The 72,089-nt window shown below is 42.2% G+C and overlaps 2 protein-coding genes and 2 long non-coding RNA genes across 4 annotated transcripts in view; 2 read left to right on the top strand and 2 right to left on the bottom strand.

Annotated features, from left to right (window-relative positions):
* Window positions 1–49,591: 49,591 nt before the first annotated feature.
* DNAJC22 (DnaJ heat shock protein family (Hsp40) member C22) lies at window positions 49,592–55,192 on the top strand. Its single transcript, XM_069970078.1, has 2 exons — window positions 49,592–50,586; window positions 54,739–55,192. The coding sequence occupies exons 1-2, from the start codon at window positions 49,747–49,749 to the stop codon at window positions 54,922–54,924; spliced, it is 1,026 nt and encodes a 341-aa protein (XP_069826179.1). The 5' UTR covers window positions 49,592–49,746; the 3' UTR covers window positions 54,925–55,192.
* On the bottom strand, window positions 53,087–55,188 carry LOC138792528 (uncharacterized). Its single transcript, XR_011363151.1, has 3 exons — window positions 54,698–55,188; window positions 53,892–54,013; window positions 53,087–53,220 (listed from the first exon to the last, which is right to left on the bottom strand). It is a non-coding gene; the product is annotated as an uncharacterized lncRNA (long non-coding RNA).
* Window positions 55,193–56,995: 1,803 nt separating the features above from the next.
* LOC138793524 (uncharacterized) lies at window positions 56,996–59,714 on the bottom strand. Its single transcript, XR_011363287.1, has 3 exons — window positions 59,657–59,714; window positions 59,450–59,559; window positions 56,996–57,051 (listed from the first exon to the last, which is right to left on the bottom strand). It is a non-coding gene; the product is annotated as an uncharacterized lncRNA (long non-coding RNA).
* Window positions 59,715–70,601: 10,887 nt separating this feature from the next.
* The window catches only part of SPATS2 (spermatogenesis associated serine rich 2), a 60,244-nt gene continuing 58,756 nt past the window's right edge, over window positions 70,602–72,089 (top strand). Inside the window, exon 1 of the mRNA XM_069970076.1 lies at window positions 70,602–70,607. The gene's annotated coding sequence lies outside the window, so the exon portion shown is untranslated. The remainder of the gene's footprint in view (window positions 70,608–72,089) is intronic.

Raw genomic sequence — 72,089 nt, 5'->3', positions numbered from 1 at the left:
GTTCCGGGCGGCAGCCCGGGGCCCTGAGCTCCTGGGGGGCCCGTGACCACCCAAAAAGACTTATACTTTCAGTGGTGTACTGTCTCCTGGCTACACTTCCACCATGATTTGCAAAAAAAACTGTTTTTTAATGGCAATTTTGCACAAATCAGGACATCATGACATTATCTATACTGTACTATAAACGCAAGGCTAGTGCCGCCATAGTTACAGTGGGGTGGGGGGGCCCAGGCTTGGTGAACAGCCCGGGCCAATGGTAAAGTTAATCCGCCCCTGCGTCAGTAACATGTATATGTATGTTCCTACTGCACATACCCTGTGCAGTAGGAATGGACATATACCTTCCTGACTGAGGGGCTTCTGATGTGAGCGGGAGCGCTGCAGTGAGAGCGATACCGCTCATATCAGTGTGTCCAGGGCCGGAGGTAATGAGAGGCAGCTGCGATCCCGCAGCTGAGTCTCATTGATCGCTTTAACAATATGATATTAATAAAAACTAGATATCATGGCGCAAAAAATGACTCCCCAACCAGCCCTGTAGGGAGGAAAATAAAAGCGCTATGGCTCTTAGAAGGCAGGGAGGAACATTGCATACTTTAGAGCTTTAAATAGAAGTAATTTACAAATCTGTATAAATTTCAGGCACCAGTTGATTTGAAAACCATTTTTTTTTAACCAGAGTACCCCTTTAAGTGCCATTGGTGCACACAGTACCACAATAGTACTACTAACACTATACCACTATAGCAGTATAATAAAGTAATGCTACTCCATTTCTACATCTTGACAGACTCCCCCCAAGAGCCTCTGAGCACCTTATGTCTCCCTTCTGCCTTTATACAGAGACCATTCCCAAATACTCTGTCCCCCACCCATCTACATTGCTCCTAATAGGTAGTTTTTCCCCAGGCTCCTCCGACATATGGAACTTTTCATTATTTCCAAACCTTCCCTCTGTACAATTCTGCACCATAGTGTCTTCTACTCCCACGATAAGAGTCTATGGCCATCTAATGTCTCTTCCTGACTTTACATGACCCTAACCAAGTTGCATCTCCTCCTGCCCATCTCCTATCCCTGCAACCTTCTGTTCCCACAGTACCCCTATTATGTCAAACCACATCTCACTACAGGGTCCTGATCTGTAGAACTCGAACCTTGTCGAACCTTCCGCATTTGATTCCCGATGCCTTACCGGTCCGTGGGGAAGGAGGAGACAGCCCGGGTACCGCCTGGAATTCAGGGATTCAGCCTAGGCAATAGGCTGTATCCCGGAATTCCAGGCGGTACACAGCCATTCTCCTTCTTCCCCACTGACCAGGAAGGCATCGGGAATCAAATGCGGAAGGTTCAACAAGGTTTGAGTTCTATAGAACCTAAGATTTTCCGCTGTTCGATCATCTCTAGTCCTGATACCTATCTCCTCATCCCCCCTGAAAATGCTCCTGTCCAACTACTGTACCCATACACTTTTCCAAAAAGTCTTTGCCAGTTTTCACTTCCCTCCTGCCATTTCCTATTGTCATGAAAAAGGCTTGTCACAGCACTGTACGAAATCGGCTGAATAGGATTTACATATAGAAAAGAGAAATTAAAATCAACTCTAACCCCTAAATGTAAGAAAACCAGAGCAGTGATCTTGGAGTGTGGAGCATTGGATGGAAGTGATATTCAGTGGTAAATCCTCTATCTGCATTGGCGAGGAGATGGTGATGGAACTTAGTCTAATCAAACAATGACACAAGTTGGAGAACATAAGGGGGAACAAGGAGGGAGAAAAAAGAAAGAGCATAGGGGAGAGGAGTGGGGGAAAAGAAGGGTCCTTACACCACAAAAAATGGTATTGTCCATTCCAGCAGGAAGCTGTCATGGAGGAAGATCCAACCAGAAACTCAACAAGTAATAAATATCCATATTCATATATTTTTACTCTGCTTCTAGGTCTAGTTTGTCTCTCCTAAATTCATGTTCTCAGTGTAGACTTTTTAGCTTTCTATCTTCCATCACAAGCTCTAGTTTTTCCAGTCTCTTTAGCAACTCATGCACCAGACCTTGCAATGGTCCCAAGATTGAATCCATTGTTTTAATACACCTTTCTTAGCAACCATCAATAAAAGTGATTTAATAGAGCGGTGAGGGCTGCCGTTTATTTGCATCTGCTCATGTGGATCTTATTCACCTTAGCCTGACCTATGGGGTCACATATATATAAAATGAAGATATTTAGTGAACATCCCTCCATTTTCTTTTAAATCTATAAATTATGTCAACGATATCATAAACACGACCTCACTGAAAGATAGGTAAATAAAACACCAATGTCTCTTTTTATCTCTTCTACTCTGGGGGTGTTCCTGCATTAAAAAGAAAAAAAACTGACTCTGTTGGTATCATAAGAAAAAAAAAAAAAAGAACTTACCTACCCTGGTACCCTTAGCTCCTTCCAGTCCCCCGATGCTTCTCCCTTCTATTTTCTGTGCCCAATGTTTGGCTCCCATTTTTCTTTTTAACTTTCTGCATTATTATCTCAGATTCAGATTTTTAAACCTTTAACATTCTTACTTGGCCATTTCAGTCGTATCACTCTTCATTTGTTTGCTTAAGGCCATGTGCATTAAAGAAGCTGTATCAGAAAAAAGTATAAAGACCGTTTAGTGCACATTAAAATGAATAAAACGTGCTGCCATGTAAGAAAACGTAACAAACAGTTACTTACCTCTTGTTAGGCTTACCTCTCTGTGCTCCCCAGGTGTCCTGATGCAGTCGGCAGTGTCACCACTGTCTGCAGCTGCTGTTACTTCCAAGACAAGCTAGTTCCCGAAGTGACAGCCCATTAAGCCAATCACTGACCGTGGCACTGTCCCATCTCAGTCAGTGATTGGCTGAGCGGGCTGTCACTCGAGGGACTAGCTTGTCCTGGATGTAACAGTCCCTATGTGATTCCCATAGACTTTATAGTATGTGATGGACCTTCAGATTGTGGACCCTTGTCCCGTTCCTGAGATCAATGGAGGCCTCTTCTTCTGTAGTTATATACCTGCTTCGGTGGTACCTGCTTATGAAAACACAAATATGTAACAGTTTCTTTAATGATTTTCGCACAACGTCTTGTCCTTAGCTAACTTGAAAGCTTCAGTAATCACGAAGAGAGTGACTTGCTTTGGTGTGATTTTCCCTTTACAACAGTCCGCCTCTGACTTAGTCCTCTCCATCTTGGCTGGATTAGACAATGTAGGCTATAGGGGCTTTGGGCCTAGAAAGACATTACACAGTTGTGGCACCAAGACATTCACCATAAAGATGATTGAAATTAGAATAACTTCAGCAGTAATGTTATTCTGTAACCTCTCTAGGGGTAGGGAACCCTCTACCTCTTGTTTCTTCTACTCTGGGAGCTACGATCCTGGTATACACTGGGGAAATCCCTCTGAGAAGATAGCTTGGCTATCTTGGGCCAGTTCACACTGAGGAATCAGCACTGAATCAGTGAGGAAAGTGTTCTGGGTGGAAAGTCTTCTTGCAGAATCCACAAGGAAAGTGTTCTGCCCGGAATCACCTCTGGCAGAATTCCGCGCAAATTCATTTTTCATTTGATTGCATTCATTAATTTCTTCCAATTCTGCGTGGATTCCGCGCTGAAATATTTCAGAGCAGAAACTCACTGCTCAATTCATTTCAATGGGATTCCACCAGCATAAACCTCCAAAAGAATTGACATGTCAATTCTTCTGGCAGAAAGCGGATCTGCCACGGAAAATTCATCGCGGAAATTCCGCCGTGTGAACTGTAGAGCGCAAATTCCATTGAACTCAATGAAATTTGCCTCTGCACTATATTTTTAGGCAGAATTTTCAGTGAGGAATCTGTGCTGAAATTCAGTACTGATTCCTCAGTGTGAACTGGCCCTTAGACCCATGCCTCTAGTCAGTTACTGATGCGGCAGAGGCTAGAGGGGCTTGATTCTTCCAGATCCCCTAATTTTTTGTCAATTTTTTCTGGCACTGGTAAAGGTCCCCTTTACAGTAGTCTCAGACCTCCTTTTTTCTCCCCGACCTTCTTGACTCCAAGAGTGAGGCTCTATACCTGCCAACTGCACTACTATTTCTAATGGTTGGCTCAAACGCAAAAAAAAATACGGATTGCAAAAACGCAGTGTGAACCTAGCCTTCCCGGTGCTATTATACAGCAAATAACAGCAGTACCCCTATTAGTTTAGGAAGTTTACAAAGTCTTGGTAAAACACTCCAAGTAATTATAAAGAGGGAGGTGGGAGGCACCTCCTTACAAGTAACAAAGACAGTGAGATATTACATTACAGCTTCCCACTGCCTTATTTCATTCTCATGACCTTGGTGCATTTGGGGATTCCCATAATCATAATCCCTAGCACAGCAAAGGTTAACAGCACTGTCAGAGAGATCTGGTTTACAGCATCTCATTGGGTCTTAAGCATTTTTTCTTAAGACTGTATATTTTGTGTGATGTTTCTCTATCACGTCTACAGCCCTGTTAATGAGGTGTGCATAACACATGCAAAACAAACAGGTTCATCACATTCTTTGTTTTCTATCAGTTAAACCATTTTAGTAAGTGAGAAGTACCCCCATGCCATTCCAGTACAGCCCAGAGTGGCATGATGCCAGCACTGAGGATATGAGCAGATGATAAGCATGGATAGGCAGCAGTCCCTATTGCCCAGAGAGCAGCACACACTAAACAAGCCTGGAATTTACCTTGGCTATCTGGATGAATGTAATAGCCTCCAGCAGAGTCATAGTTGTTGAGATGATCATCTCCCCCATCACTCATTCAACTATCTCCTTCTCTGCACCAGTGTTAGAACCTGGCAAGACATGAATGCGCACACACAATATTTCTGTCCCCGGGCAGGATCAGGTCATCCTCATTCATGATGTATGTCAAAATAACATGAAGAGATTAGCAAAGGCTAGAACATAAGTGCATCCACAGTGCAATAGTGGAGTAACCCAACACACGGTTCTTCAGATTGAGAACATCAGAAATAACTGGTTAATAGATTGGGTTATGATCTGTTGACTGTGAGATGTTAAGGGGGTTTATCATAACCTTTCATAAGTCTCAAAATTGGTCTTACATTTTACTATACACACTAAATTCAGCTCCTAAATGCAAATGTGTGCTTTATGGATAGAAGACAATGTACACTGCATAGCCTCATATTACATATTGCTCTATGCTGCTAAGCTACATTTACATTAACTTCTAAAGGGCCCTTTTATATTGGTAATGAGTGTTCCTAGGATCGCTCATCTACCTGATAATCGGCCCATGTAAAAGTGCTAGTAAACAGCTGATGAACGAGCAAACGCTTAAATCTGGGGTAAATCATGTCGAAAATCTACACCAGCTCTATAGCTGGCGTAGGCTTCTGAGACAGCTGCCATGGATTTACTGAGAAGTGTGTACCTCTTAGGGTCCTATAATTCTGCGTTTACACGGAGCGATAATTCGCCCAATCGTACGATTAACGATATCAAAAGAACGATGTTTTTTTTATAACGATTAGTGTTTAGATGGAACTATATATCGTACGGAAAAATCATTTTGCGATCGCTTAAGCCTATCTCTCACATAAGTAAAATCGGAGAACAACTGTTTACATGGAACGATCTGCGAATTTTTTGCGTACGACGATTTAAGAACATGTTGTAAGATCAAAATGAACGATTTCTCGCTCGTCGTTTGATCGTTCACTGTGTTAACACGTACGATTATCGTTCGAATTTGATCCTTATCGTGCAAATTCAAACGATAATTGTTCCGTGTAAACGCAGCTTAAGATGAAGCGATTTTTAATAAACAATGGCAAACAAGAGCAACTGAAATCATTCACCATATTACCCAGAACGATAGTCATTGGTTACAATATTTACTTTGATCATTACTACCATTGTTTACTCCATTTGGTCCCAGCAAGTGAACAAACAATGTGGAATTACATTGAACGATTAGTGAACAATTAACGAACAAATGTGGAATTACAGCGAACGATTAACAATGATTTGGGGTTTAGCTCAAAAGGTGCAATCAACGACACAGGAACAATTGTCACCTGCTTGAAACGATTATCGTTTAAGTGTGAATGATACAACTTTTTTTGCACTATACCTTAGGGTATATTCCCGCGTCAGTATTTTTCATCTGTTTTCACGGACCTGGAAATACTGAATCTGTTACAACCCATTAATTTCAATGGGTCTGTTCATACATTCAGTTCATTTGCGGATCTGCAGTCCATGACGGAAAAAAAAATCTTGTAATACGGTCTGTGATTATGGAGCGGAAACCCCCATAGAAGTCTATATACTAGAGAGTGCAAAATTTGCAAGGATTACGTTTCAATACGGAAAAACATCCGCAAAACCATGCATATCACGGATCAATTTTTTTATGACATCACCAAGTTTTTCACTTCCAGAAATATCCTGCCTGATAGAAATTACTGTAAAATAGCCCTCAGATGACCATGTGACCTTTTGGGGGGTTGGGACAGCTAATGACATCATTTTTGCCTACTCCTTTTTTTCCTCACTACATTTTTTTTGCGGATTACAATATCGAAGACACTATGAATGCAAGAGGGACAACTTTTTGCGGATTGCGGATAAAAAATAGAGGATCCACATTTATATCCTTGAAAACAAACGGACCTGTGAATGTAGCCTTAGTGCATGGGATTTAGCAAAGACCAGCATACAGGTATGCCTGTCTCAACAAATTCCCCCTACCCCCCAACCCTTGGAACTTCTGAAAGAACAAGAAGGTCAAAGGCAAAGATACAACAAGAAACTATGTAAAATTAGTATTACAATAAAAAGGAAGATTTTACATTGGAAATTTTAATAAGATAATAAGATGCATTTAGATATTGCATTTGGGCACCATTGTGCAACTGTCATTGATGTAAAGTCGGAGAATTCCCTCTGTATTCAGGGAGAAATAAAAAAAGTTACCTGAGCCCTACATTGTGTTTTAAAGCGTAAAGGTGTCAAACCTGTTGCGTGTTCTATCTGTAATCCTTGACTTTCTTTTTATAGCTAAGCAGCTTACACTGAAAGCTGAACATCTTATTGCATTGACAGTTCATAAGAGTGATTGATTACAAGAGCAGGGTGGATGCACATCAGCCCATGTGATGTCTGGCTTGGCAGCTAGGCTGAAATATTTGTCTAACCTGTTATAAAACCGTAATTCATACCTGGACGAGCATTTTATTCCCTATTTTTAAGACCCTGTTCACAACGGTAAAGGGGACATCGTAAGGATTTTTCCCATGTGCATTTAACAACATATTTTCTTGCTTGTAAAATATTTCCATGTATGTACATTTTATAAGGTGCTTGACAGTATAGACAGAAACCTATAAATCAGCCTAGAAATGATAGCTTTCCGCATATAGGGCACAAGCTGCACTATTATACTATCACTGTGTGGCCTGTATGTTAATACTATTTAGTGTGTGGTTGAGGCAATATTTGGTTTTTATCCCTTCTAAATAACTGGCGGTAGCCCCTCTTCCTTTTTACTCAAGGACCCCGACACACTTTCATTCAGCTCTGCAGGGGGCACAGCTCACCTTCTTCTAGTAACAAAAATAGGTCACAAACATAAGAAGAACCTCCTCAACATTTAAGGGAAAGCTATCTCTATGTTTCTTTCTATTTTCAGAAGTCTTCCATTCATCTATTGCAGCAAGCTTGCCGAATTAATGTCACCAGGATCCATGATGTATCTCAACCTGGTAGAACTAGAATAGTACTTTGTGTTATTAATGCCCCTTAACAATACTAGTAGTTTGATGGTGTGTCTCCACAGGGATCTAGACTATTTGTGCTGCTCAGCAAGGTCAGAATACACATATTATTGGGACCTCTGGTGAATACCTTTGGTTGGCTTTCTGTCGCAGGTTAGATCCAACACATTTACTGCTTGGCTTTCAATTAGAAATGCTATAGCTGATCTCTTCTGCTATATAAAGACCTTCACTCATGAGAACAATTTGGTTTTTTAGTGATTCATCTAGAGATAAATGGGATAAACCTCTTTGAGTTTGAAAATCTGAACTTAAAGGATCTTTTCTCATGTTCTCTGATGGAAACTAATTGGAGAGCCCTGGTTGCCTACGAATGGAACTTGGCACAGAAAGAAATCTGAAGCATTGGTCTTTGGACTCAATAACAGAGCCAAAAATAATGATATCGATACATACACATGGAATGTGTTTGTCTTCCTCAGGGCCCTTGCACATTACAGAAATCACGCAGATAACTTGCTGCGGATTCAGTCGTTGCCAAACACACACACAGTGCTCCCACTTAAAGTTCCACTGGTCCCATAAGCTCCATTCTATAATCAGGCGGATTCCCTCATCCGCTCAAAAAAATGACATGTCAATTCTTTGGGCTGACGGCAGAATCTGCCAGAGCATAGAATGGAGTCTATGGGATGGACGGAAAGTCAAGCGGGAGTGCGCACGGAATCTGCGGCATGTTATCCTCATGATTTCCAAAGTGTGCAAGGGCCCTTAGGAGCATTGCCATGATGAACTAAAGGAGACCATACACATTTTAGCTGGACTGGACATCAACATGGAGTGTCTCTAGACTTTCCTTAGATGTGGTTGGAAAGATTCATCCCAACAAGCCAAAGCCAACCTCTTACTCCACTCTTCCCAATAAAAATACACATGCATACTTGACTGAGCATAGATGTATAGAAGTCAGACAGCTACAATATAGTCAGATAGCTGCAATATAGTCAGATAGCCACAATTGCAAGAAAAAGTAGAACACAATGGAACTAAACTAATAACACACAAGCAGTTCTAGAGTTCCTGTCTTTTATTAAGTAAACATCCACAGTGCAGAGAGAAGAGATAAGTGAATTCATTAGAAATACCTGGATTTCTGCATTGATTGCTAATAAAATATCGTCTGATTATTTTCAAATCACAATTATAGACCAACACAGATTAAGGCCACGTTCACACAAAGTATCTTCTGTATTAATCACGGCCATAGTTGCAAATTGCAACAATGGCCGTGATTAATACAAAAGATACATTGCATAAGTCAGAGGGAATCCCGGCCGGAGTGTATACACATCGGGGGACATTTATCATCCTAAAAATTTTATACGACAAAAATTCATTCATTGAACAGTACCCACACAGAACTGTCAGTTCACACAATGGAATGTGCAGCTCCGGCCGCACTTCCTATTGTGTGCTTTGGTGAATTGGGATGCATGGATGCTGCAGTACCGGCTGGGATGATCTTCACAGCCGGTGTTTTACGCTGTGTGAACCCGGCCTAAACTAATACCATGCAAACAATTGTTCGGTTTTTGTCTATTACTGAGCATCTTGACGATTCACCGAACTTAACACCGTAAGTATGGTGAATGCACAGTTCATTTCTATTCTAATTCCAACTGGTGAAATAGGAGCAAACAGAAAGGCAAGCTGCTGCTGGTTCTAAGAAAAGATAAAGTTAATGCAGGTGAAATAGGTTTAGAAATAAGAGTCAGGCCAGGGCTGAAGTTAAGTCATATACCAAGAAGACATCTAGAAATGTCAAGGGTACACAATAAGCCGAGGAGCTGGAACAACAAATAAAATCAACAAAAAATATGCCGCTCAGGCTGAATGCAAGAAAATCAACCCAATGTATCATTGCTGGTGTCTCTGACATCATGGCACATTGTATCTTCTATCTATAATTATTTATCGGAAATGCTAACAAACATTGCCGATTTTTTTCTGTCAAAATGTTAATGATATACACATAATATGAATATATTAGTAATACTGGACCATTATTATTGGTACTAATATACTGAGTGATATATATATATATATATATACACTTACCACAAAGAAAGCCACACATCCAAACAGGTGATGATCTAAGTGCTTGCAGGGAAAGAACCCAGTACTGAGTAACCCCCAGGACTTTGGGGTGAAGAGAGGGGCCAAACAGCAATTACACAAGCAGTTTATACAAGCTTGTATCAAATGTCAGAATATGGCAACTCACCATTAGGCAGAACACTAGACAACCCCATTAAGCAGACAAACATGGCATTGGGGTGGGCAGAGAGGACATTGGTCAGATTTACTAAAAATTTAACAGTATGCTGAGGCATCAGACGCCAGATGAAAGAAGAATAGGCTACCTGCCCAAACTTTTCAGCCTACAGATCTTTTCTCAAGAAAAAAAGAGAAAATATCCTGTATAAGCTTTGTAATCAACTTGATATTAGTTGACTGCTCAACTTCTATTTTCCATTGGACTCTGCACCAAAATCCCCAATGTAATTGTGGCATTGATCCAAGTACAAGCAAAGCAAGTGGACACTTTTTGAACTTCATTAATTCCATGATGGACTGAACATTGATGGGAAAATGCATCAGGATAAATTGAAGGGTTTTCAATGACAAGTTGCAGAGGAAGCCACTGAGATGTGGGCATGCTATCAGAGCACAGGCTAACAGGCAGGGTAGTTTGTAAGGTAAACAGTAAGGCCCCTGCACACATCCGTAATTTACTGTCCATATACTATTCACAATTACAAAATAAACACCGTATTTTCAGACTTATAAGATGACTGGGCATATAAGACGACTCCCAACTTTTCCAGTTAAGGGTCTATTCACACGTCAGTATATTTTCCAAATGGTTGTATGAAGAAAATTGTAACCAATAGTGAACAGTATAAAGCTAGGTTCACATTTGCTTTTGACTCTTTACCTCTGATGCCTTTCTCTGTTCTTTTTAGGCAACAAAGAATCGGAAATAAATGGATGACTTGCAAACTGACATAAACTGAAAGAAGGAACGTTGCGGAATTACACTAAACAGTTAGCGCAATGATTTCAGGGTCAAGAACTAAATCAATGATCAACGATACACCAATGATTTTTCCATTGTTGCCTGCAATTACATGGAACAATTATCGTTTAAATTTGAACGATATAATATTTTTCCGCTTGATAATTGTCCAGTGTAATAGGGCCCTTAGAATGCTCATGTCCAGCTCCTGAATTGCCTACAGCAATGAGCATCACTGTACCATGAAGCATTGGAAGAAGTTGGTCTGATGGATTACATTGTCTTTTACATCAGGCAGACAGTCAAGTGATGAGCGAATACTGTTATTAGATATAGATATTCGATCGAATAGTGAAATATTCGAATATTCGATATTAGTAGGAATATCCCGCGAATATTCGATAACCGTTCAAACCCCCCAGCTTCCGGTTTCACCCTCCAAATGGTCAAATAGATGTTTTTCACTAATCGAATACTTGTTCCCATAGACTTTAGTGGGATCGAATATTCGATCGAATATTCGCGGGATATTCGTACGAATATCGAATATTCGAATATCTCACTATTCGCTCACCACTAGTGTATACATAATTTATCAAGGGAAGAGCCCCGATGCACTACAGGAAAGGATTCAGTGTAATTATCTGGACAATGTTCTGCATTGATGACAAGTACCACCCCAATACCACAGGACACCTTCAAAGACCATGTGGGGTCCATTGCAATAATAATTCCCCTAGTGTGACGCAGTAACAAGGATCAATGATTCCTATGAATGCATTACTTCCAGAACAGATTGTGCACGAAAGACGCTACGAGCACATTCTGCCATGACACTTGCCCGAACAGGTCCTAAATAAAGCTCTATTTCCAAAGTAGCTGATTGTTACTTAGCTACAGTAAAGCAGAGCAGTACAACATTTCTCACAACTACCAATTCACCCTAATGGGATCTCAGCCTGAGTTGTCACTTTTTGTTTAGCGCTTGCAGTGCTGATAAGACAAAGATCCTGTTCGGAGCTTACAGTCTGAGGAGACTTATCCCACCAACCCTACAGCTCATCATGTATGCAGGCAATGTATTGTTCACTTAAAATATATCAACCTTTTCCTCTGCAATGGAAAACCTTTGTTGTAACCTACAAAATTAGCATGTTCATCATCATTATTCCGTCTCTGCTTGAGTATACCTGGGTGTGATTATAATTCATGGTGTGCGTGCCATTGTTATTCAGCTTGTGTGTGGGTCTCTGTGTATATTTTGCGTGAGATTGCTATTCAGAACGGCTGTTAAATGTAATAAATTATTAATTGCTGAGGTATAGAGAAAGGCAAAGCGTCTTTTAATATTAATTTGTCCTTTAAATTTTGAATGGCCCTTTTTCCTGCCACTTACAGTCCATCAGACTTGAGGGGCGAGAAAGTGATCTCTTCCTTTGTAATGTGCTGTGTCCCTGCTTTGCTTTGCCTGACCTCTTCCCACTCTGAGGTCAGACCAGTGCATGAAAAGGGTACGGGGAATGCTACAGGAGACTGATTCTGTTCTAGTAAGATGGGTGAGCACCATTCGCCTTCACCCCATCGGTTAGTGGGAGACACGGAGAGGGTGTAAAGGCAGGGAAGGATGAGAGAGGTATAAACTAATTAGGCATCTTCTTCCCTTGCTTCGTTTGGCTGCGCATATATAACAGGAAGAGGGGAGGAGGGAGCTGATCTTCACTTACCCTCACATCAGAGGCAGAGAAAGAGGTAAAATGCTAAAAGACTATGGAGAGAAATTATACAAGGCAAAGAGTTACCGAAAATAAAGACCATCAATTAATTGCAAACATGAAAACGATTCTACAAAAGAAACTTATACGCAGATGGGAAATTTCATCTTTCTAAATAAAATTAGTTGTTTTGCTAAGAGATGTTGCTATGAAGAGATAAGGGCTGGATTCACACACAGCATTTTGGTTCTCTTTATGGTCAGAATTTCCTAAATAAGTATTTGTGTCAGTTCCAACCTTGGTTGTGTTAAAAAAAAAAAAAAAAAGAGACCAGAATATTGTGTTTATTTGTTTGTGTGTACGTGTACATGTGTGTATGTGTGAGCAGTGTCCCATGGTGTGGATTCCTAGCAGCTTTGTCTAGGTTGTTCGATGACTCCATGACTCCAACACCAGCACTTTACGTGTTAATACACCCCCTAGTAATCCTGTATTAATCCTTTATTAATGTTGCATTGTATTATGGTTTCATTGAACAGTTTTCTCTCTGCAAATGTCTATGATCTTTTTAAAATGGATGTACCGCCAGGTACATCGCTATGGGCTTTTTACATTAACAGACCAGCACTGGCGTGGGGACAACAGTGGCGATGTCCTTTTTTGATCCGCTGCCCAGTCTATTCCCGAGCACCTGGCTGGGCATGAAGCACTGAGGGCGGGCCTGCCAGCCCCCAGTGTGACGTTCTTCCCTCTGCCAGTGGTCCCAATCTCAGTGCTTCCTGCCCAGGCGGTGCTTAGCAATAGACCAGCACCGTGTGTGGTATCAGCGCTGGTGTGGTACTTTATTGCTACAGTACACGGCCAGTGATGGTGATTGTCATGACGCCAGTGCTAATCCAGCACACAGATGTAAAGTTGGTACCTGCTTTGCGTATGACCGGTTTGTAGTGTTCCCCAAGATGGTCGTGACCTGCCGAGCTGTGATGTATCCCTTGGGCTCTTGTCACAGTAGTCCTGAGTGGCAAATGACTCACCCGGACTATCAGTACTGCCACCCACAGAAATGGGAAAAATGACCCAAGGTGTGTAGCAAATGTGTATAGGTGCTGGTGCTAATGAAAAGATGACTGAGTCCCAGTGATAAAAACAGAACGGCTTTACTGTGTAGTCTCTGGATAATATAAAACACTTTAGCAGCAAATAAATAATCTAGATACAGACTTAATGCTTAACTGGATCTGTGCTGCGGAGATACTTGAAAGAGTAGAATACAACAGAGGAAGTTGTAGTGGTGCTTGAATAGTTGAGAGTAGAGTGAAGCAGCGTGGAGGAGTTTGTCAAGAGAGTCCCAACCCAAAGTAGTACTGTGCTCTGACGGAACTTTAGAGAAATACTTGAGACTTGAGAGTGATAAGTTTACTTGTACCCGTGTTTAGACTAGTGTCTGACCATCTTCTGCCCTACAGTGTCGAGCTTTCCATCCTAATAGGGCAATACAAGCCTCAACAGTGGTTACCTGAGTGAAGCTAAGTGTCCAAGGGTGAACCGTTTTCACTTGCATTGTGAGATAGAACACATAGACCCTCTGGTAGTTTTGTCCTATCCAGGCTAATTCCTCGGTATATAAGGATACTGCCCTGCACTTTGTAGAGTGGTTCTCGTGTGGGCTGGGTTTATCCCTGACTTTCTCCCTCCTGTGGTGTCTGGCACTACATAGTAAATATAGTGGATAGACTGGAGAAACTGAGTGTTTCTGGTTGCTTCATACACGTGTCTTTGACTCGACTCACTAACACACTAGACTGAACTAGACTGTCCCGGACAAGGGTCCTGGCAAAGCCAGGCCCTGGCTTGGATACAGCAGGGACCTCCGCTCTGTGTGTCCTGCTCCCACTAGAATCTGAGGAGAACTGAAGCTACACTTCCTCCCACCAGTGCAAAACTCCTCCTACAGAGGCTTTCTAGTATGGCTCCCTGGGATTGGTGGAGAGGTGTGTGTGTGCAGGAATAGAAGAAGAGAGATAGGTTGAGAAAGTGAGCACCTCCGATAGGTCTGAAACACAGAAAACCTTAACCCATTATAACCTATAGCTTTGCAATACCTAGACATATACAACACTGACATCTAGTGGTGAAACAACAAAAGTACTTCATCACCACTTAACCTGGATACGAAGCTTTTGCGAATGGTGCGAATAAGACACACAAAAGAACCACTATACTGGTCTGTTAATGTAAAAAGCCTTTAGCGATGTACAGTAAATGGTGGTACTTTCACGTTAATGGACTTTGTTCACATTTACTGTCAGAAGAAATATTCAAAGGTATTGTACTGTAGTATAACTCAAATATGATAAAGAAGGTACAAAAAAGGGGAAGGTCTGTTCTTATTTACCAATCCCTTCTCTACCTAGGAGGAGGATGTCCTGCTAAGAAAGCTGGAGTAGTCAGTTTAGTGTAGAGCATAGCAAAGTAAAGAAGTGCTAGGAGAGAGTGTGAGTCTGAAGAGCCTTGGGTAACATAGGCCTAAACCCCAGCAAAGTGTGCTAAAGACATAGCAATGTCCAGCCCCTTTCAAGAATTTTCTAAGTACAGACATTCTTCAGGATCCATGCCGAGTCTACCAGTGAAGTGAACTCAGGTGCTATCAGCCCGCAAGGATAAGATAATGAATACAAAAGTTTTTCTTGCAATACAGAATCATTTTTACAGCTGTTTATTACAAAAGCAGGTCGTAAATAAAGAGCATGTTCATTATTTGGTGATCATTGTTATTTAGGTTTTTCTGACTGGTATTCTCTATTTTCCTGGATTTTAATCATCCAAAAAAAAAAAAGAAGCAGACAGAAGAGCAGCATGGGACATGAAGCAGACAAACCCAAGCTGCAGGGGACTGGGGGTGGGTAAGTATAGTTTTCATTTCCCCAGCGAATCACTGCACAATATACATATTTGTGCCACACTGAAATACCCCTTTTATTCAGTTAATCTGTTATCCTAGCACTAGAAAGTCAGTGCACTATTGTTGCCAATTCTCCATAGATACAGAAACACAAGACACAAATTTCTGCAAATGTTCCAACTTCTGAATGGTGCTTATCCAAATCAAAGCATATGCTGCAGAAACAAGCTTATTCGGTTGTATGAAATGGATTTAAGCTGCAGAAATTTCTAGTCAGCTGCTTATAAACATACAAAGGAAATGTAATGCTTCCTACCATTTAAAGGGATTTTCTCACTACGGCGTTTTATGATATAGTCATGGCATACTCGAGACAGACAGTATTAATCCTGTCTGCTATCGTAGACCAAGCTATGTGTTGTTGCTCTGAATTAAAATGAATAAAAGTTGTAATAGTGCCGAGGGCTATGTCTACAGCCTGATGATAACAGAATGCTTTCTTATTGCTGCTTTCACACAGAGCATTTTTCTGCACAACAACACTTTTTTTTCTTATAGTCAGATAATATGTTAAAGTCGCACATGCCGGTTTTAAGTAATCCCCCGCCAACGCATAGGCATGCTAGATTTATGTGGAGATGCAGACATTTATATAAAGCCCAGCACATCTGAGTTGTCCATGTGCCCTCACTGAAATCTACTCTCTGGGTTTGATTTCAACTACAATTTACAGCTGTGTATATTGTAATAATTGCAGCCGGGCCCCTCCTCCACCGTACCCTTGTCATGAGGGCCACAGACTTCAAAAAGTCCTAACATTTTTTCACAAAATGGGCGTTTGCACGAAAAAATTTGCAGCCTATTCCTGATGCATAAAAACCTAAAACGTGGAGATTTACTATCTTTCAATAGACTATGATGTCCGGATTACTTGCCTTTGTGCAGTTTCTTGTTACGCCCTTCTATTCCCAAGATATGTAGGTTTATATGGTAGTTTGACAATTCAGTAATTAGTCAGATGGGCGTGAGATTATACAGTTATGTAGAGTATGTATACCTAATATACACCCCCTGCCTGACTATAATCATGCCCATCATCTGATATTCCCTCCCACTGTTAAATTTAGAGGGTATCTTATCACTTCGTTGGCGCAGCAGGATATAACAATGGGAGGGAAAAAGCAGGATATTGGGGTGAGAATGCCCCTTTAAAATCAGTGTCTGATTCAAACTAGAAATCTTAACACATGACTGGGAATCAGAGGCACTTCATCCATGAGGCCACTTGAAGTGGTGGCCAGGTGGTGCTCCCTGCTGTCTGAAGGGAGGTGACAGGCCAACATCAGCAGCACTGCTCTGTAAGCATTCCTGATCAGGAGCGCATACAAATAAATGCAGGGATATGATTGACAGGGTAAGGAACCAAAGGCTCCCTGCCCTGCCAATCACTTTTGAGACCACAGGTAGTGTCTACAGCGATGAAAGCCAGGCGAGTATAGATCGCCTACATGGGGGGCCACCTACAGGGGGATGACTGCATAAAAGGGGAGTACCTACATTCTGGATATTATTTATTCATAGGGTGGCTAACTACCACAGGGACTACCTACAAACGTACAGGGATACCTAAATGGGGGGCTACGTACAGTGGGATTACCGACATGGGGGAAACAGTTTGTTGGGTGGACTAGCTACCAGGAGAATACTACCTACTGCAGGGAGTAACTAACAGGGAGGGGGGGGGGGTTGCTACATGGGGGATAATATGTATTGAAGTTCTTCCAGCACAGACAGGCCTAACTATTATATGGATGCGTAGAGGGGACCTTACTACTATATGGCACCACAGAGGGGGACTAACTACTATGTTACAGCACAGAGGGGGCCTTATGGGGGACGGAGAATTAATACAGTTTACACAGAATGCGCTATATATATATATATATATATATATATATATATATATAGTTCAAGCAGCTTGATTTAACCCTGTTGAGAATTGTTAAGCCAGAGATCTCTCCAGAAGAAATTACCCATTTGTAAACAGCTGTTTCAATGTTATTGCCCCTCATCGGTACAGAGCAGGATGCTGGCTAGTGAGAGCCCTACTGTCATGGGGCCAAAAAAAGTTACGTTTCTCCTTGTGGAAAGTGTCCCAAAGATGTATGGAGACTTACAGGCTATTCATGCTGCACTGAGAATTCTGGGAATACTTATCTATAGGTATGTATGGACATATTTTACCCCAGCAGTAATGCCCCTATATGTACTGTCTATATGTAAAATTGGAGGCACACAGAAGTACAGTAGAGGGCTCATAGACATTTATTGCAAAAAACAGAAGCATTATCTGTGTGTATGATCCCACCAATATGTATATAATATGTATTCACTGATACAGAATGAGGCTATTTTCACATGTAGTAAGACACCGGCCATTCCATGATCCAGTCGGGTCACAGAACAGCCGGTGTCAGAGAAGATCATTCCGGCCGGTACTGGGGTACTGGCCGGATGATCTTCACCGCCACTGAATTTGGACGCATCCGTGCGCACCCGCATCCAAATTCCCCACTGCACTCAATGAAGTGTGCGGCCGGAGCTGCACGCTCCATTGTGTGCACTGACAGGTTTTCAGTTTCAGTGAATAGCGGCCTCAGAAAACTGACATGTCAGTTTCTTGCAGCGCCACTAGGAATCCCGGCCGGAGTGTATACTGTGGGTATACACTCCAGCCGGGATTCCTTAGAAGGCAGCACTATGTAAGTTCCGTAGTAATCATGGCCGTTGTGATTATTACGAAACTTACGCAGTGTGAACATAGTCTGATACTGTGTGTAGCTACAGTACATTTTATATATTATTATCATTGTTGTTGTTATTATTATTATTATTATTATTTAAAATACAATTGAACCAGGGATAATATCAGATTAGGTTGAAGATCAACTATTCCCCATAATGTATTCAGTGTAATCAATATTTTTATAGCACACATTAGTGATAATAAAACGTTCTAATCATAAGCAGAATAGAATGCAAAGTATATACTTGTCATCTGTTCAGCTATGCAAAACATTTACAAAAAAAAAATAGGCCTATTGTGAACAAGGCTCAACAAGGCAAGCTTTGGTTTGAGGTCATTAAATCAGGAGCCCCAGAGGTAAGAAGACATATGTATATGTTATGAGATTCCTTTATAGGGGAAGCATTTTCCTGTCTCCACATTACCACCTGCATAAATCTTACAGTCAAGCAACAAGCCGTTTAGACGGCAAAAGTGAAATGAAGCCAAAATGGTAAGAGCGATGACAGGCACAAAGACAAAACCTCCCTTGCGGCCCGTCTGCTGGCAACATGCCAAGAAAAGCTGTATAAATTCATTGGGTCAGATCTGTTTATAATGGCAGGGAGATGCCAGGAAGGTTGCCCCTGTTAAATAATATGCAGACGATGACAGCCAAACACAATGAGAAGAAAGCTGAAGGAGCAAGACTGCAGCATAAATGTTTAGTGGCAGTAGACTGAATAGAACACATGCAAATATGTGAGTGTACAGGAAAAGTGACAGCGTTCTGAAATGTCAGTCTATAACGCGACATAAAAACCTTTGTTATATTTCAAATAAAGAGAGGTTTTTTTCCTTAAAGGGAGCCTGACCACCAATTTTGACCACCCCACCCCACACCGGTGATAGCGCTAGAGAAAGGTAACATGCAAACCATTTACCATTCCTATGTTGATAGTCGTTCTAGGGTAGTTGTATAGGCAAGAAAAAATGCAGAAGATGTGCAGAATCACACTAAACAGATTTGCAGCAGTTAATTTACACAAGGCAGATTTGTTAGGGAAATTTCTATGACTGAATAGGGTTGTTTTTGGAATGTCGGCATAGATTTTTGCAAGACTCATCAATGATAGGCTAAGTTCAAACATTGTCATGTTTCAGTAAAGGAATGCAATGGAATCAGCGTCCGTTCTTCACTGCAGGGGTGGCACTGCATTGAAGTCAATGCAATGCCGCCCACTGTGTTCACACAGAATTATGTTAAAGGACAAGTGCCATGAAAAACTTTTTCCCAGTAATTGAAGCACATTACAAAGTTATATAACTGTGTAATATGCTTCAATCACCTATCTGCCTCCCTTCCCTGTCTTTTCCCCCCTCCACCCCCCACCAGGAAATGCACTAAATTCACACAGACCTGATTACTGTCGTCACCGTCACCAAGCTCTTCTCTCAGCTCCTTATCCTGTTACACTAGCCTCCCCCCTCCCCTGCGTTGTCAGGTGACAGGCTTGCTCAGCTCCCATTGGCTGAACAACTGCAAGCCATAACTTGGACTGGGGAGGGGGGGCTGGTGTAACAGGACCTAGAGCAGCCCTCCTGCTGATGACTCATCCTCACAAGAAGGAGCTGCCTGGTGACGGTGACGACAGTAATCAGGTCTGTGTGAGTCAGGACACTTCCTGGTGGAGGGGGGAGGGGGGAAAAGACAGGGAAGGGAGGCAGATAGGTGATTGAAGCATATTGCAGAGTTATATAACTTTGTAATGTGCTTCAATTACTGGGAAAAAGTTTTTCATGGCACTTGTCCTTTAACATAATTCTGTGTGAACACAGTGGGCGGCATTGCATTGACTTCAATGCAGTGCCACCCCTGCAGTGAAGAACGGACGCTTTTTCATGGCACTTGTCCTTTAATGCCCGTTCTTTAGAAAGTTTGCCTGTGCCCATTTTTAATGCTTTAGTAGTATAGTTACTGCACTGCTATTGCACAAATGCCATGATGTATCTCCTAATAAAGTAAGTGAAATGGAGGTCCATCTTATAAATATATGGATTTATAGAATAACCAGGCAGGGAATATGCATCCTAGTTTAGAGGCAATGAGAGACATTAAAGATTTTTCTTCACCTTGAAGGGTTAGTGATGTGGTTGGAGTGTATTGGAAGGGGGAGGGAGTAATATATCAAAACATAAATTATAAAGGCAGTTACCTGATTTATTGTAACTTTCCTGGTGTCTGGTGTGTTAATGTCAAGGTTTATGTCTGCAACTTTGGTGGTCTGGGGCAGTGAAAGAGGTAATGTGACTGTCATGATCCCTGGTGAAAATAGGGTTATTTTCAGCATCACTTAGCATATGGCAGCAAAGAGGTTAATGGGGCCACTTGTTTAAAACAGTGATATGGCTAATGACACCATGCTGAAGCCACAGACATGGTTAATAGTGTCTATGGTGGTTAAAGGCTAAGCAGTTAATTTCAGTATCCCTGGTGGTCTAGGACAGAAACATGGTTAATGCTGGAAACTCTGGTGACATAGGGTGGAAATGCATGTGCAGCTTTATATGACTAAATTATTATTATAATTACGTTATTATTAATGTATTATTATTATTCCTATTATTAAAGATGGCAGGCTTATTGTGCAAACCAAGCACCTTCACCTGTTTCCCCCCTATGTCCTCATAAATTGTTGATATATCATATGGTAATCATAGTAGTTACTGTAATAGAAGGCTGGATACTGCTCATCCAGCTTCCTGTTTCCTACCTGCACTTGTTGGAGTTTAATGCACGGAAAGGCAGGAATAGAAAGCTTTGAGCAGCTGTAGCTGAACATACATAGTTTTCTATATGATAAGAAAGAGGACTTTAAGAAGGCTCTGATTAGATTGAACAGTGCAGAGAGGTGGGGTACACAACTGCCGGGGCCCATGGTGCAATGGGAAACTATTACTGAGCTGCTTCCCCTACTGGTCCCGTACTATAATAGCAAATGCCTGCAGCAGCCACTGGGGAGAGCTCACTGCTTACAGGTTTATACATCTTTCATTGAGTTCATTATTAGTCATATGCAATATTTCCCCTTAGTGGTAACTGCATATCATTTATCAAGTCAGAAGGTCAGATCTCGCCAATACAGTTATGTTGTTATTAATATGCATTGAATATGAAAACAGAATGATGGACAGTGACTTTGAATAAGGCATAATACACTTGGCAGAGCTCTCGCTGAGAGTTTTACTATATGGCCCTGTGGTTTCTGTGCTTACCCACAATTTCCAAAATAAGTACAACATCACATTGTTATCAATGGTACCATCCATGACCTATTCACATATCAGTATCTAAAATAATCATTGAAATGATGTCACAGATATTAAAATCTTAACTTTTAATAGTACTTCTATAAAACATAATACCCCATACTAGCATCAAATGCTCACAATCAGAAAAACCAAAACATAGAAGACTATCGGCAGGAAAACACACTTGGGCGTAAATTTATCAAGGGCTTTGAGCATATTTGAATAATTGGATTTTTCACCCATTTTTGGTCTAAGTTCTATTTATAAACCAGTATTCAACGGGCGAATATTTTTTAGATGCAACCTTTTTAAATCTGCCTGTTTTGAGTATTCACCAAAAAGTTCCCATAATCCAGGACTAATGCCCAATTTATCATTTGCAACTTTTTAATAAAGCGCACAAACAGGTGCAAGCCTACATCTGATCAATACTAGTTGAATATTGTTGGGCAATTTTTGCTTTTTTGCGACTTATTACTATGACACTATGACAGTGCTACATTTAAATAAATCAGTCACAAGATATTGGAACAAAATATACACCAATCCCCATTAGAAGAGTCAAGAGTCAAGAGTCAACCCAGGTAAAAAGGTCTGGGGCTTGTGTCACCCTTTAGGACATGTCGCCCGACACTGGTGGGCAATAGGTGGTGCAAAGAGTAAGGAGTCAAAACACGGGCACAAGTATTCTCTCTGCTCTCAAGTATTCTACTTATTCTACATTTAAAGTTCCAGAAGAGCACATTACTACTTTGGGTTGGGACTCTCTCAACATCCTCCTCTCTACCTCTCTGAACTTACTCTACTTCTCAGCACTCAACTCAGTCAGCACGGCTATTTTACCTCTTAAGCTCTCAAGTCTTGTCAGTCAAGTCCAAAGTGTGTTTTCAAGGCAAAAAGTGTATTGTGTATCACTGTATTAAGTATTCCTGCAGTAAAGAAGAGTTTATTTATTGTAATGGGACTCTGTGATTCTTATCCCAGCACCTACAAAGCCATTGCACTTTCCTTGGGTCATCTCCCCTTTCTGTGGGTGGCAGTACCGATCGTCCGGGTGGGTCACAACTCCACTCCGGACCACCGTGATAAATGCCCAAGGGACCCCCAAACAGCCCAGCAGGTTACTGAACACAGGGGAAAGGGTATAGCCAACCTCACTAAAATAAAAGCAGGTGTGCCTACATACCTGTGTGGTCAACCGGCACTGGCGTCACAACAGCATAACACCTGGCTAAGCTATATCTTGACCAACCGCTACACTAGTGGAGTCACACAGCACCATCTAGCAAATAACCGGTCGCTCCTCACAGTAGTGCACCGCACATGTATACTCTTTTCCACCCCCTCAACTCAGTGCAGTAGAGAGGGGGTAGACAGAAAGATACAGGACTCACAGTGCATGCTGACATGGTATATACAGGTAAGCATTATGAAAGTACAGATACCTTAATGCAGTGGTGGTGGTGGGGGTATAGGAGCCCAGTCCCAACTGCAACCTCTACGACCCCTATGGCTATGTCACTGCTCCTAATAATAAATGTTACCAGTAACTGATAAGTTATGTTTATTACTAATAAGTAATATCGCATGTGTAACTGCATAGCCAGTGGTTTCCTTGAAAAGCTCTTTAAACCACTTTTTTTCTTTACATACCTTGCTCCCAGGCCTCCTATTCATTTGTTATGTAAAACAATAAAGTCATTTGATTTAAATAAGGTTGATGAAAAGTTTATCCATTTCCCTCATTATATAGGAACTACATAAACAAGTCGATAGCATAAAAAGTGAGACCCAGCACCCACGACTGTTCTGTGCCAGGCCAGATTTATGTTGTTTAGACGATACATCATTGATAATATTAACAGCATGGAATTAGCTCGCAGAAGGATTAGTTATAGTTTATTACAGTCTCTACAATAATGTTCTGTAAATGAAATACTTTAGAACTAACATCATCTGGAGCGGCCAATATATAGTCTGCTAACCTGCAGTGAGGGTCAATGTATCTCATCTCTTATCTCAATAATAACAGCCGGCAGCCAATGGAATCTTCCTACTTGGCTGCTTAGATTTTTCTAGGATGGTTGGGTATCAGGCACACCTGCTCTGAGCATCATTCTGATCATGTGTGGATAGACGCTGCAATATAAGTGTCCACTTATGATTATGAATGGCCGCATACATACAAATGCAACCGTTCAATGGAGTATAATACAAAAACATACACGGCAAGGTCACAGGCCCCAAACTCCAGGCAGCCAGTTAATAAAACAACAATTTCAGGAAAACAATTGTAGCAGAACGACAGCTCAATAATAGTGACATATGAGCAGAACAGGGGAGGGGGGAGTGGTTTGTGTTGGAATGGGATTCTCAGCCGTGTCTCACTCCTGTACTCCTAGTCCCCCACCCTTTTTACCTTGCTCACTTTTATTATCTTCATTAACTCTTGCTTTGTCATAACACTAAAGTTCCAATTGGAATGGTCTATAGCAGACAAAGTAATCAACTAAATGCACCTCATATGCACTTTCTATGCAGTGATAGAATTTATTTTTATTTTTCATTTTATTTTTTATTATGTAGGAGTAAATATTTATAATGGATCTTGACCATAGTCTTATCACAGGCTGTGATTTTCCTGTTATCTGCTGCAGAAGCTAGTAGGAAGTATCATATTTTTTGTGGTTCAACTACAATTAATATTAAACATTGTACTGAGCCCTTTTTGCTGTTCATAAAATGTGGTAATGTGCAAATAATCTATAGTAGGGGTCCTTAAACTCGTATTCCAATCGTAACTAATATAGTTATACTTGTAGGATTTACCAAGTTAAAGGGAATCTGTCACTAGGTTTATCCCGCCTTAAATGAGGGCAGCAAAACTAGTGGCAGAAATGATGAACAGATCGGTATATTACTTACATCATTTTTTTCATCCGTTCTCCTAGTATGCAGAAGAATAGGAGTCTTGCTGCACTCCTTCCCCCGCCCTCCAACTACTGATTGACAGTTGACTACCAATACACAGCTGATGCCAATCAGAAGCAGGTGGGCGGAGTTTTCTGCTTTTCATGAATATTGAGGACTACTGGGCTCATGCACATAATGGAGAGGACTACTAAGTGTCCATGTTATTCAGGAAGATATCTCTAAATCAGCTGCACAGAACAATGTAGTTTATGCTACCCTGAGATAGGACAGCATAAACCTACTGACAGTCTCTTTAAATATTTTTGCAAATTCATTTATTTATAAAAACTTACCACCTTTTTCTGATATGCTGCTCTTTCCCTCGCATTGTTGACAGATTATTGTCTAGGTTACAGACCACCACTCTACTGTAAAAGCAGTGGTCAGACTAGACAATGAGCTGTCAATGGGAGGGGAAGAGCGGCATATCAGGAGAGAGAAACGAGTTTGCTAAATGAATGTATTTGAAAAAATATTTAACTTGCCGAGTCCTACAAGTTTAACTATGTTAGTTTGTTAGTTTGGATGGGAATATCCCTTTAAAACCTGGCACAGAGGCTGATTCGTGGGATTGTTCACTTGCATCAGCTGCTCTATCCATGCTTATATATGTGCAGTCAACCAACAATCATTTTAAGGCCTGCAAATAAGATGTGATCAGCTCACGAGCGAGCGTTTCCTTGTTCATCAGCTGATCGCTGGGTCTGTTGCATAAAGCAGTATCAACCTACTTGGCCAATAATCATCCCAGGTAATAGACCCTTATGGTGCGTTCACACCTACAGGATCTGCAGCTGATTTTCTGCAGCAGATTTCAGTTAAATAACTGAACACAGCATCAGATTTGATGCTGTGTTCAGTTATTTAACTGAAATCTGCTGCAGAAAATCAGGATCCTCAGGATCTGCAGCAGATTTGATGCTGTGTTCAGTTATTTAAATGAAATCTGCTGCAGAAAATCAGCTGCAGATCCTGTAGGTGTGAACGCACCATTAAGAGACACTATTTTTACCCAGTTTTTGCACTAATATGTGAGGATCCTGATCCTGAAGGATTGCCCTCTATTAACCCAGACCACCCTAACAAAGCTTTTCACATTTTCTATACCAGACAGCACCTTTAAAAGCTTGTTGCCCCATTACTAATATTAAAACTTACCTCCCATACAATTTAGGATCAATGTTCCAATCAGGAAGTGACTGAAGTAGCTGCTACTTACAAGCCATTTTCTTTCATTTGCTGATCAATCAACGTCGCTGAAACCAAGTAACAGCAAAAAGTTAGACATGTTAGACAAGTTAGAAATGCATCAGAAAGTACAATGGAAGGACTTATACATCTTCCCTGTTGTTGGATTCAGTTTTTGATATCTGCTCAAGAAATATATCAAAAACTTTATCAAAATTGTATTTTGGGAACAAGTCTTTTTTCTTTTTCTTCTATCCACCCCTTACAAAAAAAGATCCATCAAAGAACCCACACTGTATGAATGTGATCTTACAAATGGAACACATTTCTATAAGATATGGTCTACCTACTGTACCATGTATGGGTATTCAGAGAACTTTTCTTCTGTAAAAGTCCAAATCATTTCCAGATCTTAATACTCTGCAGAGATATCTTCTTCCTGATATATTTTTTTCCTATTTGCATCATTTAGAAAGAATTGTGTTGCCCTCCATTTTAATATAATATATATATATTCCATTTCCAGTGCAAAAGAAAAAAGACGGAAATGCATTTATTGGCCCCACATAAGATGATCGTTGGAGGCCTTTCTCTGTGTATTATGCACATTTTACCCCACAAACTAGGAGCAGATGAAACGACTATTTGCATATACTCTGCCTAGGCTGTCAGAATGGATTCCTTTATCACCATAACGCGTGTGCAGTAATATAAATCAATTAACATAATATAAATTAGACAATTGACTTTGATTTGTTCCTATGCCTGTAGCCCATATCTTAGAAAGTGTTCTGCATCAACACTTAACGTTAGTTCACAATTCATTGGAGATGCGTTAAATATATATCAGTAAAGCATAGATGATAGCATTAAATATTTCTGTATAAACCTTTAATTTTCTTGTGTGACATTAATAATTCAATCTGAATTACTTTGAATAACCAATTGAGAAAAAAAATCCAGTTTCGTATTGTCCACATAATCCCCCTAGAGAGAGACCTGCAGTTCCTGAAGATCAGATATTCAGTTCCAGAAGATCAAGGGTTAAAAGCGGCGGAGTCGCCCACCCCAAGCGTCCTTAACGAAGGAGAATTCTCTGATTAATAATGAATTAGTACAAATTGGCTGGAGCTGGCTGCGTGCTCGATGCTAATCTGTGTAAATAGGGGAGACAGCGCTAGCTAGCTGTGTACAGTCGCCCAGTACCAGTTATTCCCTTAGGGCTGATGGGGAGGGAAGACGCATTATTTATATAGCGACAATGTCCTTATTAAATTTCTATTTCTTAAGAATGGCATGTCCTTCCCTCCTCCTCTAATTTGGAATACAAGAATAATAGGGTAATATTGGAAACAAAACATTTATCACTATTTGCTTTTGCGCTAAAGAAATTTATCAGAATTCACCAAACTCCGCTTTCCCACTGTCTATTGTGGTGAGGACAGAAGATATGTCCAGCGTGTACAAACAACAAGTGGATGACGACATTATAATAAAAATGTTTATTAGAATGTAAAATAAAGAGAGTCTCTGTAGCCATAGCTTAAAGAAAACGTACCATCAGATACATGGCTTTAAGTTTTTTACATGAATGGATCGGGGCCAGCATGGGGTTGCTGGTGCCATGGACCTTTTTTGAACCAGCACCCAGCATCGGTCTGTTCCTAGGCACCGGCCTGCCATGAAGTACTGAAGGCACGCCAGCCAGCCGGCCCCAGTGTGACAAAACCCCCTCCACTCTATGACTCTAATGGAGCTGCGTCACAGAGGGGAAGAGAGATGGTCACATTGGGGCCTGGCAGGTATGCCCCCAGTGCTTCATGCTGGGCCGGTGCCCGGAAATAGGCCGGCAGAACATTCACTTTAAGATTGTCCTAAGGCCATGTTCCATTCTTTAGGACCTATTCACTCCTATTGGGCTATTCACACGTCTGTAACGTTACAAAACCATGAATACTCCATAATCCATACCGCAAAAATTACTGACAAGTAAAGATAAGTGAACTTTTCAAAAGTTTGGCTGGTTTGACGAACTTTAATTTGCTCATCTCTACTTACCTTTCCACGCTCCCCCGGCGTCCTTCTTACCCCGCAGCCCACCAAAATCCTGTTTGATGGGAGAGTGCCATGAACAGTGATTGAATGAGCAGACTGAGACAAGAGTGACAGCTCACTCAGCCAATCAATGGCTGTGGTGCTGTCCCAAAAGTATTCTTCATCTTTTCTTTTCTTTAGCAGTAAAAAAAAGAAATGACGAAACACCGCAGATCACAGATGGACCCCAACAAAGGTCTTTTAACGTCTAGTTACTATTGTAGACTTGTGTGCTTGAAAATGTTTTACAAGCATTGATAGAACAGCAAAGTAATCAGAAGATTCCAAGAGGTTTCCTGCAGGAATGTGGGCGACTACATCAATAAAATAAAACAGATAGGAGAAAACCCCAAGAAAGGGAAATGACTAAAAATGGAGATGACAAGATAACTGCAGTGACCTAAGGGTCACAGGAAATGCTTGCCAGAACAAAGAATACCTAGCAATGGGGGGGGGGGGGGTGTCATAGGCCTTAGATTCAAATGATTGTCAAGGGTACAGCCCCTGGGACTCACACGGTTCCTGAAAACTTACTTGCCTGCTTTCAAACGTCAAACTGACTTAAAGCGTTACTGTCACACAGATGCATGTGACCTTAAAGGGGACAATAAAGTGTACACAGATTTTGAGAAGGACATAAGATAGAAAATAACTTAAACACCATGCTCATAGCCTTTTAGAAAGTGGATGTGAGAAGGATTAATGGGGGCAAAAGGGTCATATTACCAGAAAAAAAGGGGGGTGAGTAACAGTAAATTATGGATTTGACACCTGTGGTTGTGAGGCTATAGGCCTCTATACACAGGGTGATTTTTTGCCAACCAGGCCTGTGTAATACTCCTAACAATCAGTCATCGGACGAGCAAATGCTTGTTTGATATCTGGTCGCATGGTTTTTACCTGTTAAACAATTCTCTTTTGTTGGGTGCACATAAATAATAGATAAGTAATAGAAATTAAGAGCCACATAAAAAACACAGTGTTAATTCGAGCTTACTTGCCCATCTCATCAGGACCAGGAAAAAGGGTAGGCAGGGTAGGCATTCATCTGCCCATCCTAAGGAAAAGCAATTGCTAGTGATCACTAGCACCAGGAAACCTGGGCTCTGAAACCATGGTGCTAGTAGGTATTGCTTTTTTCTGTAAGCACATTTTCTGGAGAAAACCATAAGAGCAAGAAACCTCTGGTTCCCCACTGTGTCATTTACCCTGTAGACCACTGGCTGCATTGAGCGTGCAGTCTACAGGAAGCCAGGAGCAGCATAGAACTTCCACGCCCCAACACTGGCTTAGACATACACACAATCACATTACTCAGTGGGCGTCTTCTGCCAGCAGATAAATATGTAGTGTTTATTTTTATTTTTTTAGCTGAAAGAAGGCAACTACCTGCAGGGGGCAGACACCTACTGGGGGCACCAGCTACCTACAGAGAACACATATCTACATATGGGGGTGGCATCTGGCTACCGAAGGGGGGGCAACTACCTTTAGGGGGAAATACCTATCTACCTACAAGGGGATCAAATTCTTACTGGGGGGCCAACCTCTACTAATAGGGGGCACCTGGCTGTCTACAGAAGTGCAACTAGCTACTGGAGAGGCACTTATCTACCTTTAAAGGGCATATATCTACAGGGGACAGGAACGTACTCGTGGCACCTATCTACCTACTGGGGGTCACTTGGCTACCTACTTGGGAGGGCAGATACCTAAAAGGGGAAGCTATCTACCAAGAGGACATTATTACCAATTGGGGGACTTTGGGTGGGAAAAAGGTGAAGGTGATGTTGGAAAAAGTATGGAACCTAAGATGTTTGTCCAATTTTGGGGATACAAGTTGTGGATAAAGATCTGAGTGGATTTAAGTAAAAAAGGCACAGGAATATCTGCAGTCAGAGAAGAAGCCCCCTGCGAGTCACTGGACACAACTGTATGTAATCACTTATGTGGTCTGCAGAGCCTGTGTATCTACTACTATATGGTCACTGTATGGAGGAACTATGTTGTTATGCTGTGTGGTCATAGTATAATTTCTGCCCTATAGCAATATAGTAATATATCCATTTATCCAATCCTGACATTGGATTCAAAATCTGAATGAATAAACTGCATCAAGATGACATGTGTGAAAATACCCGCCTCTGGGTGTATTATCTGCAATAATGAAGTCTAATTAATAGGTTTCAGGCTAAAGTCACTATAAACTAACAATGAGAATTTATCAGTTTCACATTTGTTATCTAGTGTTAATGGAAACAGCCATGATTAATTTAGTTAACAGAAGGCACTAAAGACTGTGTAGTCAAGAGAGATTTACTATTTACTCTCTCCATTACAGTGGATACTTCTAGAAGATCCTGTATGCAACAAATTGGTAATATGATTGTCGAGATAATCTGACCTCACATATCTACCTTTTTAAATATAGTAAGAGGATATGGTTTTCTTTAGTTTTTGTGTTTACAAAATTTTTTTTTATTTTTTTAATGTAGGTGTTTTATGTATACTAATTGGTTTATGAGGAAACATACAGTATACAGAATTGGCTAATGTTGTGAACAGATGAAGTTTGACAGTGTCAGTCTATGACTGTGTGAAACTTTTTAAGGTTGTAGCATAAAGAGAAATCTATGGAAACACTTTTCTTTAGGAAAATGTGAAACCACTAGAAAGCTTCTGTTTCTTCAGTAAATGCAAGTTGAATAAGTTCATTTTATAATAATAATTTTGTCATTGTTGTTAGGTAAGAAGTAAAGCTAATTCACCAGCAGTGTTCTATCATTGTTATGTATCTTGTGTAGAAGACAAAAAATAATTACACGGTTAAGAATAAGGAGATAGAATATAAACCGCTTTATGCCAAACAAGTCCAACGAGTGTCAGGTCTGGTAGCACGAGTCACAGGGTTGCACAAGCTAACTCCTCAAGGTTTCCCTAGTAGGTCGAGCAGGTTCCAATGGAGTACTTCAGCTTAGGCTCTTTGCTCCACTGTGAATAAACTATTAGGAGATAGAATATCTTGACAGTTTGGAATACTCTAACTAACAAAAGACCAGGACCCTAGCCTAAGGCAGGCCTGGCTGTAAATTGCAGCAGCAACTCTCTCTGTATCTTCAACACTGTAGAAGACTAAAAGAAGACCCTTCCACCAGGAACTAAGCAACCTTTATAGGGGTGATCGAGACAAGCCTCCTATTGGTGGGGAAAGGACTAGAAAGAGAGACGTGAAAGCATGTGATAGAAGAAGAGATGTGAGGCACCTAGACCAGTGGTTGGATAACACAGAACAGCAAAGGACATAAGTTAACCCTTTACATTCCTTGAGCTATGCAAAGACTTGATCCCATTCTAGGGAAGATCAATAAGTTGACTTCACTCTTTACCTGGTGTCAGAAACTTAGATAGATTCCTGACTCAGCCAGAGATGTCACCAGAGAGCACTGTTTCTGAATGTAAATAAAACATCACTTCCTGCAGGACATACAACAGCTAATAAGTATGGGAAGACTTGAGATTTTTAAATAGAAGTAAATTACAAATCTATATAACTTTCTGACACCAGTTGATTTGAAAGGAAATAAATTTTGTTTGACAACCCCTTTAATTTATCCTAGGAACCAGGACTAGGTAAGTAGAAAAGTGTCCAAAATAGGCCATTGCTATTACAGGAAGTGTATTATTACGATATAAGGGCACAGGGGGCATTCATAATATACGAGAGTACAGAATGGCATTATTACTGCATGTGGGTGCAGGAAACATGGGGGCATAGGAGGGCATTATTATTATATGGCTGCACAGTAGGACATTATTACTACATAGGGGCACAGGATACCATTATTAGTAAATGCGGACACAGGAGGCTATTAACACTACATGTGGGGACAGGAGAGCATTATTACCATATAAGATCACAGAAGGACATTATTACTGTTTGGGGCACTGAATGGTATTATCACTACATAGGGGCTCAGAAAGCCATTATTACTACATGGGGGCAAGGGGAAAGTATTATGACTACTTAGGGGCACAGGAGGGTATTATCACAGCATGAGGCACAGGGGAGCATTATTATCATTTGGGGCACAGGAGAGCATTATTACTACATGGGGACTCTGGAGGGCATTTTTATTACATGGAGCATAGGGGTAAAGATACCATATGAGGACACAGAAGGGCATTATTACTATAGACACAAGTGACATTAGGCTGTCATAATAAGTATATTAGTAATAAGTGTATTAGGCTATGTTCACACTACGTATAAGTACGGCCATTGTTGCCATCAATGGCAATGGCAACAACAGCGGTACTTTATGTGCCTATGAACATTGCCTGTTTCTTAATGGGATCCCGACCGGAGCGTATACACATCGTATACGCTCCGGCCGGGATCCTGCACGGGCCCGCAAATAACTGACATGTCCGTTTTCTGTGGCCGCAATTCAATGAATTTGCAGCCATAGGAAACCCTGTCAGTTCACACAGCGAAGCGAGTGGCTCCGGCCGCTTGCTTTATTGTGTGCTGTGGGAGGTTCTGATGCGGGCGCGCGCTGATACACCCGCATCAGAGCTCTGCGGCCGGAAAGATTATCCGGCCGGTACTTAACTACGGCCGGGTCACGGAACGGCCGGTTTCATACGACGTATGAACATAGCCTTACTATGTAGAGATACAGGAACTTAATCTGCTGTAAATGGTCATTTTATCTATATACTGGTGTAAACTTTCACTGCAATATTTTTTGTCTTAATAGTGTTCTCTACAGAACAGGAAGTGTCTGCATAGTATTAGGCTTAGTGACTCAACTCAAACATGATTTCTATATGACCTAATATTGTCATGTAAAATCTCACTAAATTTGAAACAGCAGCATGATCAAAGCCTGGCCCTATATCTGATACATGAAAATCCATAGAAAAGAAATTACCCTCCCACTCACAACTCATGCCTGGGACTGGATTATTCTTATGGCTTATGTGTTTGGAACACTGTATGACAGCACTTTGATGAACTACTGATATAAAAGGTACTGTATATGTAAAAATAAGACTCAATATGTTAACTGATATAATTTAATATGTAATTATTTAAGTTGCAGCGAATGAGTTAAAGTTGTTAATAAATACTCTATTAAGTGCTTTACTGCTAGAAACTCCTAAGGACAAATGCCTCATTAAACCAATTAGGTTTCATTAGTTATTCTGCACTAGTTCAGCCTTTGCATTACAAGGAAAGCGCTCTAAACCACACTTATGGGGCTATTGTAATTGAATGTTTGACTAGAAGATCTCTAGCTGAGTGTAAATCAAGTTTTGTCGTGATTAATAAATTATCTTATCCATTTGGATTTTTCCAAAGTTTTAGACTCTGTTCACACTAGTGTCATAGTTTTTGGAATTTCTGGTACAATAGCTTGATTGATCTTGCTACACTATTATAGAAGAAGTGCCAATTCAAACTCTAATCCACCTGGGCCATTCTCTGAGTATAAATTAGCATCATTTCAGATTGAAGGTCCACCAGAAGATCCTCCTGTGCATTGGTATCATTGTGGTGTCCCACAGTTAAGTGCTTCAGGCACCTGTCGCAAAGCTATCCCCTCAGTGGTAATGTTGCATTCAGTTGCATTCTCTATTTTTACCACAAGGTGTCACTGTTATGTTTAACCTATGTTATATGTTGCACAGCTGTAGACATCAGAGGGTTACTGTTTCTGTACCACATGGTCTATGCCAGCCTATGAGAGATGCTGTTCTTTCTTTGCCTATCTCTGCACTTTTTACACAACACAACCCTCAGTCCAGTGTAGACTAGTGGTGTTAGTGGACACGTATGGAGAACATAGAAACTTTCTCTTCTAAAGCAACACTTATAATAAAGATGAAATGCTTAACACTTAAGGGAGAACACCCCAACCCATGCTGTGAACATCTCTAAAGGTGCAGGGCGGTATCCTTGACAGAGGAACTGGCCCGGATAGAGCAAAGCAGCCACAGCCAAGGCCTACGTACTCTATCTGGCAGCAGGTGACAGCGGGACACGCTCGGACACTTTGCTCAACACAGGTAACCAAGACTGGGACTTGTGTCACCCTCGCAGGATGGGTACCCTGACACTGCAGGGCAGAAGGTGGTTATAGCGAGAGAGGTCAAAACACGGGCACAAGTATTCTTGTTCTTCTCAAGTATCTTCAAGTATCTCCTCTTGAAGCAAAGCACACTACTACATTGGGTTGGGGCTCTTCCAACAAACTCCTCTCCACTCTTCTCTACTTAACGCAACTAAGGCAGCACTACTGTTCTACCTCACCTACTCAACATCTCTCAGCACAGATCCAGTGAAACTCAAGTCTGTACCACAGAAACCACACATTGCTATATCCTCCTGTACTACAAGAGACTTGTCAGTAAAGATCAGTTTATTTATTAGACTTGGACTATACTTGCACCAGCACCCATATACACAGGCTACCCTGTCCTTGGGTCATTGTCCCCTTTTTGTGGGTGGCGGTACCGACAGTCTGCTTGGGGGCGCTATTACAGGGGCACTCTGCTCTCCTCATCAGGTATGCAGAAGAATCCCTGGTCTGCCTCTAAAGCCTTAGCATGCTCTCTGCTTCACAGAGGAGGACCTGCCAACCATCTAATGCAGCACTTCTCAAACTTTTTCTACTTAAAGGGGTTATCCAGCAAAAATCTTTTTCTTTCAAATCAACAGGTTTCAGAAAGTTTTATAGATTTGTAATTTACTTCTTTTTAAAAATCTCAAGTCTTCCCATACTTATTAGCTGCTGTATGTCCTGCAGGAAGTTGTGTTTTCTTTTCACTCTGACACAGTGCTCTCTGCTGACACCTCTGTCCGAGACAGGAACTGTCAAGAGCAGGAGGGGTTTTCGATGGGAATTTGCTTCTGTTCTGGACAGTTCCTGTCTCGGACAGAGATGTTCGTAGAGAGCACTGTGTCAGAGTGAAAAAAAAAACACCACTTCTTGCAGGGCATACAGCAGCTAATAAGTATGAGAAGACTTGAGCTTTTAACCCCTTAAGGACCGGGCCTAAAATGGCCTTAAGGACTGAGGCAAATTTTATGAATATGACCTGTGTCACTTTATTCATTAATAACTTCGGGATGCTTTTACCTATCTGGCTGATTCTGAGATTGTTTTCTCGTGACATATTGTACTTCACGTTTCTGGTAAAATGGAGTCGATACTTATAACAAATCTTTATGAAAAAATCCAAAATAACGTGAAAAATTGTGAAAAAATGCATTTTTCCAACTTTGAAACTTTTCTGCTTATACAGAAAATGGTTATACCACATAAATTATATATTAAATAGCATTAGCAACATGTCTACTTTATGTTGGCGGCATTTATTAAACTATATTTCATTTTTTTTAGACAATAGGAAGCTTAAAACATTAGCAGCAAATTTCCAAATTTTCAGTAAAATTTCAAAATCAGATATTTTTAGGGACCTGTTCAGGTTGAAAGTGTATTTGAGGGGACTGTATGTTAGAAAGCCCCACAAAGCACCCCATTTCAGAAACTGCACCCCGCAAACTCTGCAAAAGCACATCCAGAAAGTTTTTTAACCCTTTAGTGGAGTCACAGAAATAAAAGCTAAGTATGTAAGAAATTAGAAAATTTTAATTTTCTGTACAGAGATTTTCTTGTAATCCAATATCTTTCATAATTGTAATCCTATTACCAGAGAAATGCACCCCAATATTGATTGCCCGTTTCTGCAGTTTATAGAAATACCCCATATGTGGCCCTAATGCGTTATTTGACGCAACCACAAGCCTCAGATATAAAGGAGTGCCTAGTGAATTTCAATGGCTCCGTTATATTTGGTCATTTCTGACTGTACCACTTCAGGTTGGCAGAGGCTCTGGGGTGCCAAAACCTAAAAAACACCCCTAAAGGGACACCATTTAGAAAACTACACCCCTCAAGGAATGTAACAAGGGGTGCGGTGAGCATCTGGACCCCACAGGTGCTTCACAGATTTTCAGAACAATGGCGTGAAAAAAGAAAAATTAGTTTTTTACACTAAAACGTTGTTCTAGCCTTCAATTTTTCATTTTCACAAAGGGATAAAAGGAATAACAACCCCAAAAACATGTAGCGCAGTTTCTACTGAGTACGGAAATACCCCACATGTGGACATAAAGTGCCAAGCGGGCGCAGGATAAGCCTCCAAAGGCAAGGAGCTCCAATTGGCTTTTGGAAGCTGAATTTCACTGGAATGGATTTCAAGGGCCATGTCGCATTTACAGAGCCCTCGTGCTGCCAAAACACTGGAAACCCCCCACAAGTGACCCCATTCTGGAAACTACACCCCTCAAGGAATCTAACAAGGGGTTCAATGAGCATATGGGCCCACTGATGACGGGCACAAATGTGGAACAATGTGACGTGAAAGTGAAAATTTTCATTTTTTCACTTTCACGTCACAAATGTGCCCGTCATCAAGTGGTCCATATCCTCATTGCACCCCTTGTTAGATTCCTTGAGGGGTGTAGTTTCCAGAATGGGGTCACTTGTGGGGGATGTCCACTGTTTTGGCAGCACAAGGGCTCTGTAAATGCGACATGACATTCATCATCCATTCTGGCCAAATCCAGCCTTCAAAATCCAAATGGCACTCCTTCCCTTCAGAGGCTTGCCCTGCGCCCACATGGTGCTTTATGTCCACATATGGGGTATTTACGGACTCGGGGGAAATTGCTCTACACATTTTTTGTGTTTATTTCTCTTTTAACCCCTTGTGAAAATGAAAAATTTAAGGCTAGACCAACATTATAGTGTAAAAAATTTAATATTTCATTTTCACGCCACATTGTTCCACATTTGTGCCCGCCAGCAGTGGGGTCCATATGCTCACTACACCCCTTGTTACATTCCCTGAGGGGTGTATTTTCCATAATGGGGTCACTTGTGGGGGGTTTCAACTGTCTTTGCAACACAAGGGCCTTTTACATGCAACAAGGCCCTCGAAATCCATTCCAGCCTCCAAAAACCAAATGGCGCTCCTTCCCTTTGGAGGCTTACCCTGCACCCGCATGGTGCTTTATGTCCACATGTGGGGTATTTCTGAACTTAGGGGAAATTCCTCTACACATTTTGTGTTTTTTTTATCTTTTAACCCCTTGTGAAAATGAAAAAAATCAAGACAAGATCAATCATTTAGTGTAAAAATGAAAAAGAAATTTACATTAAATGTTGGTCTAGCCTTGATTTTTTCCATTTCCACAAGGGGTTAAAAAAAAAAATGAACGCAAAACGTGTTGGGTAATTTCCCCTGAGTAGGAAAATACCCCACATGTGGACATAATGTGCCATATGGGCACAGGGCAAGCGACCAAAGGGACAGAGCGCGATTTAGAGTCTGAAATGGAGGATGGAGGCCATGTCGCAATTACAAAGCCCCTGTGCTGCCAAGACAGTAGAAACCGCCCACAAGTGACCCCATTCTGGAAATTACACCCCATAAGGAATCTAACAAGGGGTGCAGTGAGCATATGGACCCCACTGGTGACAGACACATATGTAGAACATGTGGCGTAAAAATGTAAAATACCATTTTTTTCATTTTCACGGCACAAATGTGGCCGTCACCAGGGGGCCATATCCCCACTGCCCCCCTTGTTAGATTCCATATAGGGTGTAGTTTCCAGAATGGGGTCACTTGTGGGGGATTTCTACTGTCCTGGCCGCACAGAGGCTTTGTAATTGCATCATGGCAAGTCTCTAATGGGACTGGCGGCCATACCTATTTAGCTTGGGAAAAGGGACAATTCTAATTTATTTGGAGGTATTAGGCCAATTATTAGTTTATAAGGTTGGAAATGACAGGTGTCCATCAAATTCAACCTGTGTTGATCCAGAGAAAGGCAAAAAAAAACACTTGTGAGGCAGACAACGGTAGCCTCATCACAGGGGAAAAATTCCTTCCCGACTCTATAATGGCGATTAGAATAATCCCTGGATCAACGTGACCCCTGAAATAGGAATAGGGGACAGAATTTAGAAAATGTAGAACTCCCATGACGTGTGGTACGCCTTGAAACGATCCAGTATGCAGAGGCCGACGTGATCAGGACAGGTGTCACACTGGAAAATGGTGTCCTTCCTGATCCCCCTTTTACGCCACACTCTGTACTTCTTCTGGGGTCTCCCGTTCTCCAGTGTGGGGGACGTCACCTGAAAAATGTTGCCCTGGTGCAATACGGGGTCCTTCATATCCAGAAGCGCTGGGTCCGCTCTATGGCTGCTAAATATCAGGGCTCTATTACTGCTTCTGATATTTTCGGATTGTGCCGCAAGCTACAGTAGCTCGGGCAGTGAGGGACCGGAAGAGGGGGTGCTGGTATAAACGTTACCCCTGTACAGGTGGTGGCGACCTTTATCCAGCAGTGGGAAGATCAGTTCCCAAACTATCTTCCCACTAACTCCGAGGATGGGGGGAGGGGGCATCTGGGGGCTGGATTCGGGTGTCTCTTCCTTCATACACTCTAAGGGTACGTGCACACTGCGGAATGGCGAAGGATAACCCTTTGTGCATTCCGCAGCTGGCACCCACCGGCGGACTGATGGAGGTGCGCATCTTCGCTCATGTCACACTCCATTCTATGCATGGGTGGATTCCGCCCTCTGTCCAAAGAATGAATGTGTTCATTCTTTGGACGGACTATGGAATCTGCCCGTGCATAGAATGGAGTCTATGACACGGGCGGAGACGCACGCCTGCATCAGTCCGCCGGCGAGTGCCAGCTGCGGAATGCACAAGGGGTTATCCTTCACCATTCCGCAGTGTGCACCTACTCTAAATCTGTAAGTGTACCCTCACAGTGTTTGTAGAATTTCACGCCATACCGTGATCTCTTATTGGGACGGTACTGGCGGAAAAGACGTGTCTGGGGGGCAGCGTACGCTACGCTACCCCCAGACACGTCACTGGATGATGAGGACGGTGAGGGTGAATGGAGGAAAGAAGCATCCCCCCATTCATCCTCACTGGCTGTTTCGGTGTCGGAGGCAATAATAACGTATGCCTCTGACACCAAAAACACCCTGGGGGCCATTTTTTATATGGGGATTAGTATATGGGGTATGTAAATGTGTAGTGGTGTAGTGTAAAACTTTATTTCGTGTAGTGTAATAGTGTTTTTTATGTGTCTTTTTAACATTAAGTATAAAAAAAAAAACCTACGCCAAGAAAGGAGTTGCTGATAAATGCCGCACTTATGTGCGGTACTTATCAACAAAACGTGGCTGTAGGATATAGAAAAAAAACACCCTACGCCAAAAAGGAGGAGTTGCTGATCAGCGGCGCACTTATGTGCGATGCTGATCAGCACTCAGCGGCGATAGTGTGCGGAAACTAAAAAAAAAAAAAAAGGAAAAGAATTTGAAGGAAAAAAAAAAAAACACCTTTCTTCAACCCTATAGCAACTGATAAGTGTATAATATACACTTATCAGCCGCTAGGGGGCAGTAGGTCCCGAATTCCGGATATTGCCGATGGGAGCCGAGAGTAGCCGGGATCGGCGGAAATACCCGAAGACGCGACGAAGAAGAGGACGTGATCTGGACCCGGAAGAAGCGATCGGGATGTGGCACCTTGGCCACCATTACTTTTAACAGTAATGGCGGTCGGTGCGCTTCAGATCGCCGCTATTGGCTGATCTGAATTGATCAGCCAATAGCGGCAATCATCAGCACGGGGGGAGTTAACCACCTCCCGTGCCGACAAGCTAGGATGGCCTGCTATACATTATAGCAGGCCATCTTCCCCGATCGCTGCGTGTGTACACGCAGCGATGGGGGAAACCGCGGGCGTAAATGTACGCCCGTTTGCGTTAAGGCACAGGTTTTGGGGGCATACACTTACGCCCGCGGTCGTTAAGGGGTTAAATAGAAGTAATTAACAAATCTATATAACTTTCTGAAAACAGTTGATTTGAAAGAAAAAGATTTTCGCTGGATAACCCTTTTAAGCCTAACCCAACAGAGCAAAGTGATGCCTGGGCCTCACCAAACTGATCAAGAGGATACTGGGACCTCACCATCTGTGGTGGAACTCCATGCAAAAATAAAAACTATTGCTCAGTCTATTCTTCATTTGCCCCCAAACTCTTTATACCATTAATATATGCGCAAAATGAGTAAACCCGAGATTGTTACAGCCAGGTCCGCCTCACAGTTTCAGAAGCACTGATCTATTGTATATGGCTTTATTTACTTATTTGTATAGCGCACACAGATTCCGCAGCACTTCACCTATCTGTATGTTTTTGGCTGGTTTCTATTCATCAACATCTTAGAGGAAACTTGAGATGTGACGTTGTCAGGCCTGTTCAGCCATTCAGCAGCAGAGGCGGGACCCTGCTACAGCTGCTGAATGGCTGAGCAGGCCTGACAACGTCACGTCACATCCCTCTGAGATGTGACTGGGTAGAGACCAATGGACCAGAGCAGTGCGAGAAGGCCATAAAACTGGAGCCGAGGAGGGAAGTGGACGCCATTGTCTTATCCACCCCCTCCCCGGCAATACTCTGAATTTCTCACTTTGTTGTAGTCAAATAGAAGCTGGGCTCTGATTGGTTGCTATGGCTAACCATTACACTCTCACTACAAGACAGAGTGACAAATCTCCACCTAATCATACATAAGGAGACAGCCCCAGCAAAACCATGTCTCGGGTATGTCCCGGGAAGTTCGGCCCCCCTGCCGCAGGAAGCACCGCTCCCTTCCAGCGCGAGGGATGTCACTCATGCAGAGCATGCAGAGGAACCATACTGATAAGGTAAGTATAGCTTTTTTTTTTTTTAAATACAGATGAAGGGACAAGAGGATGCTGAAGGGGGTACTGGTATGATGATGAAGAGACAGGAGGAGGATGAAGGGGGAAGTAGTATGATGATGGAGGGGCAGGAGGATAATAGGGGTAGTACTATGATGATGGAGAGGGAAGGAGGATTAGAGGGGTAGTACTATGATGATGGAAGGGCAGGAGAATGAAGGGAGTAGTAGTATGATTATAGAGGGGCAGGAAGATGATGAAGGGGTAGTAATATGATGATGTAGGGGCAGGAGGATGAAGGGGGTAGTAGTATGATGATGGAGGAGCAGTAGGATGAAGGGGGTAGTAGTAAAATGATATGGGGTGCAGCTGCATCATAAGGGTACAAACTACCAGTATGTACAGTCAGTCATTAGAATGCTATCTCTGAGTCTCAGCCTGCTTTGAGTGGGGTGTGTAATATACTAGGGACCTGAAACTGGGGTGTGTAATATACTGGGGAGCTAATACTGGGGTGGGTAATGCTCCTTTTGTGTTGTTCTGACTGTAAATTCTAACTGGAAAACGTTGAACCCACACCCATGATAGGCCACACCCACCAAGAACACACACACAATAAACCACACCCCTTTTTAACGCTAAAGCGTCCCTGGGGGAAAAAAATTTAAATGTTGGCAGCTATGATAATAACACTTTATTGTGTTTAGTTTAATTTTCACTAGTGTGTGTGTGTGTGTGTGTGTGTGTGTGTGTGTGTAGACTATTTTCAACACAATTCACAATTCACTCACATCAAAAGCAACTCACACACCTTTAAAGAAACAGACACAGCTAATATAATATGCAAAAATCTTAATCATTTCTTTATGCTTGTTTTAAATCACACATGACTTTACATAACTTTTAACAGTCCATAAGTCCTTAAAAAAGAAAGAAAAACCCTAAAGATTTTAGCCTTTTGCGATGATGTCGCCTTTTCCCAGACATTACCTGCTGCACGGATCAGATTTCCAACCATGCGGCATCTTTGTTCTGCCTGCTACCCTACTCTTCTATTCTTTGGTGCCTCAAATAAGGAATCTCATCCACCAGGCTAATAAGCTGCTCTACATTCATTGTGGGCAAGTAAAAGGCTGTGAGGGGTGACCTAAACACTGCAGGGGCTCTAAAAGATGTGCAAGATGGCTGCCAGAAGGAGTCTAGGCGAGACTTGTAGGAAAGCCATCCCCCAAATATGGACGGCATACGGATGGTAAACCATATGGCTACAATATTATTTACAGACCCATTGACTTCAATGGGCACAGCCTTTCTGCAAATAAGGACCATATAAGTGCGTGATCTATTGTTATACAGATCCAGATCTGTAAATAAAGAATATATGCATTAGCCTTTGGACTACTATGGGTCCCCATACTATCTGCATTTGCGGATCTGTGAATGTGGACAGTACGCGGAGAGAAAGGAGCCTAATGTCAGGTTATATCATTTGTGGAGTTTACAGGACACATGAGGCGCCCCACTGCCCAATTTGCATACACGTCTGTAACCTAATAGCTTAATTTAGTTGCTTTTTATATCTCTAAGTGACAGACAGGTGACTACAGCCCCATGTTATGTCCACACATTATATACAGTGGTCACTGACATAGACCCTGTCTGCCCCTTTAAATAACTGCCAACATCTACCTCTAGGGAGTGATGCGCGAGTCTCTGTTGTCATGGTAACAGGATCGGGAGCCACAGAACAGGTGAGAGGAGCGGAGCTACAGGAATGAGAGGAGCGATGTATGGAAGAGATGAGCTGGAGGCTCCATCTAGTGGTCACGAGTAAGAATGACGACTCTTTATCTTGTACATTGTTATGTGGTCTACGGCCAGCAGCTCCTGCTTCTATTAGGCTTCATGCACACGTCCGTGAAATTTATCTAGGTTTCTTATCAGGAGATGCGGATCAATTTCAAGACTTCTATTAGACATGGACACCCTTCAGTTTTTTCTTGAAGGGTATTTGTTTCAGAAAATAACTCCAGAAAATAGAGCCTGTTCCATTTTTATCCAGAATTCCGACACAGATATCCCCTTAAAAGCCATCAGATCCACAGCTCCAGATGCGCATTTGCAGACTGGCTGGATTTTCTGATGCTGGGCACCCTGGGCCAGCAACCTTTTCTCTGTTGAGAGTTATTTTGGCAATTATAAAATCATTCAAGGGCCGTATGCTACATGGCTGCTCCACACAATGTTATAGTATGCGCGGCAGTGGCATAGCATGGGTTGGCAGCAAGGCAAAGTATTGTGCCCCCCATGATGCCCCTAGAATTGTAATGAACCCCCAGTGATTCTTTTTTTAAATCCTCAAGAAAGAAAAAAGAACCTTAAGTAGTGTATTTAACCCCCAATGATGCCCCTAGTATTGTAGTTACCCCAATGATGCCCCTAGTATTGTAGTTACCCCAATGATGCCCCTAGTATTGTAGTTAACCCCCAATGATGCCCCTTAATATAGTTGTTAACTGCAATGATGCCCCTTGTATTGTAGTTACCCCATTGATGCCCCTAGAATTGTAGTTACCCCAATGATGCCCCTAGTATTGTAGTTACCCCCATTGATGCCCCTAGTATTGTAGTTACCCCAATGATGCCCCTACTATTGTAGTTAATCCCCAATGATGCCCCTAGTATTGTAGTTACCCCCAATGATGCCCCTAGGGGTGTTGTTAACCCCAATGATCCCCCTAGTATTGTAGTTACCCCAATGATGCCCCTAGTATTGTAGTTAATCGCCAATGATGCCCCTAGTATTGTAGTTACCCCCAATGATGCCCCTAGTATTGTAGTTACCCCAATGATGCCCCTAGTATTGTAGTTACCCCAATGATGCCCCTAGTATTGTAGTTACCCCAATGATGCCCCTACTATTGTAGTTACCCCAATGATGCCCCTAGTATTGTAGTTACCCCAATGATGCCCCTACTATTGTAGTTACTAGTGATGAGCGAATAGTGAGATATTCGAATATTCGATATTCGTACAAATATCCCGCGAATATTCGAATATTCAGTCGTACTAATATCGAATATTCGAATATCTCACTATTCGCTCATCACTAGTAGTTACCCCCAATGATGCCCCTAGTATTGTAGTTACCCCCAATGATGCCCCTAGGAGTATTGTTTTTTGTTTATATGTGACACATGCTTTGGTTCTTTGTTCTACTTTTTGTGTACTTTAAGAGCTGTATATTGGTTTGTGTGAGTATGTGTTTATATATTCTACGGTGTTGATATATATTGTTTAACGTCTTTAGTAAGCACGGTAGGGTTACATTGGAGTCTGTGTGCTAATATTTGTATTATGTCATATATATTTATTGTGTCATAGCAGGGTGTGAATACTATTCAACACATTTCAGATGTTTTAAGGAAGTTTTTGAGACTTCATGTGGGTTTTTAATATTTTCTGGCAGTGTTTGTACCAATTGCATTTATTCCCTAAATCTTTAGAGTAGCTTCATTCCGCTGCCAGTATGTGACCCGGACCCTTTAAATGGAAGTTGAGCTTTAATAACCTGACACCACCACTACTCAATGAACAGAATACAATATACCAGTGCTCCTTAAAGCAATGTACCATCAGTTCATTTGCTTTAAGATTTTCACATGGATAGAACGGCGCTGGCACAGGGAAGCCGGTGCCACAGTCCTTGTTTTGAACCGCTTTCCGGTTCCCGCATACAGCTTTGTTCTATTCCCAGGCACCGGCCGAGGGTGAAGCACTGGAGGCGGGCTGGCCCACCCCCAGTGGGAGGAAACCCCGCCTCTTTATGATGCAGCTTCATTGATTCTACTTTGTATGTTACAACTAGGAAATTGTAAAGTAAGTAAAGACAAGTGTGAGTGAAGGTTTCCTGCCTTCCCTTTGTATAATTATATTTATGTTACCATAAAAAAGGTAGTACACCATTAGGGGTGCAAAGAGCAAATTCATCTACATCCTCCTCTTAAAGGGAACCTGTCATCACTTTCATGCTGCCTGTGTGGTGCCGCGGTGGTGGTACCGCATAAGTGCTGCCCTGCCGGTGAGCAGTGACAGACGGCTGGTCACAGGTTGGTTGGGACAGAGTGACTCCCCTGGTGTAGTGGTTGGCCGAGGTATAACCTTGAATGGTGGTTATTTGTTGTGACACCAGTGCCGGTTGGGCACACAAGTATGGTGGCAAACATGCTTTTATTTTAAGTGGGCTGGCTATACTTTTTCCCCTGTGACCAGTAACCTGCCGGACTGTTTGGGTCCCTTGGGCAATTATCACGGTGGTCCGGATTGGAGTAATGACCCACCCGGACTATTGGCACTGCCACCCACAGAAAGGGGAGATAACCCAAGGAAAGTGTGATTACTGTGTCGGTGCTTGGTGAAGAACCACAGAGTCCCATTAAAATAAATATTTTCTTGTTTAATGTGAAGATACTTGATACAGGAGAATACAGTATACTTTCGTCTTGATAAGTTACTTTACACTTAAAACAGGAACAGATCTGTACTGTGAGTTGAGTGATACAGCCGTGCTGGATAAGTTGCCTGCTGGGAAGTAGAAAAGGATCAGAAGAGTAGAGAGGAGGATTTCGAGAGAGTCCCAACCCAAGTAGTACTGTGCTCTGCGAATACTTGTGCCCGTGTTTTGACTCCTTGGTCTTTGCACCACCTATTGCCCACTAGTGTCGGGTGACTCATCCTAGAGGGTGACACAAGCCCCAGACCTTGTTACCTGGGATGAGCAGAGTAGTCAAAGTTCTCTGTTTACATCCGCGCTGCGAGATAGAGTGCGTAGGCTTCTAGCAACTTTGCTCTATCCAGATCAGTTCCTTTACTTCTTGTGGACACTGTCCTGCACTGCGTTCCTCTTGTCCACGGGGTGGGTTAGGATGATCCCTGACTTGTTCTCTCTAGTAGTGACTTAACACTGCATAGTGCATAATAAGGTTGCTTGAGGGAAAACTGTAGGGAGCGTCCTACCTCTACAGAATCTAGGGAAAGAAGACCTTACACTTCCTCTACCAATGTGACTTTGTTCCTACAGCATGTATAAACTGTGCTATGAGTGGGTGAAGAGTGCATGTAAAGAAGTAAAGAGAGAGATGATATGTTAAGAGAATAAAGAACTCTCATTGGTGTACAGATCCATGTGGTACATAAGCAAACAATTACCCTTTAGTTCCTACATCTGTGCAATATCTGGACACAAATACTTATAATGACATCTAGTGGTAAAACTTTGGTGCTGCTACATTACCACCTACACTTTTAAGTACAAACTTTTGTGAAGGGTGTTAACAATAGCAACACCTGTGGTGGGACACCACACCTGAACCACAGGTCACCTGAGAGGTCCTCAGTAGGTTCTCTTTACCACACCTGCTTTAATTGATAGATCTTTTCCGCATACACAAACAAGGAAAACTCTATCGATCAAGGCTAGAGGAGCAGGGAGAAGCCACCAGGGAGCACCTGAGGGAATTGTGGTTCCAGCAGCATGAAAGTAAATATAGGTTTCTTTTATGTTCAGTCCTTTTCCATGGTCTCTGTCTAAAAATACACAGCAGAGGGCTCCAATAGAATGCAGTGGAACACAAAGAGAACACAGGAATTCTAACGTCACATAAAACATGTCCAATCATGCAATCACCTACAATAAATGCATATAAAATCTATTATAACAAATATTTATGTTAATTCCATTTCTTTGTGACTCAATTAGATAAAGTGTATATAAGAGTATTGCATATATGCCTTAAAAGGATATATGGTAGATACAAAAAATGTATAGCAAAACATATAGGATTACGATACAATGAGTTTATAATTAAAAACATTAAAATTCTAAGGATATATTGTTATTTTATTAAAAACACAGCTCCATGCAATTGTCTTGCTGTTTTTGGCCAATATTTTCCTATAATAGTATGTGGTGTGTGCTGTAGACACAATGATGTTTCAATGCCACCTGCTGGCTCATATGAAAACATGTCGCTTTATTCAAAACTTTAAAGGCTACTAAATACTTAAAGGGCATGTGTCGCCTAAATGTTCTTTTACTGATTAGAGTCAGATACTAAAACGTGTTCTTTTATTATAATCTGTTTCTATCGTCTGAATTTTTTTTTATTTAACTTTTTGTACATTGTTATGCGGGCGGCCATCTTGCCTGAGCTGTTTTTAACAGTATTTAGTGGCATGCTTTACAGCAAGACTCATAGACACAGACCACAATAGACAAGTCTGTCCCCTTGAGATAAATGTAACATTACTGAGCCCACTCTGTGACCTCTGAAGAGGTCATTCCACAGAGAGCTGCTATTGTATCCTCTATCAACCAATGTCACATGTTGCTGCAATGCTGTACAGACCACTTTACAGCAGCCTCCAACTAATTACCACAGACAGAACAGGAAGTCTCAGCTTAGCTTTTGCCCCAGTGGTGAGAATGAAAACTGCAAGATATCAGCATTATTTTATAATGTAGACAGTAAAATGGGAAATTAGAAAAAACTGCACCAAAAATTCTTAAAAAATGTTTAACATAAAAACATTATTTAAACTATTATTCATTTTTTGATTACACATTCCCTTTAAAATGTAGGTAGGTAGTGGTGATCACCCTGGACAATAACCCAAAGCCCCAGTCCATATATTTGATACATTTCCTATCCAGCTGTGTGGAATATGGTAGTATAATCAGTAATAATGACGCTAAGCCTGCTACCGTAAGGGTGCCTTCACACAAACAGAATCCGCAGCAGATCCGCAGCAGATTTGATGTTGCAGATTTGATGCTGTGTTCAGTTATTTAGATCAAACGGCTGCAGATCTGCTACGGATCCACAGCAGAAAACCTGCTGTGATACGGTACGTGTGAAGCTAAGCTAAGGGTAGCTTCACACACACCGTATTGCAGCAGATTTTCTACTGCAGATTTGGTGTGTGTGAAGGCACCCTAAGGGTGCGTTCACACGTACAGGATCTGCAGCAGATCTGCAGCAGATTTGATGGCGCAGATTTAAAGAGAACCAATCACGGGCGAAAATGATTTTTTTTTTATTTCCTAATTAGATGTAAATCCTGATTTTAACAAAATTTTTAAATATAATTAATTAATTTTACAGCTGCGTTTTTTAAATATTCCCGTTTTACTTTCCTGCCTCGCGCCGGCTCTTTTCAAAAGAGCCGATACGAGACAGAAAACTCCCGTCATGCAGAGCGGCAGCAAGGCCGGGGGGGCCCGCCATCTTGATGACGTCACTTGCGTCCCACCGCTGGAACGCAAGTTACGTCTTCAAGATGGCGGACCCCCCCCCCCGGCCTAGCTACACCAAACAAGCGGAGTAGGTAAAGTATAAGACTGTAAAGGCAGTCTGTATCTTCATGAAGTCTATTTATGAAGATACAGACTGCCTTTGCAGTCTGTATCTTATGCCTTACCTACTACTCTGTGCCGGTGCAGCAGGGCCGGCGCCGCCATCTTGATTACGTCCTTGCGTTCCACCGTAATCAAAATGGCGGCGCCAGCCCTGCTGCACCGGCACAGAGTAGTAGGTAAGGCATAAGATACAGACTGCAAAGGCAGTCTGTATCTTCATAAATAGACTTCATGAAGATACAGACTGCCTTTACAGTCTGTATCTTCTACTTTACCTAATCCTCTGTTTCTGTCCAAGCAAGGCCGGGTGCCGCCATCTTGATGACGCAACTTGCGTTCCAACGGTGGAACGCAAATGACGTCATCAAGATGGCGGCGCCCGGCCTTGCTTACACAGAAATGAAAGAGTAGGTAAGGCATAAGATACAGACTGCAAAGGCAGTCTGTATCTTCATAGATAGACTTAGGGGAAGATATACTTTAATATTAGGGACAGTGAAATTTAGATGATAGGTTCTCTTTAAAGTTGCAGATTCAATGCAAAGTAACTCTGGGCCATCAAATCTGCTGCGGATCTGCTGCGGATTTAAATCTGCGCCATCAAATCTGCTGTAGATAGATCCTGTACGTGTGAACGCACCCTTAGGCTATGTTCACACAGCGTAACAACGGCCGTACTTTGTACAGTGTGGAACACTGCCCATTCTTCTATGGGATCCCGCCCAGAGCATATACACTTAGTATACGCTCCGGCCGGCATCCCATGCAGCGCTGCAAAGAACTGACATGTCAGTTTTCTGCGGCCACATTTCAGTGAATTGCGGCCGCAGAAAGATCTGTCAGTTCACACAATGAAGCGAGCGGCTCCGGACGCTTGCTTTATTGTGTGCTATGAGAGTTCTGATGCGGGTGTGCGCTGATGCGCCCTCATCAGAACACTGTGGCCGGAAAGATCATCCGGCCGGTACTGCAGTACCGGCCGGGATGATCTTTTCAGAGACCAGCCGTTCTGTGACGCAGCCGGGTAACGGAACGGCCAGTCTCATACGCCGTGTGAACATAGCCTAAAGGGGTATTCCAGGAAGAATTAACTTTTTCCCTATCCACAGTGTCTGAATGTGGTGCAAGTCATGTAGGATTTTTTATCCCCTATAAACTGCACCAGAATTTTGGTGCATTTGCAATAGTAAATTTGCCCCAGTGTCTCAGCCCCCAAGATAAATTGGACAATGAATTGAAGTTTATACATAACTATAAATTCTAAACAATGGTTTTTTTACCTTCCTTATTACATATTGTAATATTGCTACCTGTAAACACTTCTGTATTACTTAATCATTTATTTGCTATATAGGTAGAAGACGTTGTTTCTTAAGCCGATAAGTGCAATAAAGCAATGATAAGAGGCTGCATGCGGCAGAATCAATTCTTTCCCTGCTGGTTCTATGACTTATCTAGTTGATATAGGGGAGGAGTTATACCAAGCCATGTGTCTGACCTTTGGGACAAATCCTCGAGATAATGTAGTTGGTGCTGACAAGAGCAAAGTCTGTGCACATGCCTGCGAACCACCCCATGTGGATTACTGACTTCTCCGCTCGTTGTACTAATCAAAATGTCCTCAAGAACGTCTTCTCCACAGGTAACCTGGTGACCCGACCTTCTCAAGAATGGGCAAACGGCTCATAGTAGCTTTAGGCCTTTGGGCCATCGGTGGTCCGCTTGGATTACACCATATATACTTAGGCCGGGACAGCCATGCCTTGCTTCTTATGCTTACTTTGGGAGGTTTTGGAATGGGATGGATGTGGGACTTCTGGAAGATTCCAGGACTTGTATCCCAAGTGAATAAACAAAGTAAAAAAGCAAACAAAGTCAAAGAAGGAACACCGCCTGCGAGCTCTATCCGCCTTATGGCGCAGGTTACCACTGGCATTTATTTTGGTCTAGTGGCAGCTATTGGACTGTCTTCCCTCACTAGTTACTATGTGGTTGCTCTGCCGCTAGCTGTTGGTTTAGGGGTTCATCTTGTGGCGAGTGTAGGTGATCAAACCTCTGACCTGAAGAACACACTGATAGCTGCTTTCCTGACATCCCCAATATTTTATGGCCGCGCTGTCTCCATGATCCCCATCAGTCTCACAGCAAGCATCACCTCTCAACAACATCGGAAATATCGACGACAGCAGCAGAATGAGGAGAACCTCAGCTTACGCCTATACCGCATAGGTCTAGCCTACCTGGCCTTCAGTGGCCCCCTGGCTTACAGCGCTCTTGTAAATACGAGCCGCACTATTAGCTATGTGGCTGGATGCATTGGGTCCTTGCTTGACTGGCTGAGCTTTTTTCCCAGCCTGAGTGCAATAGTGGAAAGAATTCTCCTCCTACCATACAGAGTCTGGGGGATTTTTGCAGGAGGAGGCCTCCATGATCATTACTTCAAGGAATGGGAAAAAATCTATAAGTTTGTGGCCAGTTTTCAGAATGAAAAGGAAGAAATGGCCTGCAAGGTAAGACATGAATATATACGGCTTCTATTAATCAGTATTTCCTGAAGATTTATCAGTATTTACGTTTCATAGGATGAAAGTCCTTAAATTTTATGATTTTTTTTTATTACCAAACATGACAGCCATCAGCAAAATACTCTATCAATAGAAGGGTGACTAGTCGACAAAAAACACACGCTACACGTGTCTACTGTTTTTAGTTCATATTGAAGTCTGTTTAATGTTAACCAGCCTCCCAGTATAATGATATAATCTTGATGAGCACTACCCACATGACCCAAAATGAGTAGAGATTACATGAATAAATGACAAGCTACTCTCCTCCAGCTCTATAACATGCTGCCTGCAGATTGGACTGCCTTTTCAATCCCTTTAAAGGGATAGTTCACACACACAAAAAAAAATCAACTGGTGTCAGAAAGTGCCAGAGATTTGTAATTTACTTCTATTAAAAAAATCTCACGTCTTCCAGTATGTATCAGCTGCTGTATGTCCTGCAGGAAGTAGTGTATTCTTTTCAGTCTGACACAGTGTTCTCTGCTGCCACCTCTGTCCATATCAGGAACTGTCCAGAGCAGCAACAAATGCCCATAGAAAACCTTTCCTGCTGGAAGACTTAATTTTTTTTATTAGAAGTAAATTCCAAATCTATGGCACTTTCTGGCACCAGTTGATTTGAAAGAAAAAAATGGGGGAAAACAACCCCTTTAAGAATGTCTGAAATTATATTAGCACATATTAGGCTTTTCTTAGTCACATCCCTTTTCTTTTGACACTTTTCCTGCTAAAACAAGCACAAAAAAAGAAGAAAAAAAAATCATAAATTCAATATTTTACATAGCATTCAACTTTATTTTGCCCAGTAAATCTCTTTTGAAGGTGGAAATTTATTGATGGCCCATTCGCAGCATAGGACATTACTATCAGATTGGTGGGATCCCTATTGATCTCATGGCATCCCTATTGATCAGCAGTTTTTTTAGAGCGAATAGGCTTCTGTGGGAGCCAAGCAGCAGTAATAGAAACGGCTCCTTCCAATTCTGTTCCACAGATCTGGCAGACAACTGATGGACAGGTGTATGTGACCCCACCGATCTGATATTGATGACCTGTCCTGGCCATTAATACATTTTCACAACAATGTTACTATACTATACTATACCACAGGTCTTGTCCTATCAGTAAATATCAGACTTCATTTTGACACCATGGTAAATTGATAGCATAATGGCATAAGCATTATTTTCAGAATATGCAGGATCAAGACCTGTCATCCATCAATCTCTTAGTACATTCTGTGCTTAGAAAGACATTTAGTTTCACATTATTACGCATGTGTGCAATTGTGAACGCATTCTAGAGATGAGCAAATCTAAGCCTGCTATTCTCCATAGAGCGATGTGAATCACTATAATTCACTGCAAACCTTGAACATGGAAATCCGATTCTACACTTCCTCACTAGTAAAAAAAAATAAGTTGTATAATATGAACCTATAATAGGTAAAATGTATCCAACCTGTAAAACAAACCCTTATTATGTAACATGACACTGACATGAATAGAAGCTACCTACAGGACTACTATTGCACGTTTAATTTAGCCTGTGTTTCTGATTGTGTTTGTCCAGTTTATCCGATCAATATAGTAAGCAAGGGCCGATCAGCTAGATCAGTGCTCGTTTACAGAGACTATTATACGGCTCCATTATTGTGCAGCAATGCCTCTATATATCATTATCAAATGTCTGTGCAGTCCTTGCTTTGAAAGTGTAGTAAAGTTCATACATAACTTCTCCATGCTCCCCGAAACCTCCGGTGGAATTTCAGTGGCGGTCTCTGAAGTGACAGGCCGCTCAGCCAATCACTGGCCATGGCGGTCCCATCCCCGCCAGTGATTGTCTGAGCGGCATGTTACTGCAGAGACGGGCTCTGAAGTCCCAATCAAGGTTTCTGGAGCATGGAGAAGTAATGTATGAACTTTATTAAATCCTTTACAGATTCATCAGGCACGCATCACTGTTACATGTAGTGATGTACGCCCAGCGGCCTATGATTTTAGGTCGGGACCTAAAGACACAATCAGCTAATGATCATTGTCATCGTCTGATCGTTGTCTTTATCAAATGGAGCAATAATCTGCCAAATTGGCCTGATTTGGCAGATTATCGCTCCATGTAATAGGGCCCTAAGAACTATTAATAATAAACTCTGTCTTTGGTACTTTCTGCTACTACCATGTTCATGAACATGAACCATTTACACTAAGTTCTCATACCTTCTATGTATAGACCATGATTTACCTCATGGTATATTACAAGAAAAGTACGTGGGGTATTACACACTGCAGGGCTATAAACAGAGTGGATCTAGGTATTCTGGTGTTGTTGTTTTTTTAATCCTACATTGTTAGGACTGTATAAAATAGATAAAAAGCTATAATTACCTACCATCAGCTACTTCCAGATGACAGTTTGGTGCAGGACCTGCCCAAACTGCGTAAGACAGGGCACCGCTGCTGCCAATGGTTGGCTGAGCAGGCGGGTTCTGTTCTGTGCTCCCGTCTCAGAAGGTAGAAGACAGGAGCAGCGGAGGACTGGAATGAGCCTAATGGGAGCTCCAGCGTGACCTGGGGCCTGTAATAGGAATTTTTTTTAATATCAGAATAATCCCCAAAAGGCAAAAACACTTGAGCCACACGAAGTTTTAGAAAAGCATATCACAAAGTTTATTAGAAACAGAAAAAAAATCATATATAGCATGCATTATTATTACTATTTAAAAAGGAAGCAAGACAAACAACACAGCATAGGGGGAGAGACTGCTTGGTCTGCATAAAGACGAGATTATGTTAGTCACACACTTTGACCAGCGAATTTTATATAAATCAAGGTGCTAAGTGCATAGTGCTAAGATAAAAAAAATATCGGAGGCAAAGTGTATGTGAATTACGTTTAGGGTGCGTTCACACGTACAGGATCTGCAGAAGATCTGCAGCAGATTTGATGGCCCAAAGTTACTTTGCATTTAATCTGCAACTTCAAATCTGCGCCATCAAATCTGCTGCAGATCCTGTACGTGTGAACGCACCCTTAGGCTATGTTCAAACTACGCAAAGAGACCACCTGTGTATGGATGGCCAGACCAGAAAGAAAAATTCAGTAAGGTGCAAATGAAAGGTTATACAGGAAAAGACTAGTAGTGGCCAAACATACACCACACAACATAAAAATGCAAGGCTGAAAAACAAATACGCCGTACAGCAGAGCTGTGCAGCTCTCTTACCCACCAAAACACCCCAACTCACGTTTCGGTCACACCCTACTGTAGTGAGGACCAATAGACAGCCGAACTGTCTTGAAAATGATACAGAGTTTCCCTGTGCCAACCACTGCAGGTACCAGGTGCCGCCATCATGTTTGGTATAAACTAAAGGAAGACAAATGACACTTTCTCTACCAAAAATCATCACTTTCTATTGGCTACATTGCTCCACTGTTCTTAAAGGGGTTATCCAGCGCTACAAAAACATGGCCACTTTTCCCCGTACTGTTGTCTCCAGTTCAGGTGCAGTTTGCAATTAAGCTCCATTTACTTCCATGGAACTGAGTTTCAAAACCGCACCCAAACTGGAGACAACAGTAGGGGGAAAGTGGCCATGTTTTTGTAGCATTGTATAACCCCTTTAGGCTGGGTTCACACTACGTATATTTCAGTCAGTATTGTGGTCCTCATATTGCAACCAAAACCAGGAGTGGATTAAAAACACAGAAAGGATCTGTTCACACAATGTTGAAATTGAGTGGATGGCCGCCTTTTAATGGCAAATATTTGCTGTTATTTTAAAACAACGGCTGTTATATTGAATATACATTGAATATATATTGAAATAATGGTAGTTATTTACTGTTATATGGCGGCCATTCACTCAATTTCAACATTGTGTGAACAGAGCCTTTCTGTGTTTTTAATCCACTCCTGGTTTTGGTTGCAATATGAGGACCACAATACTGACTGAAATATACGTAGTGTGAACCCAGCCTCATGAACATGTATATTTAATTAATATATGTATTTTTAGATTAGGAATCCTTATACTTCTAATCTTTTCACCTGCATATCCTTTTATGTATTCCTTTGGGCTTCTCCGCTAGATTCTCGGAGTGAACTCTGATGCCACCTTAGAAGAAGTGAATCACAGTTATCGGGACCTCGTAAAGTTGTGGCACCCTGATCACAACAGGCACCGTCCTATTGAGGCTGAAAAGCATTTCATTGAAATACAGGCAGCGTATGAGACTCTCACTCATCTGTGGAAAGTAAAGAATCGTGGGCAATGAGAAAATTTAAACTACCACTGACAAAGAAAATATTGGTTCTCCTAATGTAGTGTAGTTAATATGTACCTGTCAATTTAAAAAAAATAATATCCTAGGAACAAAAAAGGTTTTGATTGGTTCGGGTCTGGATATTCAGACCCCCACTAATCGTTAGATGAGTTAAGGCTGAAGTTGGTGAATCAGCCTCAGTGGGTTTAAAGTCTTTAGGGCCCCTGTACACCTTCAATAACTGACGGCTGCAGCCAGGGCTGTATTTACCACTAGGCACCCTAGGGCAGCACCTTGCAGGGGGGCAGCACCAAGAAGCAGGGGGACAGAAAAAACTATTTTTTTTGTTTTTATTTTTTTAGTCTTCCTCCTCCCGTTCAGACTTGCCAGTAAATCTGGTGTCTTTTCCAGGGGGGTGGGAGGTATGGTGGTATTGGTAAGGTCTGGTATCGCCAATAGGTGCATGAAGATGGGGCGTCTTCAGGTTTAGTGCCTAGGGAAGCAGCAACTGTTAACACAGCCCTGGCTGCAGCAAGAACAGTCTCTTTCTGAACAAAGAGTGGGTTTCTCTTTGTGTAATAGAAATGTGGCCAACAACTGATTAAATGGTAACTATTACTCTGCCCGTGCACCAGGGCACTCTTTCAAAACTCCAGCAGGCAAATAGGGGGAGATTTATCAAACATGGAGTAAAGAGAAACTGGCTCAGTTGCCCCTAGCAACCAATCAGATTCTACCTTTCATTTTTCAAAGAGTCTGTGAGGAATGAAAAGTGGAATCTGATTGGTTGCTAGGGGCAACTGAGCCAGTTTCACTTTACACCATGTTTGATAAATCTCCCCCAGAGCAGTGTATGGAACTGCCAGAAGCATTATAGGCTTGTATTGTAAAACACTTACAACGCGAGGTTATAACGCTTCAGGCAGTTCTGCAGACCTTAAAGGAGTTATCCAGGCTTAGAAAAACAAGGCCACATCCTTCCAGAAACAGCAACACTCCTGTCTTAAAGGGGTTATCCAGCACTACAAAAACAAGGCCACTTTCTTCCAGAGACAGCCCCACTCTTGTCTCCAGCTTGGGCAGGGTTTTTTGCTGCTCAGTTCCATTGAAGTGAATGGAGCTTAATTGCAAACCGCACCTGAACTGGAGACAAGAGTCTCTGAAAGAAAGTGGCCATGTTTTTGTAGCTCTGGATAACCCCTTTAATTTTGGATCTGGTTTTGAAGCTCAGTTCCATTAAAGTGTATAGAGCTGAATTATAATACCACACACAACCTGTATAATTTCTTTAACTAATCTTCTATCTAGATAAACAGGGAGTCATAAGACATAAATGACCTACATGAGGTACATTAGGAGCACTAAAAGTGAGAAGGAAGGCAACAAATGAGATGTGGGAAGAACACACAAGTACTTGGATAGCACGTATAAAAGAGCTATTTTAATTATATATATCCAGAGATAGGTGAGAACATGTTTGTTATGAAGTACTGTAATATGTATGTTTTTTGGATGTAACTCTTGTTTTATTGCTTATCAATGATTCTTCACACATTGAGAATGACATTCATCACATTAATTTTATTTATGATCTTAAAGCCAAGCAACAAGCATAACCGCTGTTTGATTCATGAATTGCATGTTTTGTATTGTGTTTTGTTGTTGTTGTTGTTGTTGTTGTTTTTGGAAAATGACCTACTGTTTAAATCAAATTGTTATGTTAAAAGATTTTTTTTTTTTAATTTTGCATTTTACTATCTATATTACAAAATGATAATGAAATCTTGTAGTTTTTATTTATTTTAACCCCCGCTTCTGCTGCTAACTGGCTGAGCGGGCCTTACACGTCATGTCCCAGGTCCCATCTCAGAATGCGCTACAGTCGGGGAGGTAAGTGCATGTTATTTTTTTTTTTTACCCATCCCACCCTGGTAGCTTTGAAAATAGTGGCCTTGTCCGGAGCTCTCCTTTTACTAGAGACATGGGTGCAGAATGTCACACAAAGCCATCTGTTGTCTAATCTTATGAACGTTGTAGCTCTTACCTCACAGAAAATCTTCTGCCTGTAATGGTGGGCACATTTGGGGGGGGGTTTGTATGTTATCTCCCTGATGGTTTGACTGCTTGTTCCTTCACCTGCTGTAATAAGGAGGAAACACTTTCTTTATGATACAGTTAGTCACTACATTCCTTAATGCATGCAAACAACTGTCCCTCTATTATTTGTTCCCATAAAGAGAAGCGCTCAAGCCTTATGCTTACATAGTAAACAATCTTTTCAACACGACTAGTAACCAAACATGTTCTTAGTGGTTGCTTCTCTCCCGTAGAGTCTTGCCACACACCACAGACCTCAGGAGAAGCCATCAATTATTGACCGACTCTTCAGTGAGGCTGCTGCAGCCTGATCTATGCAGTGAATATGGCAGAAGTAGTTGCTGGGAATTACACCAACCTTTGAGAGGAGTCAGTATGCGAGAAAGTTGCAACAAATGCAGAAGATTTGCACATAGTAAATGAGCTTTAGCAGCCTTAACCAAAGTCATTATGAACAACTTACATTTTTTGTGCAAATTTGTAAAATTTTGTAATTTTTTTCCACCAGTCAGTCTGTATTATTGATTAATACTTCCCCTATATTCACATAAGATCTGCCAATTCAGTTCACTGTGCTTGCAAAAATTCATGTGTTAGCCACTAAAATAATGCCATCCTGCTGCAACTTCTGTAAATAAGCTGCTGCTTGCAAATATATCCTTAGGGGGACATTTATTAAGTCCGGTGTTTTTTACGCCGGACTTAAAAATGTCCCCGCATCTCCAGCGCTACGGGGATTTATGTAGAGGCGGACTGCCTGTACATAAATCCCGTGCGCATCGGTGCGCACAGCCGAAAAGGTTTTCGGCGTATCCTTTGGCCGAACGGATGGTGAATCGCGCAGACTCTGAGTCCGCGCCCTCCGTTCCGCCCCCTTCACACCCACTCCCCGCTCCCCCCCCCCCCCCCCGCCATACTCGGCGGAAAGTGCCGATTTGCAAATATTTTATTCGCAAATCGCCCATTTGCGAATAAAATAGTGCGCAAATCGGCACTTTCCACCGAAAAACATCCGTATGACGGAAGATACATGTCCCCCTTAGTGTCCAAGTCAGTGGTGTAGCTACCATAAAGGTAGACCATGCCACTGTTTGGGAGCCCGTAGGCCCCCTGGCCCTTAAACTGTGTTTGTGATGAACGCTCACTGTTAAATGTTGCGACGCTCTGACTGGCAGAGCAATAAGCCATTGGCTTCCTGTCCTGCCAGTATATCTTGTGGCTGGAGGCAGCATTGCACCTCCAGCCACAAGAGCCCTTCCCCCCCATATATATAATTACCTGGCTGGCACAGTCCCTTGACATTCTTTCTTCCAGCTTGTGTGCCAGGGAACTGGGAGGACAAGGAATGCCAGGTCTGCAGCATTCCAAGTGAGTACTGTATGTCTGTGTGTTGGGGTGGGGGGTTGGAGGCCCATACAGTTTTTTGCTATGGGGTCTCATTAATCCTAGCTACGCCCCTGGTCCAGGCACCATACACTAAAGCACATGTGTTCAAACATTCAATGCAGATTTGGTCATGACTTGATCTCAATGAAGCAAGATTAAAGGGGTTATCCATGGTTGAAAAGCACATCTACTTTCTTGTAACTGCAGTGCCACATCTGTCCTGAGATTGTATGTGGCATTGCAGTTCACCTCCATTCAATTCAATAATGGAGGGCTGCAAAACCACACCCAAACAGAACACAAGAGTGGTTCTGTTTCTGGAGGAAAGAGGCCATGTTTTTCTAAGCTTGGAAAAACCCTTTAAGGCTGGGGCTACAGGGAGCACAACCAGATACCCTCATGTTGTACCCCATAGATCCAAGGTGGATTGTCTAGAAGAATTGTCTAGTTAGAATTGCCATGTATCCCCTGCCTAAAGTGTTACAGATTTTGGTTGTTTTGTTTACAAGTTGTACTAAGCACCAGAGAGGCATGACCAAATAGTTCTGGTTCGGATCTCAGGAAATACATTAAAGGGTTGTTCAACAAAAAATTGTTTCAAATCAACTGGTACCAGAAAGTGCCAGAGATTTGTAGTTTATTTCTATAAAAAAAAATCTCAAGTCTCCCAGTACTTATCAGCTGCTTTATGTCCTACAGGAAGTGGTGTATTCTTTCCAGTCTGACACTGTGCTCTCTGCTGCCACCTCTGTCCATGTCAGGAATTGTCCGAAGCAGTGGCAAATCTACATAGAAAAGCTCTCCTGCTTTCCAGACTAGAAAGAATACCACTTCCTCCAGGATATACAGCAGCTGATTAGTACTGGAAGGCCCAAGATTTTTAAATTACAAATCTATTGCCCCAGTTGATTTAAAAGAAAATAAATGGCGAACAACCCCTTTAAACATTGCACAGAAATGGCAACATAATACATTCATGCTCCATATGGTCTGTAATTTCTGAAGAAATGAGATTCTTCAGTTTCCGCAGCGGCTGATACACTTGTGAACGAACCTTTGATGTTCTTTTTCCGGGGAACACCTGTCACATTACAGCAATCAATTCCAGCGTCAATGTCTTAATGCAATTGTGGATATCTCTTCTTCTTCCTAGAACCTAGGTGTCTGTAATGCAACAGATAAAAAGAGCGGGATGTTATCTGCAGATTCTCAAGAAGTCCTCCTCACCTAGAAGCAAACCTCTTGTTTCTTCAAGCCTTACATGGTCTCCTGGGAATGCTCTGTAGAAAAAGCGACGATTGTAGGTGCGTTCTGTCTGCAATGGAAATATATTGATAAAAAACGTCAGGAACTTTGTGCCAGTCATACTATGCATCTCACTACAGATCGTACTTCATCAGCCGGAGAATGGAAAAATACAGTCGTCTATAATTATTTTGTTGATGCTTTTACTTTCCTAAAAGATGTGTGATAATGTCTCTAAATATAGTTGTCCTAAAGGGCTCTAAACAGCAAGTTATAGCATGCTGGGTGCAGCAAACAGCAAAAAGAAAGCAACTTTTTCCGTTATATGCAATGCAATTTTATACACAAATATACAAATACAATTTTCCCACCTAACACTGGAGTTCCCCTTGAGGGCACAAACACACACGCTGGATCGGCTGCGATTCCCTTGCCTGTAGTTTGTATATTAACATCCCGCTGCGAGTATGTAAAGAGATCGCCCTGTTAACCCCCTGCCGGCTGGAGCATACTATACCTGCTCCACGATATGGCTTGCTTTGGAGGCTCCCGGCGTCTGGGCGTTCCACTTAGCCAATCAATGCACTGCGGCGGGCCAGCACACTGGCTGACCGGGACATTCAGCCGGGAACCCTCGAAGCAAGCCATATCATGGAGCAGGTAATGTATATGCTCTGGCCGGCGGCGGGTTAACGGGGAGGTCTCCATACATAATCGCAGCGGGATGTCAATCCCGCTGCGAGTATGTCTTCCCATACAAACTACAGGCAAGGGATCCACAGCGGATCCAGCCTGTGTGTTTGTACCCTTAGGCTATGTTCACACAACATATTTTTTCGTATTTCTACGGTCGTTGTTGCTGATTGAAACAATGGCCGTAGTTAATGCGAGAAAATACGTTGGCTGGGTGTCTATGGCCGGAGTGTGACACGTCAGTCTTCTTCGGCCGCTATTCAGTGAATAGCGGCTGTAGAAAACCATGTCAGTGCACACTATGAAGCGAGCGGCTGCAGCTGCAAGCTTCATAGCGTGCAGTGGGGAGTTCTGATGTGGGCGTGCACGGATGCGCCTGCATCAGAACTCTGCTGGCCGAAAGATCATCTGGCCGGTACTGCAGTACCGGCCGGGATGATCTTTAAAGAGAACGGCCACTCCGTGACCCGGCCGTGTCACGGAACGGCTGGTCTCTTACGCCATGTGAACATGGCCTTAAGCATGCCTAAAGTGCCTTTTAAGTCTTCCTTGCAATACAACTCTGAGTATTTAAATTGTTCCATAATAGTATTACGCTCTATCAGAGATCTAAGGGTGTCTAACCTGCCTGTGTAGATTTTAGTTGTTCAGAGATTTCTGTCTAGAGTCTCTCTCATAGAAGAAATCGGTCTCTTTCTCTTGGTCCCTGACAAAAGCTCTGGCCCCTGGGCCAGGCCCGGGTGTCACTGCAGCAGGAACTCTCTAGTTTCCTTTTGCTCTCTCTCATAGACCAGACAAAAGACCTCCCAACAGGAACTAATAAACTGTAATAAAATACAGAGCTAACCTGCAAAAGATTTACTTAACACCCCACCCCCCAACCTGTTTTCCTGTTATATTAAGCTAAGGGACTCTTCCATATTGCTTGAATAACTGGACAGCTCTATGCAGGGAATATTTTGGGCAAGCACGCAAGTAGTGAGCTGAAGCTTCCATGTAGGAGAATTGGAAGTCACAAGTTGCTTTGTGGAACATTTATAAATGCATTTTACTTATACACAACAAACCCCTGTTGCTAATTTTCAGTGCAATTCATCCTCCCCTAGGACCTGCTCCTAATGTTTATAGACTAGTTTGTCTTGTCCAAGTATCGGTCTTTCAGTGTCCTGTAGATATCAGACAATCAATCCTATCTGGTTCAATATTTTTATTAAAGTATATAAAGGTTTAGCAAACAAACATACATAGTTACATATATGAAGTAGCTGTTATACATGAGTGGGTGTCTTAAACAATGGTATAAATGAGGCAGGTAACATATTGTACACCCAGTGGGTACATAAATGGCTAATTCGGAGCCCTGTCGAATAGGGCAAATCAATCCTATCTGGAGAGGCTATAAAAGCATCAAATTCCCCCATGTTTCTCCACCCTTGCAAAATCTCTGACTAAACTGGCCTAAAAGGATATCATATGGGCTTACTGAAGAAAATGTGCAGACTATATTTACTACTGAACTGTTCCCACAGAGATAATACTTCTGAATCAAGGCACAGCAGATCTCTTAGAAATTAACTTTCCATTCAATTTTCACTCTGTTAGATATACAGTGGGGAAAAAAAATTTAGTCAGTCACCAATAGTGCAAGTTCTCCACTTAAAAAGATGACAGGTGTCTGTAATTTACATCATAGACCTCAACTATGAGAGACAGAACAAGAAAACAAATCCCGAAAATCACATTGTCTGATTTTGTAAGAATTTATTTGCAAATTTTGGTGGAAAATAAGTATTTGGTCACCTACAAACAATCAAGATTTCTGGCCCTCACAGACCTGTAACTTCTTCTTTAAGAGTCTCCTCTTTCCTCCACTCATTACCTGTAGTAATGGCACCTGTTTAAACTTGTTATCAGTATAAAAAGACACCTGTGCACACCCTCAAACAGTCAGACTCCAAACTCCACTATGGTGAAGACCAAAGAGCTGTCAAAGGACAACAGAAACAAAATTGTAGCCCTGCACCAGGCTGGGAAGACTGAATCTGCAATAGGCAACCAGCTTGGAGTGAAGAAATCAACTGTGGGAGCAATAATTAGAAAATGGAAGACTTACAAGACCACTGATAATCTCCCTCGATCTGGGGCTCCCCGCAAAATCTCACCCCGTGGGGTCAAAATGATCACAAGAACAGTAAGCAAAAATCCCAGAACCATGCAGAGGGACCTAGTGAATGAACTGCAGAGAGCTGGGACCAATGTAACAAAGCCTACCATCAGTAACACACTACGCCGCCAGGGACTCAGAGATCCTGCAGTGCCAGACGTGTTCCACTGCTTAAGCCAGTACATGTCCGGGCCCGTCTGAAGTTTGCTAGAGAGCATTTGGATGATCCAGAAGAGTATTGGGAGAATGTCCTATGGTCTGATGAAATCAAAGTGGAACTGTTTGGTAGAAACACAACTTGTCGTGTTTGGAGGAAAAAGAATACTGAGTGGCATCCATCAAACACCATACCTACTGTAAAGCATGGGGGTGGAAACATCATGCTTTGGGGCTGTTTCTCTGCAAAGGGAACAGGACGACTGATCCGGATACATGAAAGAATGAATGGGGTCATGTATCATGAGATTTTGAGTGCAAACCTCCTTCCATCAGTAAGGGCATTGAAGATGAAACATGGCTGGGTCTTTCAACATGACAATGATCCAAAGCACACCGCCAGGGCAACGAAGGAGTGGCTTTGTAAGAAGCATTTCAAGGTGCTGGAGTGGCCTAGCCAGTCTCCAGATCTCAACCCTATAGAAAACCTTTGGAGGGAGTTGAAAGCGACAGCCCCAAAACATCACTGCTCTAGAGGAGATCGGCATGGAGGAATGGGCCAACATACCAATAACAGTGTGTGCCAACCTTGGGAAAAATTACAGAAAACGTTTGACCTCCGTCATTGCCAACAAAGGATATATAACAAAGTATTGAGATGAAATTTGGTTACTGACCAAATACTTATTTTCCACCATAATTTGCAAATAAATTCTTACAAAATCAGACAATGTGATTTTCTGGATTTGTTTTCTCATTTTGTCTCCCATAGTTGATGTCTTCATATGGTGTCAATTACAGGCCCCTCTCATCTTTTTAAGTGGTGGAACTTGCACTATTGGTGACTGACTAAATACTTTTTTCCCCCACTGTACTCTCTGGGAAGGATGAGTTTTCCATATACGGAGGGAAAAAAACCACTATGCACCAATTTTGGCCTTTTTACTGCCATTTTTTTTTTCATGTCTAGTCTAAGTCCAGCCTAAAGCCCCCTTTTCACTTTAGGAAAATCTTCCAGATTTCTTATTTGTAATTACTGTCAGGATTTCCCAATCCATAGGGTCAAATTGGGCCCTGACACCCTTCAGGATTTTTCCTGAAAGGCATCGGTTCAGGAAAATAGGTTAGGAAATTTTAGAGCATCAAGAATTACTGACACTACAATACTTTTTTTTCTGATCACAAAATCCTGATGGTTTTCTGACTGTAAATACTGATGACTGTCAGGGAATCCTGATGGTTTCCTGAGGCTTCTGTTCAGGATTTCCTAACAGTAAAAACTGACCCGGACGTGTGAAGGGGGCCTAAAGCAAGTCTTTTCTTTTTCAGCTAAATATATTGAACAAGGGATGCTGAGCTGCTGTGTCATGTCTCCTCCCTGTCCTGCTCGGCATGACTCATATACAGAGCTCTGAGCCGGAAGCCGAGCCTTTTAGGGTGCCTTTACACAGAGAGATTTAGCTGACAGATTTTTGAAGCCAAAGTCAGGAACAGACTATAAACCGAGAGCAGATCATAAAAGAAAGACTGAGATTCTCCCTGTTTTCAAATCCAGTCCTGGCTTTGGCTTCAAAAATCTGTCAGATAAATTTTCTCTATGTAAAGGCACCATTACATGGTCAAGTAAGGCTGTGTGTAGAGCAGGTATTCTGCTGCAGCTTGGCGCCACTTGTTTAGTAGGAAAAGTAAAGACTGGCTTTATAAGTTTATAAACTTAACTAATGAAACCAAAGTTATAGTTTGTTTTATCTAACTATACTCTATCGCTAGGGTTTGTGAGCCCTCTTCTGCTGGAGATGACCATTTCCCGTTAATGGCTCAACCTCTTTTTCATATAGACAATTAATAATAAATCATAATAATTGCCACTTCAGATTATGCTAAGATTCCCTGTACATTATACAGAATGGCTTCATTCATTGTGTATGAATACATTTATTCTACTGTAGGGATTTCTGTGAGTGAAATACTGGAAGATGGTAAATGACTTGACTTGAAACCTTGAGCTGTTCCCATGCACATTATGGCAATTGTTGATTTCTAGGTAGATAGATAGATAGATATTCTTTTTTTTTCATCGAATAATATAATATAATAATATATATATATATATAATAATATTTATAGCATTGTAAAACCACAGCAATTTGCAGTAAAACTATGTGCGGGTCCACAACTAATCTAGCTCCCTGTTATGTTTTGCAGAACGACTGTACTATTGTAAATGTACTATGTATTAAACTATAATAATAGGAGTGGGCATGGAAAGGACCCCCTCTTCATTTGCAGTGTGCAGGCCACAGCTGTCCAGTGTACAAAGAGTTCCATGATAATGGCACCTAACAATGCAATACAACAATAGAATAAGGCCGCATTCACATGTTCCGTAAATACAGAAGATGTGCTGTGGACCGGACTCACAGATCTCCTGCTCTCACTCGGCAGTATTTGGGTCATAAATTAGCATCAGCTTTTTTCGGCCAAAATCCAAGATTGGAACCCACAGAGAATAGCGTCCATGTGAAAGTTCAGGTTAAAGTCCAGGTCGGCAAAGTTTGCTTTATGCGAGTTCGATTTAACTGTATGAACCTGAATATCTATGGGTCCGTTCATCACTAGTTACTAAAGTTTTTTGAATACCATTTGATGTAATATAACATATGTGACCTCCTTCTGACCCTCTTGCGTGTACTATTTGGGTTTGGGATTCTTTGTTATTTTTGTCTTGTTGTGAGCAATGGTACACTACTAATATATTTTTCAGTGCATTTTTTAGGACTTTTTTTCCTTTTTGTATATAAAAAAGTACCTTCCTTAACACATGTCTGGTCCCGGGTTCCCTTTGTCTCCTGGTGTCGGTATTCAGGGAAAAAACATCCTTTATTCCAGAAGTGTGGGGTCAAAGAGGCATGGCCTAGGTCTGCAGCTTCTCTCTTCTTCTTCTTCTTCTTCTTCTTCTTCTTCTTCTTCCCTTCCTCTCTTCTTTGTAGATACACCCCTGGGCTGGATATTCATCTTTGGCAGGCCTAAGAGTACTATTACACGGAACAATAATGGAACGATTATCGCTTTATGTAATAAATACAACGATCAGCCGATGACGACGATCATCGGCTGATCGTTGATATAGGTTTTGACCTATTTTCGTCGGGCGCCGACCGCGCACTGCTACGTGTAATAGCGGTGTGCGGCCGGCAACTGACGATATACATTACCTATCCACGTTCCAGGGCTCCTGCTGCGGTCTTCTTCTCCACGGGTCCCGCGCGCTCTAGCTTCAGAGTGGCCTGTCAGCTGACAGGCCACTCTGAAGTTAGAGCACGCGGGACCCGTGAAGAAGAAGACCGCATCAGCAGCACTGGAACGTGGATAGGTAATGTACTGTATGTAGTTTAAACAGGGGCTGCAAGGACATCGGTAACGTCCGTGTAATAGGTCCAGTAAACGAGAGCCGATCTAGCAGATCGCTGCTCGTTTACAGGCATTATCGGGCCCCCATCGGCCCGTGTAATACCACCCTAAAGCACAGATGCTCTAAGCCCCGCTTCTTTGACACTGTGCTACGGGAATGAAAGATATTTTTTTCCCCCAAATGCCAGCACCAAGAGACAGATGGTGCCTAGGCTTAGGCATGCATTAAGAACAGTATCGGGGATGTCAGATGAATACATATTCACTTCAGTTTTTTTTTGTTTTATATTTTACAAATAGTGACGCAAAATGCCATGTGTGACCAGTCTTTGGGATTGTGCACAGGACTGCAGCATAGGGAATTTGAAAGTCAAATAGTAACCACAGAAACGTCAGTCTCCTTGAATGGCCTCTCAGAAGGTAATGATTCTCCCTGTGGTGAACCAATTGTTAGGGGGTTCTTGCGAAAAAGTATGTAGAGTCTATCATGAAGCATAGAAACATATAAGATTGTCAGCAGAAAAAGACCACCTGGTCCATCTAGTCTGCCCTCATCACTTCCCTTCTTATTATCTTAGGACAGATATATGTTTATCCCAGGCAGGTTTACATTCTGTTATTATAGATTTACCTACCACATCTGCTGGAAGTTTGTTCCCAGAATCTACTACTCTTTCAGTAAAGTTTTATTTTCTCATATTGCTTCTGATCTTTACCCCAACTAACCTCTCACTGTGTCTTCTTATTCTTGAATTAAGTTCTTTCATTAAAAACACTTCCCTCTTGAACCCTATTTAGTAATTTAACATATTTAGGCTATGATTCCACCATGTCTTTTTTGCCCATTTTAGCATCAGAATACTGCAAAATACTATTATGCAAATTATGGACATGGTTTGCATAAAAGGGCCACATTTTGGGGTCAAAATGACATCTGGCCAAAAAGGGGGCCATAAAGCGGCCAAAAAAGGACGCAGTGGGCATATTTAGATCACATCTTCCGTTTCTCTTCTTCCGTCCACACTATACAGATTAAGGCTATGTCATTTTGGCACCAAAATACAGCCATATTACGCAAATTACAAGTGTGCGCCCAAAGAGGAGTCAGTAAAACAGCCAGAAAAGGCGTTGTGGGAACATAGCTTTAGTCTTTCCCAGTTTTATACTTCACACCCTCCACCATTTTTGTAGTCTTTGCACCCGTTCTATTTTATCAATATGCTTTTTTAGGAGAGGTCTCCATAACTGGGCACAGTATTTCAGATGTGATGTCACTAGAGCTCTATACAGCGGGATCACAACCTCTTCCTACTGGTTATACCTCTAACTATACAGCCCAGCATACGATTAGATTTAAAATCAGTTTTTTTGCCTTATAATCCCATTGTGGGAACATAGCCTTTGGGTGATATTAAACGTGCAGACTAGTTATTGAAGCCAACAATGATTAAAGGGGTTATCCAGCGCTACAAAAACATGGCCACTTTTGCACCACTCTTGTCTCCAGTTTGGGTGGGGTTTTGAAACTCAGTTCCATTGAAGTAAATGGAGCTTAATTGCAAACCGCACCTGAACTGGAGACAACAGTAGGGGAAAAAGTGGCCATGTTTTTGTAGCGCTGGATAACCCATTTAAAGCGACTCTGTACCCACAATCTGCCCCCCCCTTCCCCCCAAAACCACTTCTACCTTCGGATAGCTGCTTTTAATACAAGATCTGTCCTTGGGTCCATTCGGCAGGTGATGCAGTTATCGTCCTAAAAAACAAATTTTAAACTTGCAGCCCTGTGGCCTAGATTATCTGTGCCCTAACTTTGCACCACCTCTCCGTCCCTCCGCCCCACCCTCTTCATCATTAGGAATGCCACTGGCAGGATTTTTCCTTTTCCTCTGCAGTGAACACTGCACAGGTGCCTTAACAATCCAGCCCATGTGCCGTGCATACACAGCTGATGAATGGGAGACAATCTGCCTGGAGAATTCCTAATGATGAAGAGGGCGGAGAGGCGGGACAGAGAGGTTGTGCCAGCCTAATGCACAGACACTCTAGGGCCACAGCCGTTTGGCACAGGGCTGCAAATTTAAAAGTGGTTCTTTAGGACAATAACTGCATCACCTGCCGAACAGACCCCAGGACAGATCTTGGATTAAAAGCAGCTATCTGAAGGTACAAGCGGTTTGGGGGGTGGGGGTCAGATTCTGGGTACAGAGTCGCTTTAAGTACATTGGTGCTCGGATCCTGCACAGAGCCGGCTGATGAACAAGGATATTTAAACCTGGTAAAACTATGCAATCAGCTGACAAGTGAACAGCTACCCAGCACTCAGTCACCATGACAGATAGAGGAGGAATCCTTCTTGAACTGTATGCATGTTTTCAGCGATTGGTAAGGCAAGGAGCAGCGGTAAACCATCTCTGCCTTCTCTCTAGAGTCCAGCTCCCCTCTCCTGCAGCTGAACAATCTCTGTGTCTTCTCTCTGGAGAAATGATCTCTGTGCAGCTGCCGATTCCCACTGAGCTCAATAATAGCTATATATATATATATATATATATATATATATATATATATATATATATACGGCCTTAAGTATCAAAATACAGTGATCCCTTAACTTACATGGCCTCAGGTTACAATACTTTCCTCTACAATTTTAGTCTTTAGTAGCTCTTTCTGACTGGTGTATGTTGTATTCTTATTATTTATCTGCTTATTTTTCTTTAAGGCCATGTTCACACTGTGTAAGAACATTGGCAGTTGTTTGACACGGCCGTGTCAAACAACAGCTGCTATCTACAGTATCGGCCAGGTGAACATAATCTTTTTAAAATTGGAATGGGGTGTGCCCACAATCTAAATTGAGTATTGTTGCATCCTCCAACAATGGCCGTTATTTTACAACAAAATAAATTGTGTAAACATGGCCTAAAGCTTAATTTTTTTCTTATTTTGGGATGACATTTTGGTGCGTCAGAACCAATTACCAGTTTTCCCATAGAGATTTGGTCTGCAGATACAATATTTTCAACATACAATGGTCGTGCTGGAGCAAATTAATATTGTAACTTAAGGGACCACTGTACGCCCGCAGTTATCAAAATATGAATGTATATTTGCCTCAAAATAACGTCCGTTTAAAAATATGTTCAAAAATAAACGTTTAACATAGCCTTAATATGTAAAAAGTTTTTTTTTTTTAAATATATATAAAAAAAACTCTTAGGACAAAATTCTAATCAAACCCTTTTCTCATTAAAAAAAAAAAAAAAAAAAAAAAGATTGGTATGGTCACATGTGTAATTGCCCAAACTTAAATATAACTGGTGAGCAATTTCTCCAGCCAGTGGAGAGGTTCCATGGTAGGGCTGCAAGTTTAAAAGTAGTTTTTTAGGACAATAACTGCATCACCTGCCAAACGGACCGCAGGACAGATCTTGGATTAAAAGCAGCTATCATAAGGTACTAGTGGTTTGGGGGGGACAGATTGTGGGTACAGAGTCGCTTTAACCCCTAGCCGCACCAGGGCGTTATTGTACGTCCTGGCAGGAGGTTACTTTCCGCACCAGGACGTACAATAACTTCCCGACTCCCGGTGCTCACTGTTTATACAAACAGTGACCGGGAGCCGAAACTAAACTGTCAGCTGATAGCTGACAGTTTAGTGTAGCTGGTGCTGAACCCCCTGAAGGGGTCCAGCACAGCCAATCACCGGCATCAGTGGATCGGTAAAGATCCACTGATCCCGGTGAAGCAAGCAGTAAACCTCCGGTCCCGGTCTCTGCCGAGTTCCGGGATCCGGGGGAAGCTGCTGCTGCACTGTCCCTGCCCCCCGATCTTCATTCCCCCAGATGCCATGTGCCTCCTTTCCCCTTCCCCGCCGCCATGTCCTCTTGATTTTCGTTCCCCCCCCCCTGCTGCCAGGCCACCGCTGCCGTCGCTCCTGCTGTGCCGGTAGTCACTACAGCACACAGCAGAGATCGCTCCTTCCCCCTCCTCCCCGGATCGCAGAGCTCAGAATGAGTTCCGGGACCGGTGAGCCAGTGCTGCGAGGAGGAGGGGGAATGAGCGATCCCTGCTGTGACCCCCTCCTGCTGCAGCATGATCCTCTCCCCCCTGATGCCGGTCTCTCTCTGCCTCCAGGATTCCCCCCTACAATCGCCGCCGTTCCGGTACTCACCGGAGGCGGTCACAGCTGAGATCGCTCCTTCCCCCTCCTCCTGGCGGCACTGGCTTCCCAGATCCCTGAGCTCAAAGTGAGTTGCGGGACCGGGGAGCCAGTGCTGCCCGGAGGAGAGGGAAGGAGCGATCTCTGCTGTGACCCCCCCACCCCACTTGGCTGCAGCAGCATGTACCAGCGTCTGTGTAATGACGCTGGTACATGCTGCTATATACTGAGATTGACAGCTCTGTGATCAGAGCTGTCAATCACAGTATCTGATCATGGATGCAGGCTCTGATCCCTCAGATCAGAGCCTGCATCCATATGCTGTAAAACACACACATATAATAAAAAGTACCCCCTCCCCGTGATCTCCCAGTAATAAGGCAGGTCTTAGTGTCCGTCAGTCAGCGTCCGTTAGTAAGCGTCAGTGTCAGCGTCCGTTAGTAAGCGTCAGTGTCAGCGTCCGTTAGTAAGCGTCAGTGTCAGCGTCCGTTAGTAAGCGTCAGTGTCAGCGTCCGTTAGTAAGCGTCAGTGTCAGCGTCCTTTAGTAAGCGTCAGTGTCAGCGTCCGTTAGTAAGCGTCAGTGTCAGTCAGTGTCCGTTAGTGTCAGTAAACGTCTGTGCACCCACAGACATAGGTGCTCCTTCTCTTCTGAGCCCTGTTGTGCGCCCGTACAATACTTCACGTCCACTAATGGGGTATTTCTATGCTCGGGAGAAATTGCTTTACAAATATTGGGGGGCTCTTTCTCCTCCAAGCTTTTGGAAATTTTTAAAATTTGGGGTTTCACCAATGTATAAGTGTGAAAAATTTGATTTTTCATTTTCACGGCCCACTTTTGCAAACAACTGTGAAAAACCTGCAGGGTCCAAATGCCCACTGTACCCCTTGTTACATTCCTTAAGGGGTGTAGTTTTCAAAATGGGGTCACTTGTGGGGGGGGGGGGGGGTCTGTCTCGGCACTAGGGGGGCTCTGTAACTGTAACATGGTCTCCTACATTTATTCCAGCTAAATCCACACTCCAAAATTTAAAGGGTGCTCCCACTCTTCTGAGCCGTGTTGCGGACCGCACAACAGTTTACGCCCACAAATGGGGTATTTGTAAAAACTGCAGATTCAGAGGAATAAATGTTTTATTGCATTTCACATTTTATAGCTATGCAGTATGAAAGAAATAGAATTGAATTGGAATGTCGGCAAAGAAAATGGAAATGTTTACTTTTCACACTTACTTTGCAGTTATTCCTGTGAAATGCCTAAAGGGTTAAAAACTGTTTTAAATGTAAATTTGAATACTTCAAAGGGAGAAGAGTTCAAAATGGGGTGAATTATGGAGGTTTGTAGTATACAGGCCTCTAGGGTATGCTCCAAAACTGAACTGGTCCCTAGAAAATTCCGAGTTTAAATTTTCACAAAAATTTTGAAAATTGCTACTCAAAAATTACGGCCTCTAAAATCCTAAAAAAATTAAAGCATGTTTACCAAATGCTGCCGACATAATGTAGACATGTTATAGATATGAATTAATCAATAATTTATGTGGTAGAACTATCTTCCTTATTGGCAGAGACTTTCAAATTTAGAGAAATGCAATTTTTTTCAATTTTTCACAACATTTTGGAGTTTCTCACAAAAAACGTTAAAGGTATCGGCCCAAATGTACCACTAACATAAAGTGGAACATGTCACGAAAAAAACAATCTTGGAACCACAAGGATCGGTAAAAGTATTCCAGAGTTATCAATATATAAAGTGACACACGTCATATTTGAAAAATGTGGCCGTGTCATAAACACCAAAACTGGCTGTGTCCCCTAAGGGTTAAAGGGGTACTCCGGGACAAGGGTATTTTTGAGGATCGCCGT

Source organism: Dendropsophus ebraccatus, chromosome 5 (genome assembly GCF_027789765.1).
Source record: "Dendropsophus ebraccatus isolate aDenEbr1 chromosome 5, aDenEbr1.pat, whole genome shotgun sequence".
NCBI lineage: Eukaryota > Metazoa > Chordata > Amphibia > Anura > Hylidae > Dendropsophus > Dendropsophus ebraccatus.
This window is presented reverse-complemented; position numbering and strand designations above follow the sequence as displayed.

What these genes read in the sequence shown, in the direction of transcription:
- DNAJC22 (XM_069970078.1), top strand. Translation starts at nt 49,747, where the DNA reads ATGGGCAAACGGCTCATAGTAGCTTTAGGCCTTTGGGCCATCGGTGGT. An exon ending in AGGAAGAAATGGCCTGCAAG is followed by an intron (nt 50,587 to 54,738) that starts GTAAGACATGAA and finishes CTTCTCCGCTAG; the next exon opens with ATTCTCGGAGTGAACTCTGA.